Source organism: Muscardinus avellanarius (genome assembly GCF_963383645.1).
Source record: "Muscardinus avellanarius genome assembly, chromosome: 1".
Taxonomy (NCBI): Eukaryota; Metazoa; Chordata; class Mammalia; order Rodentia; family Gliridae; genus Muscardinus; species Muscardinus avellanarius.
In genome coordinates this window covers 56,271,492-56,343,580 of record NC_137786.1, presented here as the reverse complement: position 1 = coordinate 56,343,580, position 72,089 = coordinate 56,271,492, and the positions used below count along the sequence as shown (strand labels likewise).

Below are 72,089 nucleotides of genomic sequence, written 5' to 3'. Positions count from 1 at the left end.
ATTCTTCCACATAATCTCAGCCCCAGGATCTTGCCTAACCAAAGGAAGAGTATTCCCAGATCACCTGATATTAGCCCACCTTCCAATCTCTCCCCCACTGTAAGAATTTGAGCAATATGATTGATTGCTATAGCTCTTTAAGCCCTGTCAATAAAGAACAGTCCTTCTACTTTTTATGTTAATGGCATTGACTTTGTGTGTGTGTGGTACTGGGGATCAAACCTAGGGCCTGACCCTTGCTAGCAAGTGCTCTACCCTGGAGCTACAATGACATTGACTTCAATATGCATCTGGGCCAGTTTTCTATAGAATGTCCCATGATAAGCACCTGTGAGCTGTGATTAGAAAGGCCAGGAGAGGAAAGCAGTGCCCAGCACAGGATGCCAGAGAAAATAAGCCTGACTCTCCATCTCACTCAAAGTGAAGAACCAAGCCCAACACACTCCCCACTCACTCCTCAGCCCAGGAGCGGCCTGGCTTGACACAGCCTTCTTGATGCTCCTAGAATGCTGAGCTCTTGCCCAGCCTCAGCTCTGGGCACTGCTTTCCCCCTTTTTTTGAGCTGTTTTGCTGTTCTCCATATACTGAAGTAACAATACCTTCCTCAGACTGGTTCAGTGCAGCCTTCTTTGACCGCCCTATATAGAATTGCAGAGGCCCTCCAACCTTAAGTCTTCTTCATGGCATACTCTAGCCCCTGGCTTTCTACACATTTTATTTATGTTGTTGATTGCTTTCTCATCCCCTGGAAGATGTATGCCTGGAGGGCAGAGGTTTTGTGAGTCCTTCACTGCTATTCCTTCAGCTCCTTGCCCTAGGCTTGACTCCATTCATTGAACAAATATTTATGAAAGCCTATAACTGAGCTCCAGATACTGCAGAGGATCGGTGTGTCCAAGGGGCCCTTTGGCCCAAATCCCCTGGGCATTCTGCCATCATTGCCTAGCATGGAGAGTGACTTGGACGCCAGGGGTAAAGCCCTCTGGTCTGCCCAGAGCCGTTCTCCAGCCCCACGATCTGCTCAGAGTAGGCTGGTCCCCTTTTCACTCTCGTCCCCCTCACAGCTGCCTGTGCAGGTGTCTGACAGTTCACCTAGACTTAATAGTTCCTCAGTACCCCCCAGCCAATGTCCACTGCAAACCTGCCGTCCCTCTTCCCACAGAACCACTCCGCCCCCTCTAGCCAGCTGCCCGACCACCTGTCCGCCTGATGCCACGGCACTGATCTTTCTAAGAAGCAAAGGTGGCCAAGCTGTTCCTGCTGCTCAGAATACTTCACTGGTTTCCCTACCTCCACAGGACACAATGAGAGTGCCCAAGCCCAAGCTCCAGGCACGTTCTTGACCTGGTGACCACCTTCCCAGTCCCCATCCCCTGCAGCCCCCACCCAAGCTCAGCCTGACCGTACTCAAGTGTGTTTAGGAGTTTCTAAAATGAGCCTGCTCCTCACGCCTTACACTGTCTCCTGTGCAGGAGGAACTTCTGCCTCCACCCTCACCTCCAGTCCACATTCCTGGCAAACTTCTACTCTTCCTTCAAGTTTCCATTCAAATGCCACCTCCTACTGGAAAAATTCTCAACTCCCCTCTGTTCAACTCCCACAGGGCATTTGGTCAAAAATGAAAATCACAGGAGCAAAAATCCTATCACCATTATTTGCTTCTCTGTCTTCAGCTAGATCTCAACATGGCCCTTGGATGCGTGAAGAGACTTGGGTCTTTTCTTCTCTGAATCCACCACGTCTTTGGAAAAACACCAAGTGTTTAATAAATTTGGAGGACTGGTCTAAGTAGTCATTTTTCCACGAGCAGAGTTGTTTGTTGAGGGCCTTGAGGATCACACTTGGTGACCCTGATCTCTTCCATTCTGATTTTATGGCTCCCGCCTGGAGTTAATGATGAACACCCTCATTGTTTCGCTTTGCAGAAACATCGTGTAAACCTAGCATCAGGCGGCTGTTTGACTGGCGACAAACAATTCTGCATTCCAGAGCAGGCTGACCCGGTGTCCAGATTGTTCTGTTTGCTTTTCACTAACAAAGAAGCTCTGGCTAAAGGGCCTGCAAGTTAAACCACATTCTCCTCTTTGCGGGCCCCATGTACAAATGTGTGTGTGTGTGTGAGAGAGAGACAAAGAGAGGGAGAAAGACAGACAGACAGACAGACATACAGACTGACAGACAGTGAAGGCAGAGAATCAGCCTGGCCACTGTGTTGCAAGCTAACTCTCGCTGTCTGACTCAAACAGGACTGAAGAATTCTCGGGTCCACAGGACGGGGCGGCTGTGGCGCGCCTCAGCAGAACCCTGCCCTTAGAGTACGGATGACCCAAACAACGCCTGCCTGCCAGTCGCCTTCACCACTAGCTCCCATCTCTGGGGACCTTACATTTCTTCTTACTTGAGTCCAGACAACTGGATGTGCCTAACAGTCTGGTCACAGTCAACACTCAACAGATGGTGGCATCGTTAGGATTTTTCTAAGGAGTTAGTCTAATTATCTACAGCCTAAGAGCCTTCTGCCTTGGGAATATGCTTCCGTCGTGTCCACCTGTGGCTTGTGACATGTCCACATGCCTGCAATATCATTTAATAGTATTTGTAGATTTTTACCTCTTCTTTGTCCTCATAAAACCCTGCGTCTTTGGCTTTGGATAGTACAGTTGTCCTGAGGGCTCCGGCTGCTGACTCGCTCCTACTACGTGTTGTGAGAAGCGGGGCTACAGGTGAGTGAGCATTTCTGTGGGTTCTGAGGTCACTCTCCTCCCCCAGCCCTGCCTATCAGCATTGTTACAGTTTGTCTGTTTTGAATCAAGGCCAGTTGACTCTCCTCCAAGTTCCAGTTTGGGTCCGATCTCAGGAGACAGCCTGTCTGGTTGTTCAAAAACAAATATGTGCCTGGATATCCACCCCAACCTGGAGTCATGGCAGGGTGGGTCGCCATGTCCTTATGACCCTGCCAAGGAGCCCGTGCCCGATGAAGGGGAGGTGAACTGTGGCCTGTAGGAAGTGCTGTGTCTCTCCATGCTGGGTTGCTAGAGTGGAAGTAAGACCTGCCGAAGACACAGGCTGTCAGCCTGGGTCCCCCCGGACACAGGCGTCTCTCCCACCAGCATCAATGTCAGCTTCCTTTTCTCCCCTACTCTCTCGGCTGGCTTTCCTGGAGCCCTCAAAGCATTTTGACTCTGTACTACCTTTTAATCAGTGTACAATGGGCCAGATCCTAAGTACCTTGGAAGCATCTGAGAGAACTCAAAGAGGGCACTTACAAGAAGTTTATAATCCAGAGATGGATATAAAAAATAGAATATTAATAAGCCGGGCATGGTGGCGCAAGCTTGTAATCCCCACACTGGGGAGGCGGAGACAGGAGGATTGTACAGGTTCGAAGCCAGCCTCGTTGGCTTAAGAGACCCTGTTTCCAAATAAAAATATAAAAAAATAGGTGTCTGGGAGTGTAGCCCGGAGGTAGAAGGGTTTCCATGAACCCCAATACCACCAAAAATAAAATAAAATAGAACATTAATAATGGAATAGAAATATAAGATTATTGTATAGGACACATATATTACAAGGACTTTTTGATTAACAGGGTTTTACTTAATTATTATCTATTCATCATTCATTCATTCAATTATATACTTAGTTAATTAGTTAGTTCTAGAGATTGAACCCAAGGGCATTCTACCACTGAGCTATAACACTGGTCATTTTTTTTTTTTACCTTGAGGCAGGTCTTACTAAGATTCACTGGCCTTAATCTGTGATCCTCCTGTCTCAGCCTCCCAAGTACTAGAATTAAAGGAGCTTGCCACCATGTCTAGTTTGATCAATAGGTTTTTCTAAAAATCGGTAGGATTATCTTTAGTTTGGCATTTAAGACCTGTTTCTTAAGGGGGTGTGGTGTGGTATGATTTGACTCAGTGCTCTAATAATCTACCTTTAAAATATTTTGAAGTATTTGGGAGGCTGATACAGGAAGACCGTAAGTTCGAGGCCAGCCTCAACAAGTGAGTGAAGTTATCAGTAACCGAGTGAGACCCTGTATTCAAATAAAAAGTAAAATAGGGCTGGGGGTGTAGCTCATAGGTAGAATGCACCTGGGCACAATTCCCAGTACAATGCATGCACACACACACACACACACACACACACACACACACACAATTTTGAAATTAAATAACATTGACTTCAAAACTTTGAGTGAATTAGTCTGCCTTTTCAGTTCAGTAAAAAATTCCTCATCACATTTAAGGTTAAATTGCATAAGAATATAGCGTTCTCTCCTCTCTTCTCTCTTCTCTCTTCTCTCTTCTCTCTTTCTCTTTCTCTCTCTCTCTCTCTCTCTCTCTCTCTCTCTCTCTCTCTCTCTTTCTCTCTCTCTCTCTCTTGCACTCATTTTCTTTCTCTCTCTCCCTATCCTCCCACCATCTCTTTTCTTTCTCCCAGGAAGTTCAGAGAAAATGTTAATGCTCATCTCCAAACATCAATGTAGCAGAGGCATTTTTATAAATGATTTGTTGATATTATCAACAACTTCTGCATGATTTATATTTTAAATAATTTTCTTTGTTCAGAGGCAGGTGAGTGTGGTAAAAAAAAATATTTGGTTATTGAAAAAAGGATGTGTGAATTTGAACCTGCTCCTTTCTTACTGTGTGGACTTGAAAAAAATCTTTATCCCATGCAATTTTTATGGAAGAAGAGACATGTATTTAAGTGTCCAGCATGAGGTCACCTACGTTGCTTTAAGCTGCCTGGCATGCTTTTCTAATTAGACAGGGACAAATCATTAAATATGTAACTTCTTATTTGAAAAGCTAATAAATACCTATTAATTGATTTCCTTGAAGGATGGACTCATATTCTCAGGCTTCATCTGCAAACTTGTGATAAGTTTGTGATAACCTGCAATGGGACAGGTTAATCCAAGTCCGGTGAGAGCAAACTAGTAATCGCTTTGAAGAGTTGTTGTTTCACGGAGGTTCGAATTAGGATGGGTGTGTTGTGACAGAGGGGAGGAGAGGATATTCTGTCTGAGGAGCTCATCCGTGAGACTGGCAGAAGAGACAACAGAAGTAAGACTCATCAACTCAACTGGGAACAGCTTTTCCCACCAGCAGATTCCAAGTTCCTGGTTAACCAAGGGTACTTGTATGACCCTGGGCAAGTCAAGTAACCTCTCCAAACCTCCAATTCATCCTGGCAAAATTAGTAAAGTAATAGCAACGTAGCATGGAAGATTAGAGGTGACCTGTTAAAGTGCATCACACACACACACACACACACACACACACACACACACACAGCCAGGAAGTTTAATAAATAGTTTACTATTAGCTCTTAGCTATCAGTACTTATTACAATCCCTTCATTGTGAAGTAGATCTTTAAAAATAACCAACTGAAGCAAGTCAAATAGCCAGCCCAAGTAAGAGCAGAAAGCAAACAAGAAACACTGTTTAGTACATTATAACAATTGAAAATCTCTAGAAAGATCAATCAAGGGAGACAATAGAAAACACAAATTGCTTCTAATATTCTAAAGAGGGGCTATTAGTATAATTTCTATAGTAATTATTAAAATAATAATGAACACATATAACAAAATAAAGTATCTAAACAAATTCGACAATTAAAAGGAAATAGACAAATATCTAAAAATGGAACTTATTTATTTATTAAATTTGCTTTATTGGATGTATTAAATTTATTATCTATTTAACCTATGAAGGAAATTAAATCTGTAATTAAAAACCCTACCACAAGCCAAACATGGTGGCACACACACATAATTCCCATAGTTAGAGGCCGAGACGGGAAGATCTCAGGTTTGAAGCTCACCTCAGCAACTTAGCAGGGCCCTCAGCAAGATCTTGTTTTAAAATTTTTAAACAATAAAATTTTAAAGGGGCTAGAGTATAACTTAGAGGTAGAATACCCCTCGGCTGAATCCCCAGTACCAAAAATAAGAGAATAAAACTTACCAGATAAAGTCAAGAGTCCCAATAACTTTACTAACGTGTTTCATTAAAATCTAAGGAAATCTTATGCATTCTTTCTAGAAATGTAAAGCCAGCCTAAACCAAATATGAAAATCTTAACAAATGTTACAGGGAAGAAATTTAAAGATTGATATAATCCATAAAAATAAATGCAAAAGTTTTAAATATTAGTAAATAAAAATCTGAAACATAAAAAGGAGATCATATCTTCTGACCAAATGAGTATTATCCTGGGAATGCAAAATTAGTTTAGTACTCAAGAACCATCAGTGCAATTTATCATATTAACAGCATAAAGAAAAACAATAGCATCACATCCATAGGTACAGCAAAGCTTTTGACAAAAACGATCATTACAAAAACAATCAGAAAACTAGGAACAGAAAAGAGCCTCCTCATTCTGATGAAGAGTATCTTTTAGAAATACCTACAAGTTACATTAGACTTAATGTTGAAATATTGAACATGTTCCCCCAACAATCAGGAACAATGACAAGGATGCTTATTCCCACCACAGCTGGTCAAGGTCATTCTAATTAGCACCGTATCAGGCAAAGTCTGGGACTCGTTGCATTCAAGAACAGCAAACTGTCCTTTGAGTCAGTCCGCCCTCCTGAGAGTGCCTCAAACTTCTGAAATCAGCTGACAATTCAGGATGGAGGTACAGGTGGGACGTGGCAATAACTATATTTACAATGCCTCTCATAAAAAAGCAGTCTCCCATAGATATCCCTATTTTGAATTCTCTTGTGAAATTGTTCTTTAAGGGTAGACCTTGTTTTTCCAAGTGTACAGACATACAACTGGGAGCCAAAGTACCTCAGAGAAGGCCAGGTACTGAGTGACTAGGGAGACAGAAAATCAAATCTGAGCCTTACTCATCTTCCATCTCCTCGGTCCTTCTGCCTAGATTCTAAGAAGCCGCTTATATTTATATAAAGAGGCCAAACTTGAAAGGAATGGCAAGCACCCTCTGCTGTGATTTGAATGTGTTCTCAGAGCTCACGTGTTGGAAGTTCCATCCCCAGTGCAACAGTGCTAGGAGGTGAGGCCTTCCACAGGTGATGTGGTCATGAGGCTTTGCTCTTCCACCCACAGGATGGCTCCGGCTTGCTTCAAGATAGACAGAAGGCAGCCCCTTGATCTTGGATTTTCTAGCCCTACAGCTGTGAGCCAATGAATGTCTGTTTATTATAAATTACCCAGTCTGTGACATTCGGTCAGAGCAGCACAAAATGGACTGAGACAACTTTACAATTGCATTCGAAAGTAGGTAGGATGCACCATTTCCAGGTATAAATGGTTAAATGAAGTAGCCTAAGACATGCTATAGAAATTCAGCGGCAGGGCTTCTACCATTATGCCAGTGTTAGAGAACAAGGATAATGGTTGTGCTCCCGGGTTATAGTGAGACAGCACTGTGACACACTGTACACTTACCAGAGAAACCCTGGGCAGGAAAGCAAATCTCTCTCCTTCTGACTTAGACCGAGCAAGAAACTCTATAGACAAAAGGCAGAGTTATGCAACACTGCAGTAGCCATGTATTTGATTCATAAAGAAATTAGCTAAGCAGGGCTTGGTGGTGTGCACCTGAAATCCTTATGGGCAGCTGAGGCAGGAGGATTGCAGGTTCGAGGCCAACCTCAGGAACTTAGGGAAGCTCTCAGCAACTTCATGAAACACTGTTTAAAAACAGAAAATAAAATAGCTCCCAGTGCCAAAAAAGCAAGTAACTGAAATACAGCGCAATGCTTTCTAAACTATATCTTATATGTAAAAATCCAATATAGTAGCCACAAAAAAAAATCTTTTCATAGTTCCATACTTCGAAATCACCCCACACACACATATGTTGAAAAACTTAAACTTCTACATCATTAACTACCAGCGTCTTCTTGAACCATGCCACTCCAGTTCCACAGAGTCAGCAAAAGAGAATCCTTTTCCATTTCTAGTCTTCCGAAGTGCAGTACATAAGGGTTTCCTCATACCAGAGAGGGAAGCCATACACAGTATGTGGTAACGAAGCAGCTGATTAAACTACAGCATGTAGAGTCCCAGGATTCAGGTGACACGCCCACAAGAAACCAGAGTTCACCACCATCCCTCACGACCTGCACTAAGTCAGCCAGCTAGAGACACATCCCCATTCCACTGCAAAGTGACTCAGGAGGGAAAAGACAGAAAGAAAGCTGGGATACCAAATTCACGATGTGCCCAATGCACTAGCATCAGATAACATGCCTTCTGAGGATGGCATCGGTCTGCTGATTTTGAACGTATAATGTTCTGTCCATTGAAAGGCAGACCCCAGATGGAGTCAGAGAGGTTTACTCTCTCCCAGGTCCCCGCACAGTGGCCCTCGATGCAACTGTAATCAATAGTGAAGGACAGTGCTCAGAGGCTGACTGCACCAAAGAGGAAAAATAGGTAAAATCACAAAACGGATACTTTTATCATTCCCTAAGAACTTTCCTGGGACAGTTTCAGTTCCTGAAGGAGCAGAGAGTGGAGTTATTCCAGAAAAGATACATCCTATTCATGGGTCTTTGTGACAATTCCCAGACAAGAGCAGCATCCCACAGCGCACAGGGAAACAGGGAAGGAAAATCAGTGAAAGTAAAGGAGCGATGGCATGGCCCAAGTCCTAGAAAACCAGGGTAGAATTACACAGATCATTCAAAGTCATTCTGTGTTCTCTCTACAAGTTCTACTAAAGTGAGCCTATAAATGTATAATCAGTAACTTTAAGTTGTCTTTTTTGGAATTCAGAAAAGTTTTTTTCGATTAATGAAAGAAAATGGCCTAGATTTCCTAACCAAAAAAAAAAAAAAAACAAAGACAGACAAATACAAACGTCAGTCTCAGAACTTTGTGTGTCTGCCTTATTTTTGTGACATTCAAACTTAGTCCTGCATACCATCTTATCTTGTTGGCATGTTCTTAAACATCTCAAGAAATTACTTTAGAAATTATCTGGCCCCTCATGCCACCCTCAGTTCTCCACAGTTTAAAATAAAGAAACAAAGCTTTCAGGAGGATATGTCATGAGCATAATCATATGTTAGTGTGTACCCCTACTTTTTAAATTTTTGAATGCTAACTCAGTGGTTTGAATGAGATGTAAATAAATCTACTCTCTTCTCAGTAGATATAAGTGACAGTGTTGCCCAATTTTGACTGAGAAAAACTAAAATAAAAGTTAAAGTAATGGGTCAACCTCTATCACATGAGAAACCTATTCTTTCGAAGGTTGCCACAAATGCACTACAACACGGTGTTCACACCAGACCAAAGACAGTTCGCAAACCAGAAAGTAGAGTGACAGTCCTCAAAGGCATTCACACATCCCACAGAAAGGTTCTTTAAAGTATCATTTTATGTGATTCTAATTTTTTAAATGTCTCTTAGTTGGTGCATTGTAATCACACATCTTGATGCAGTTCAGGATGATAGACACACATGCAGGCAGCACTGGTTGAGCCCAGTCCTCACCCCACTCCCTCTCCCTCTCCACCTCCCGTGCTCAGCACGGTGATTGGCTTTGATAAGTTTGTGTACGTGCATCATGTCCATTGAGGTGTGTCCCTCTTCAAGGCTTCTTCCCCCTCCCGTCTCCCTCAGATAGGTCCCCTCCTTGTCTCCACTAAGGTTTCACCTCTTTTGTCTGCTGTGACTCTAAAAGAAATTTTTAGAAAGATTTCACTACAGGAACTAGAATTCTGAAATCTGATTATACAGCTTCCTATATTTCTATATTTATTCACTTATTTTCCTGTCCTTCCTCCTCCCAGGCACCACCAATACATATTCAATGGCCTCACTGAGTTGGATTCCCCCTAACAGCAGGTGGAATCCATCATTTTAACAATGCTTCCCCTGCTAGCCTCCTGAGAAAATCATTTTGGTCTCTCCCTATGCCACTGATCTACAAGCTCCTTTCTGAGGCTTTAGGATACTTTTATTTACCTTGAACACACCTCCGTTGATATCTTCACTGTTGCCCGTAGAAATTCTATAATACAGCCTACACCCAACCCAAACCAGAGGAATGAGCGGACCAGCTACCATGGCCACCGATTTATCAGAAAGGAACACAATCCAGCAAGCCAACGTGAAAATGAATCTGCGATTTGTTGTCAATGATCTCAGCTTTCTATGACATTCTTCACATAACTGGACAGATGGAAGCCCACTTGCAATCCTCACCAATGTCTACATTAAGAACCATTCCACATGGCACCTCCTCAGCTCTATCGTGCACTCCTCCAAAGAGCTGGATGGTTTCACCAGACTGAACTCCAGATTTTGAGATCAGACCTTAATCGGCGGCACAAGGTAGTGTGTACTCTCATTTACCAATCACCAAAAATCCTTTTTATTATCTCCACTTAAGTATTCTAATAAGTCTCCAAAAACGTTGTCTGCTTTAGAAAAAAATTGTTTTGAAGCACGCGGATGAAACCCAAGGGCATTCCACCTCTGAGCTACACCCTCAGACCCATTTTTTATTCTTTATGTTTGAAACAGGATCTCACTAAGTTGCAGAGGTCCTCACTTAGTAGCTGAAGCTGACTGCGAACCTGTGAACTGCCTGTTTCAGCCTCCCAAGTACTGGGATAACAAGTGTGTGCCACCACACCCGACTAGAAAAAAATTATTTTTAATTAAAAACCAAAAGCCTGGTGTAAGCTGGGCGTGGTGGTGCACGCTTGTAATCCCTGCGCTTGGGAGGCAGAGACAGGAGGATCGCACACATTCTAAGCCAGTCCCGCTGGCTTAAGAGACCCTGTTTCCGAATTAGGTCTAGGAGTGTAACCCAGAGGTAGAAGGGTTTCCAGGAACTCTAGTACCAAAAAAAAAAAAAAAAAAAAAAAAAGCCAGGTGTAGTGGCACACGCTTGTAATCCCAGCATTTGGGAGGCTGAGACAGGGGGAGGATCGCAATTCACGGACAGCCTCACCTACTTAGTGAGGACTTTTGCAACTCAGTGAGACCTCTTTCAAAATAAAAAATAGCGCCATGGTGTAGCTCTAAGGTAGAATGCCCATGGGTTCCTTCGCCAGTTAACACAAAAACAAAAAATTAAAAATTAAAGAAAAACATGAAAGAGAGCAAAAGACAAAAGAAAGAACAAAAGAAGTATGGGAAATATTTTGCTATCATGAAAGTCAGGGAACAAAAAAAAATAAAACTAAACTACACTTCGAAAAAAAACTTACTACTGTTAATGTAGCTTTCTCTGTCCTTAGTAAGTAGGAGTGCCTAACAGTACAGAAAATATGAGATAAAAGATCGTTTCAACTAAATGTAGTTATGCTACATTTGGTTTATGCAGTAAACCCTAATTTTAAAACACAAACCTAGGCATGCACAGTTTTAAAAAGAAAAATCAGCTTCTCTTTCCCTCACAACATGATGAGTAGACAAATCCTTAAGGAAGGTCCACTTGGGGTGCCAAGTTACTGCCCTGCCCAGGACCCACCCACACGTGCCTGGCTCCTCTGACCTCAGGGCCACGCGGTGCCATCCACCCAGAGCCTCGCTGCCCTCCCTCGCTCTTTCTGCCTGCTGTCCTCTTTCCCAAGAGGCAAGGGTTCCTCTTCCATCCCAAAGCTGCTTCCTCCTCAGCTCCTACGTCGCGTTTAGGTTTCACCAGTCACTGCCCCTCTCACCGTCGTTCCTCCCCAAAGTCCTTCTTGGGTGAGGACAAGTGGCACCCGTCTGTCTCCCTTACCCTAAACACGCCCATTTTCTCTCCACACACCCTGATTTACTTTTCAAATTCTCTCCGACACATCAACTCCACATCTTTTTTTTTTTTTTTTTTTTTTTTGGTACTGGGGGTGGAACCCAGGGACATGCAACCTCCAAGCAACACTCCCAGCCCTTTTTTACTTTTTTATTTTTGAAAACAAGAAAATTCACACTAAGTTGCTGGAGCTGGCCTCAAACCTATACTCCTCCTGTCTCACCATCCCAAGTGTGGGAATCACAGGAGTGCCCCACAGCACCTGGCCATTCCTTTGAAAGAGTGATCTGTGTGCATACAGCCCCTTTCCTCACCACCTCCACCTGCTTTGACCAAAGGTATAGACTCACTGTCAGCAGGAGCCACAGGGCCGAGCTGGGAAGACCAGACAGCTCCTCTCTCCTCCCCAACATCCCCCAGGCTCCAGCAGACACTGGTCCCACGGGAAAGCAGCCAAGCAATGGGGATGGGAGGGGCAGAGCACTTGGATTTGAAATGATGGGTTTTTACGTAAAATCTACCTGTGTGTGTGTGTGTGTGTGTGTGTGTGTGTGTGTGTGTGTGTGTGTCTCACTGGCAATGGCCCCCAAACCCAGGGGTGTTCTACCTCTGAACTACACCTGAAGTCCTATTTTATTTTTATTTTGAAACAGGGTCTCACTAGATTGATGAGAGTTTCACTACTTACTGAAACTGTCCTTGAAACTTCGATCCTCTTTTCTCGGCCTCCCGAGTACTAGGATTACAAGTATGTGCTGCCACATCCAGCTCGTAAAATCTACAGTTTTTTTTTTTTAACATTAGATATTGGTTTGATTTTTTTAAGATATCAAGGGTCAAATAAAATGCCTTTTCTCAACCAGGCATGGTAGCACATGCTTGTAATCCCAGCATTTGGGAGGCTGAGACAAGAGAATTTGGATTCGCGGGCAGACTCAGCTATTACTTAGTGAGGCCCTTTGCAACTCAGTGAGACCCTGTTTCAAAATAAAAAATAAAAAATAGGGCTGGGGTGTAGCTCGGAGGTAGAATGTCCCTGGGTTCCATCCCCAGTACAAAACAAAAACCTCTTCTGGTTGAATTAGGCCTATAGTTCTGAAATTTGCAAACTAACCTTTAAGTGTTTAGTTTTCTTCACCCAACACTCACTAAAAACAATTTGCCAGCACCCTTTAAGCTGCCTTAACAAGGACCTACTTCTCCTCAACCTTCAGTGTTGGGGTAGGGTTTTTTTTTTTTTCTTCCACAGACTCCCATGTTAAATTTCCAAAACTAATGACATTCTCTTTATTGCTCCATATTCTCTCCCCTCTGATCATTTTTTGGTCTTTCAAAAACCCCTCATAGAGAGGGTTACCTATTCTCTGGGCTTCAGCGCTTCCTACTAGAGAGCTCACTCCCCCACAAACCTCCAGCTTCTCTCTCCAATCTAGCCTCACACTTGTGTGGTGTGCCAGGCCCCCAGATTGCTGGACATCTTCCTTGGCCCCGTGGCCATTAAACCTGCCCATTTCGGCTGTGTCCTCCTGAGGACCAGGCCCGAGCTTCACCAGGGGCTTCCGGTCTCCTGAGCCCTATCAGTGGTCACTTCTCCTCTGCTCCATGTCCTGAGAACCATCATCAACCTTCCAGCCACTCCTCCTCTTCCTACTGATTTTACTCTCATTAACTCTTGGCTAGACTAGTAAGTCCCAAGTCTCTGGGTCCCTTTCCTAGGCCCTTCTTCAACTCTTCCCCTCCACTCTGCTGCAGGTAGAGTCTTAGCACTCCTCTACCAAGCACAGTCTATGGCCCCCACTGCTTACAGAGAAGGAGTTCAAGACCTCGCACACTGGTGCCGCCCAACCTTCCAGCCAGTTCTCCCTCCACTCCCTCCCCAGAGCCCTGTGTTTCAACCAGATGTACTTTCTGTTTTGGTTTGGTTTGGTTTGGTTTGGTTTTTGTTTTTTAGTGGTACTGGGATTCCTGGAAGCCCTTCTACTTCCGGGCTACACTTCCAGACCTATTTTATATTTTTTTAATTTGGAAACAGGGTCTCTTAAGCCAACGAGGCTGGCTTCGAACCTGCACGATCCTTCTGTCTCTGCCTCCCAAGCGCAGGGATTACAGGCGTACGCCACCACGCCAGGCCCAGGTGTACTTTCTGAAATGCAGCTCACACTTATTGCTTATGCTCTCTCTTCTCTCTTCTTTCTTCTCTCTCTTTTCTCTCTCTCTCCCCCTTCCTCTTCCTCCCTCCCTTCCTCCACCCCCTCTCTGGGATCCTCTTCCCCCTACCAAAATCCCAAAGGCAAGCAAAGCAAAGCCCTCCCCTTTTTTTTTTTTTGGTGGTACTGGAGATGGAACTCTTCTTTCTACCTCTGGGCTACTACACTCCCAAACCTACTATATACATACATACATTTTTTTTTTTTAATTTGGAAACAGGGTCTCTTAAGCCAGCAAGGCTGGCTTTGAACCTGCGCAATCCTCCTGTCTCCACCTCCCAAGCGCAGGGATTACAAGTGAGCGCCACCACGCCCGGCAAGCAGAGCCCTTTTTGGAAGTCCTAATTGCTCCTGACTAAGATAATCTTGCTCTTTTCTGAAACTCCATTACTCTGGGCACGCTGGCTCACTCCTTTCATCCCAGTACTTGAGAGGCTGAGATGGGGGATCACAGGTTCCAGGTCAGCCTCAGCAAAGGAAACCCCATCATCGTGCATCTATTCTCCCCACAGTCCTTATCGCTGTCCATTCTCCTGGTACCTGTGTTATCTCTGTACAGGTGTGCATTTCATAAAGTAGCAGGCTTGGATCCCATCCACCTAGGCTCCCTCACAACACCAGCACGGTGACTTCCAGGTACATATATTTGAGGACCGGATGACTGGACCGGCATCGTGATGGGGTGTAGTAATAATTACAGCCCTGGTTTTCGTCAGCAGGGTCTGAGCCCCACAATGTGAGGGAAAAGGGAAGCCAGCCCTCCAGTCTTGGATGATGAGGCCGTCTTGGGAGTATAAGGACACATGCGTCGTCAGTTACAGGTGTAATCTCACATTTTTCATTTCAGCTTGTGTCAAGTGGACTTTAACTGCTATTTCTAGTTCTCCTTCCTAAATTTAGAGCTTCTAATTTGCGGTTAGAGCTATATTTTAGTCTCCAGGATTGCAAGTTTCTCCCGACCCCAGCCCCACCAACCCATTACCAAGGACTTGCCTACTCCAGGATCTGATCCATAAAGTTGCCTCAGCCTATGAAGTTTTCTTTTTGTTCTCCTTAACAATAAATGTAGTGGGGTTTTTCTTTGTTTGTTTGCTTTTGGTGGTACTGGGGTTCCTGGAAACCTTTCTACTTCCAAGCTACACTCCCAAACCTATTTTTTTATATTTTTATTTGGAAACAGGGTCTCTTAAACCTGCACAATCCTCCTGTCTCTGCCTCCCAAGCACTGGGATTACAAGCCTGCGCCACCACGCCCGGCATGTGTGGGTTTTTTTTGTTTTTTGGCTGTTTTGGGGTGGTTTTTTTTTGTTTGTTTGTTTTCTGAGGCAGCAATAGGTGGAGACAGTAGGATCGCGCTGGTTTGGAGTCAGCCTTGCTGGCTTAAGAGACCCTATTTCCAAATAAAAAAATATAAAATAAGTCTGGGAGTATAGCCCGGAGGGAGAAGGCTTCCAGGAACCCCAGTACCACCAAAAAAAAAAAAAGAGTCTCCCTCCCACATCATGGTCTCTTGGTTCATCTCCTCAAAAACAGCACTATACCATTTTCTTGACTGCCCATCTAGAAGTTTTCCTTCACTTGCAAATTATATATATATATATATATATATATATATATTGCTTTTCTATTAGGCACAAAGGAACACCATGCATACTCTTGCACTCCTTTTACTAACAGCCTCCAGCAATTTGCAAATCTTAGTTAATACCTGCAGAGCTCTTAGAATGGTGCCTGACCCACGTGCTAAATCAATGCCCCTTCACGGGCGGGGGTGTACCAAAGAACACACTTCAGCATCCAAGATCTTAAACCAATTAGCTCGGGAAAACAAGGACATGGTTCTGCTGGGCAAGAGCCCAGAGCTGCTTCTTTTCAGAGGCAGGCTCCCTGCAGGCTGGGCTGTCACCTGTGCAGATCCTTGTGTTTGGAGGAAGTGTTTGGAGGAAGTGCCGCCAGAAGGGCTCAGGCCCCCACAGCTGCAGTGGCACCCACCTCTCTCTGGTGCTGCCAGGTCACTACAATATATGAAAAAATAAAACCTCTGTCATGGGTTTTGCCGCAAACACTTTCAGAAAACTGGGAGCAATGCCTTCTTGCATTTTAATTTGATTACAAGGTAAGAAGAAGCTAAAGTCACCTAGATAGGATAAGCCATGTAGAGTCAGCACCCCAAACAATTTGGCAGGAGCTGGCTCAGCTCAGCATCAGGTCACAAGCATTTATGAAAGATAACAAGGGAATCCCTCGTATTTGGCTTCTGTCCCCAACCTCTCTGCCCATGTCTCTTACTAGAGCAGATCTCACACAAAATGTAAATTAAGAAGCTAGTCAAGCAGGAGGATCGCTGGTTTGAGGCTGGCCCCAGCAACCTAGAGAAACCCTGTTTCAAAATAAAAAGGACTGGGGATGTAGCTCGGAGGTAGAATACCCCTGGGTTCAATTTCCAGTAGGAAGGAGGAGGAGGAGGAGGAGGAGGAGGAGGAGGAGGAGGAGGAGGAGGAGGAGGAGGAGGAAGTGGTGGTGGTTAGTCAGGTCAAGAGCAAGGCTTTGGGAGGAGACAGAAGTCTCCTTTCTCCCTCCTAAGCAGTTTCCGGTTCACAGGATTGTCTGAGGGCCTGAAGTGCACCCACTCTTTCCGCATCATCTTCAGTTCCCCCGGGGAGGCCTGTGCTGCTTCCTGCTTTTAAATATGACTGAGGCTGTTCACTTTCCCAGGACATTGTACCCAGAATGCACCTGTCAGACTCAGCCACCAAGGCAAGCCCCGGGGACAGGGTCTGGGGAAGGGCATGAGTTCTTTGAATGTTGAGTTATTTGGGTGTCTGAGGAATTTGGGACAGCTTGTGACTGCACTTAGGAGGGAAGCTGGTGACTTAAGTAAACATGGATCAGTCCAGAACAAATAGCTAAGAGTCCATTTAAATTCATTCCCCCCTCCCCCCAAGAGCTTTTCATTCCAAATGCACATGGTGTGTGAGCCCGTGGGCCTGTGTGCACGTGCCCTTGACTCAAAGTTTGGGAGAAATGCCACACAGTGGCTCTGGGGATCCCAACAGGGGAAGAAACATAAGACGCCTGACCCCGCTGCAGTGCTTGCTGAGAAGCTTCTGTGGGGTAGAGGCTGGGTCAAAACAAAGCCCAGCCATCCCAGACAACTGTTCTTGCCTTAGACTCTCCAAGGCATTTCTCAGAGGCGTGGCATTTGCTCCCCAGAGCTGCATAACACAGCTGCACACACACAGGGAAAATGAGCCCCACGTCCTAACAGCTGCTGCTGCTGCTGCTGCTGCTGCACCCTGCCTGTTGTGAGACAGTCCCAAAGACCCCAAAAAGGAGAGGCTTGCTTTATTTATTTATTTATTTATTTATTTATTTATTTATTTATGTGTGTGTGGTACTGGGGATGGAATCCAGGGGCTTTCTACCTCCAGGCTACACTCTCAGACCTATTTTATATATTTTATTAGAAACAGGGTCTCACTAAGTTGCTGAGAGCCTTACTCAGTAGCTGAGGCTGCCTTCGAACCTGTGCGATCCTCCTGTCTCAGCCTCCCAAGCGCAGGGATTACAAGCGTGCGCCACCACGCCCGGCTAAGGAGAGGCTTTAAAATCCAGATAAAAGGCCAGGAGACAGGGTAAACAGGGCACATTTACCTACACTGGCACTCAGCCAGGCTACCTGGTCCAACAGGGTTCCAGGGGCTGCCGAATGACCTCGGCTATTCCAGATGCAGGACAAGGAGAAACGTCGGTGAGTGAAATAATATCAGCTCCACTCCTGGAACCCCGGCATCAACTCAAAGGCAAGGGCTCGAAGGACACATCAAACTGCCACCACTCAGACCAAGGGAGAGGCAGCATACTCGGGCACCGCCGGGTGCAGACCGGGCCCCCGATGCACAGATGTGAGAGAGCAGGGCACACACTGAGCGGAGGGATCAGCCTCTCTGTAGGGACGGATCGATGACAACTCCACGCAGCTGTCTGGAAAGTTCAGGGCTCTGATACCGTTCCAGTGACTTCAGGAATTAAGATGTTTGGGGTAGGAATTCCAGACAAAATTCTTAATTTAGTCTGGCTTCCAGTTACTTAGGCCAAAAGACTCAGTGATATTTTGGACACCTCCCTTAAAAAAAGATTGTGTGTGTGTGTGTGTGTGTGTGTGTGTGTGTGTGTGTGTGTGTGTGTGTAAGGCCCCGTACATGCTGGCCCCTCTTACCACTTGGCCTTACCCCCTGCTACTCCACACTGTCCACTGTCCTCCTCAGCTCCTCTGAACAGGACCACTCCTGCCTTAAAAACTTTGTCAAATGCTGCTCCCTGGGCTGGGCGGGGAGCGGGGGTGGGGGGGTGTCTTTCCTCAGATACAGTCATGATTCACCCCTAAGCTCCTTCCCGCCTTTCCTCAAATGTCAGCTTCTCTGTAGACTCCACCCCACCTGCAAGCATACACAAACTCTCTTTGAATTACTTGTTTTTTATATTACTTAATCAGTTTCTAATGTTACATATAATAGGCCACACATCATTTAACAGGGATACCTTCTAAGAAATGACTTTTTGAAGTGGGTATGGTGGTGCAGACCTATAATCCTGATATCTGGAAGACTGAGACAGGAGGATGGCAGGTTTAAAGCTAGCCTCAGCAACTTAATGAAAACTGTTTCAAAATAAAAAGTTTTTTTAAAGGAGTAAGGAATGTAGCTAAGAGGTGGAACATTCTAGGTTTAATCCTCAGTATAAAATGAAAAGAGAGAGAAAGGAAGAAGATAAAGAAGAAAGGAAGGAAGGAAGCAAGCTAGTTTATTGGAAGATTTTATCATTTCCTGAATAACAGACTGTATACTTAAACTAGGATAGCTGTGATATCACCAGAGGATGCAATCTTCTGGGGCCTCTGTCTTATAATTCATCCATCATTAATCGAAACATTATTATATAGGATATGAATATACATATGCAGAATGCATTTATTATGTATTTGTTATGCTTTCTATCTCCTTCATACTAAAATGTACAACTCCATGAGAGTGAATTTTCTGTGATTTGCTGATTGGTGAATCCTGGGTGCAATCCCCAGTACCACCACCAAGAGAGAGAGAAAAAAAGATCTTAAAATGAGCTCATACGCCGGGCGTGGTGGCGCACGCTTGTAATCCCCGCGCTTGGGAGGCGGAGACAGGAGGATCGCGCAGGTTCAAAGCCAGCCGCGCTGGCGTAAGAGACCCTGTTTCAAAAATATAAAATAGGTCTGGGAGCGTAGCCCGGAGGTAGAAGGGCTTCCAGGAACCCCAGTACCACCAAAAAAAAAAAAAAAAAAAATCATCCTGGATTATCTAGGTGGGTCTTCTGTGCAATCTCAGATATTCTTATAAACTGGGGACAAAGGGAGATTGAAACACACACACACACACACACACACACACACACACACACACGTGTGAGTTGCTGGCCTTGAAGACTAAGTGATGTGACCACAGGCCAGGTATGAAGATTAATTTTGTGTGTTACCTTGACTGGGCCAAAGGGTGCTCAGCTATTTGGCCAAAAGTTATTCTGAGTTTGTCTGGGAGGGTGTTTTTGGATGAGATTAACCTCTAGATCAGTAGACTGAGGCTGAGTAAAACAGATTTCCTCCTCTCTCATCATGGGTGTACCTCATTCAAGAAACTGAGGACTGAAATAGAATTAAAAAGCTGAATAAAGAGGAATTTTTCCTCTGTGCCTCCTTGAGCTGGAGTATTGGTCTTCTCCTGCCCATAGGAACTTACACCTGGCTCTCCTAGGGACCCACCTCGCTGATTGCAGAAGTGACTGCTCAACCTCAGTAGTTATATGAGCCAATTCCAGAGAGAGAGATGGGCAGGTATATAAGTAGATAAGTAGATGATATATATATATTAGACAGACAGACAAAGAAGATGATAGGTAGATAGATGATAGACAGACAGATACCTACCTTATTGTTTCAGTTTCTTGGGGGAACAGATTACTTTATCAAGGAATGCTGGAAACCTCCGAAGCAGAAAGAGACAAGAAATAACCCATTCCCTATATCCCCCAGAGGGGGAACAGTCCCGCCAACACCTTGACTTCAACTCAGTGGAACTAATTTTGAGTTTCTGATCTCTAGAACCATAAGAGAATAATGTGTGCCATTTTCTGCCAATTGGCTTGTAGAAAATTGTTATAGATGCCATAGAAAAGTAATATAATAGGAACTACCTTAAGAGAAGCGTCTTAACAGTGGTGGTGGGGACACACACCTGTAATCCTAGTACTTGGAGGCTGAAGCAGGAGGATTATGGGTTTGTGATCCGCCTTAGCAACTTAGTGAGGCCCTCTGCAACTTAGTGAGACCCTGTTTCAAAATAAAATAATAAAATAGGGTTGGGGATGTAGTTCAGAGGTAGACTGTCCCTGGGTTCAATCATCAGTCACACACACACACACACACACACACACACACGAATAAAGTAAAAATAAAATAAATAAAAAGTGAAAATAGGGTTGGGAATGTAGCTTAGAGGCAGAATGGTCCTGGTTCAATCTCTAGTAGAAAGAAAGAAAGAAAGAAAGAAAGAAAGAAAGAAAGAAAGAAAGAAAGAAAGAAAGAAAGAAAGAAAGAAGAAGGAAGAAGGAAGGAAGGAAGGAAGGAAGGAAGGAAGGAAGGAAGGAAGGAGGAAGGAAGGAAGGGGAAAGGGAGGGAGGGAGAGAAAACAGAAAGAGAGAAGTGTCTAACAGGAGCAGTCACAATTTTCCAAGAGGAAGATGAAATCTGAAGTGCTTTTTGTCACAGGCCACCTGGAGAAGCAGGTCACACAGCGCCTGGGGTAGGCAGAGCTGCAACTCACAGAATGTTCTGAGCAAGAGTTAGGCTCCAAGGACCCTGGATCTGGAGAACCCTGGGAAGTGAAGTGAGAGGGAAAGACAGCTGGAAAGGTAGCTTGAGAAAGAAGCTAGGAGACCTGGGCTCTTGCAGCCATGAGAGGTGAGGGCTTTTGAATGGCAGGTAGTCACCTCAAGAGCAGAACCCAGTCAGGGATGGATTTAAAAGCGAATGGTAAGCCAGGTGTGGTGGCATAAACCTGTAATTTCAATACTCAGGAGGCTGAGACAGGAGATTCACAGGTTCAAGTCCAGCCTCAGAAATTTAACAACACCTTGTTTCAGAATAAAACTAAAAAACAGGCTGAGATACAGGTTGGGGGTAGAATGCCCCTGGATTCAATACAGTACAAAAAAAAAAAAAAAGTAAATGGTTGATAAGAAAGCACAAACAGCCTGTGTGGCAATTTACTCTTGAAGTCTGGCTTGGGAAGTGTAGAAAGAAAGCAGCTAGTTACCACTGAGGTTGGATTAGGGAGGCCCCATCATTCTTAGTTTCAAATGGCAGAGTTCAGTGCATTGAGTATGACTTGGAAGATGACCCAAGAGTGAGAAGGATTGGAAATGCGGGTGAGGGTGCTGTTACCTCCTGAAACCGGAGGGGTGGGGGGATAATGGGAGATTCAGAGAACAGGTCTCAGAGCCCAGGGTGTTCTACCTCTGAGTATGTCCAGCCCTGTTTAATTAATCAATTTGTTTGTTTATTTATTTATTGAAACAAGGTCATACTAAGTTACTGCACACTGGCCTCGAACCTATGATTCTCCTGTCTTAGCCTCCCAAGTACTGAGATTAGAGGCATGTGCCACCACACCTGGCATCATTTTTTTTTGTGTGTGTGGTCTGGGATGGAACCCAGGGGTATTCTACCTCCAAGGTACACCCTCAGCCCAATTTTTTTTTTTTTACTCTTTTTTTTGAAGCAGGGTCTCACTGTGTTGCAAAGGGCCTCAATAAGTAGCTGAGGCTGTTTGTGAACTGCGATTCTCCTGTCTCAGCTTCCAGAAATGCTGGGATTACAAGTGTATGCCACCACACCCGGCTCCTGGCATAATTTTTAAAACCCCACTGCTCAGCAGGGCATGTTGGGTGGAACATGACTGTAATCCTAATACTTGAAAGGCTGAGACAGGAGGATCACAGGTTCGAGGCCAGCCTCAGCAATTTAGTGAGGCCCTCTGCAACTTAGTGAGATTCTGTTTCAAAATAAAATCAGGCTGGAGGTATAGCTTAGAGTTAGAATGCCCCTGAGTTTCATTCTTGGTACCAAAATTAAATAAATAAGTAAATAAAAAATATTTTTAAAATAAAACTCCAGTGCTCAACCTGCAGACAAGACCAATAGCATCTGATTTTGTGAGCATCAGCCTTTGTTAGGAATTTGATAAGACTCCCCAGGCAATTCCAGCGAGTGGCCAGGGGTTTTAGACCACACTTGGAACTCGAGGAATCATGTCTCCAGAAAATCAGGTGCAGACACAGACGTAGGTAGTTTTGATCAGTGCAAATGAGTAATTCCCAGCTTCAAACTTCGTGGTTGTGAAATTCATAACAAGATCACATACTGAGCATGGAATGTAAGAAAATGAAAACTGAAGGCAGAAGAAAAGGTCATCGAGAGTGGAAAAGGGGGGAGGATGCTCCATCTAGGGAAGTGTGGTAAGAGTGTCGTGAAGGACTGAGAGCTTGCGGTTACGTCATTCATGTATCTATCGTTCAATCCACAATCAATTCTCAGACAGACACCAAATAGGCTGTGGGATATGGGATAACACAGACACTGTCTCCAACTTGGCAGCTTTCACAATTCAATGGAGCAAGGTTGGAAGCAAGCAGAAGATGCAGGGGCTGTAATAGCATCAAGCACATGAGAGAGGGGGAATTCTAACCATCGTGGGGCCCCAAGTCGCACCTTGCTTCACAGCTAGGATAGAGGTGCGTTGTTCTCCAGGCGTCTGAGGCAAATGAGGGGAAGGACAACTCGGTTCTTATTCTCCCTCAAACAGCAGTGACACACGGGCAGCTCAGTGGCGCACAGGGGACTCCAGCAGGGGAATCTTTGAGCCCTCCAGAGGGACAGCACTGCTGAGCCCAGCAAGGATTTTCACTTTGTGATCTCCACGTGATATTCAGAAAGAGGCCACTAGGTGGCAGGATTAACATTTGCAAAATATCTGCCTGTAGCTGTACTCTGTTGTGCTAGCCTGCTAATGCTTGGTACCCGAAACCCAAACTTCCCAGCCGCCTGCAGTTCCCTGAGGCAAGTGAGGAGAAAGGTCGCTAGGCCGCTGTTTAATCTGATCTCACCAGTCCGAGGTCATTGCAGCTCACTTCTCTCCAGCCTGTGGAATCCTTGCTGTGCAGTAAGATACCCAGTAGTCACAGGTGTCACCTGGGCACTTAAATGGCGAGACCGCACTGACGAATCAGTGCATGCCTAGAATCTCAGTACTTGGGAGGCTCAGGCAGGAGGATTGCAGGTTCGAGGTCAGTATGTGATAACTTAGACCCTGTTACAAAAGCTAAAAAGAGAAACCAAATGTTGATTTCTATTTCATTTTAATCAATTTAAATATTAAAACTGATACTCAACTCAGTTGTCTAAAAAAATGTCAAAGTATGCCTGGAGTGACTTGGGTTTGTCAGTCTTCTTTTTTCATTATGAATTGTATGAGATCTACATACTGAACAAATACTTCCAATGGAAATGCTGATATTGAACTGTGCTGCAAATCTAAAATATATACAGGGGTTTCCAGACATAGTGTGCATGTCAGAAGGCGACCATCTCGCTGATATTTGACATCAGCTACATGAAATTTATTCAATTAATTATATTTTGGTAGATTGGGTTAAACATTTTGCATTATTTAAATTAATACATTTCAGCTGCTGTTATTAACTGCTTTTAATTTTTTTTTTACCTGTGCTGTGTCATTTGTTAAAAGAAAATAGAACAAAACACGGATCTACTCTAGAAACACCCAGGATGATGGTTTAATCACCCACCCTGCCTCTCTCCCCTGCTGTCCTCCATGGGCCTCCACCAGCCTCCACCTGCCCAGCACCCTGGCTGCTCCTGGCCCAGCCTCCCTCTAGCCCATTGTGTCCCTCCACCCCAAGGGGCTTCCCGCCTGTACACACTGGGCCATACATTTTTCTCTGAACTAAAAAAATTAATCATTTTCTGTCTCTCCTCTTCCTGTTCCTCCTTCCCCTCCTCCTCTTCCCCCCTGCCTCCTTTTTTGATACTAAAGGAGAGACTGAACAGACATTCTACCTCTGAGCTCCACCCTCAACCTTATTTTATTATCTTGAAGCAGGATCTCACTAAGTTGCTGAGTCCAGCCTTAAACCTGTGATCCTCCTGTCTCAGCCTCTCAAGCACTGGGTTTTTTAGGCATGTGCCATCGTGCCAGGTTTGATGTTTTTAATGATGCCTCCCTTTTATATGTTTACTATGAGCCAGGTGTGGTGGCGCATGCTTGTAACCCAAGTACTTGGGAGATTGAGACAGGAGGATTGCAGGTTCACCGTCAACCTCAGCTACTTAGGCCCTTTGCAACTTAGTGAGACTCTGTTTCAAAATAAAGAATAAAAAAGCAAGGCTGGGGGTACAGCTCTGAGGTAGAATGCCCTTGGGTTCAATCCCCAGTACTGCAAAACAAAAATAAATAAATAAGTAAGTAAGTAAATGAATAAATGTCCACAGAAACCCCCTAGGTTTCTGTGGACAGTGTTGCTCAGGCAGGGGGATGTGTGCTTAATTAGACAACAGGAGACCAGACCAGTGTCTCATGAGCAAAAGGCCAGGCATTTATCCACTGCAGTGGGCAGAATGGAGGTGGCATTCTCTCTCCCCTTGCCTGTGACCTTGAAACTGACTAAATGGGCATTCTTGGTGGGTAGAGAAGAGAACAGGCTTCTCCTGAAGGCGTTGGGTAATACTGGTTATCCTGGTGGGTTTTTCCTTTCAGACTTCTCTGCCACCCTCCTTTTCTAGTTTTGTCTCTGGTGCAGACTTTCTAGATTTGAATCCACATAGCTGATGACCTTGAGCAATTGACTTAGCTTCCTTATGTTTCTTTGACCCAAGATAACTACCTAGAGCCTATTTCCAAGGATTATGAGTTATATCTATAAAAGGACTTGAAACGGTAGCTGGCAATCGTAAGCGCTATGTCCTGAATATTATTATTTTCTCAGGTGGAAAACATGTGATGTTTTTATAAACTTCTTTGGGAAGATAGTAAATTCCTAGCATCCAAGCTACCATTTAAAAGAAAAGCAAAATAGAACCTCCAATCTCAGTTTTACAATGAGAACATAAAGGGAAAAAAAGTGGCAACCCAACACCACTGTGTTTATTTGGGAACTGTGGATCATGGTTGGGCTATGTTTTGGTTGTAATTCTGGATAGGGAATGGACCACTCCTGTCCCAGGAAGCAGACAGCCCTCCGAGTACCCAGCTTCCTACTCTATCACCTGCAGAAACTCAGAGCAGAGGCTGGGCCCGCTGTGGCAGCCACATCCTATGAGCCCCGTTGTACCAAATCTCAGTCATTCCCAAAGCAACACAGCGCTGTCACCACCGCCGACCTCTTCAGACCCTAAGTACAGCCCCCAATCGGACTGGACAGGCCACTCTAAAAACCACAGGCTGGGGTATCTCAAAGTCAGTTCTGAGAGCAACCCAACATCATCGCCTCATACAAAATAAACATTTTTGTCATTTGTTCAGCTTCTTGCTGGCTCTTTCTTAAGATGCATGCACCAGCCTGGCATGGTGGCACAAGCCTATAATCCCATTAGGATCATAGGTGTAAGGCCAGCTTCAGCAACTTACTTAGACTCTTGGCAACTTAGTAAGACCCCTGTACATTTTTTTCAAAATAAAAAGGGCTGGAGGAGGTGTTGCTCAGAGGAAGAACACCCCTGGGTTCAATCCCCAGTACACACACACACACACACACACACACACATGCATCAGGGCTACACACCAGCCCTAATTTATTCAGCAGAGGTTTACATGGTTAAATTTTGCAAAATCCAGTCCTTGAAGAATGTACCAGCTGGGCGTGGTGGTGCACGCTTGTAATCCCAGCATTAGGGAGGCTGAGACCGGAGGATCGCGGTTTGCGGACAGCCTCAGCTACTTAGTGAGGCCCTCTGCAACCCAGCGAGACCCAGTTTCAATATAAAGAATAAAAAATAGGGCAGGGAGCCGAGCGTGGTGACGCACACTTGTAATCCCCACGCTTGGGAGGCTGAGACAGGAGGATCGCACGGGTTCAAAGCCAGCCTCAGCTACTTAGTGAGGCTCTCAGCAACCTAGTGAGACCCTGTTTCCAAATAAAATATAAAAAAAGGTCTGGGAGTATAGCCCGGAGGTAGAAAGCCTCTGGGTACCACCCTCAGTACCACCAAAAAAAAAAAAAAAAAAAAAAAAAAAGGGCAGGGGCTGTATCTCGGAGGTAGAATGCCCCTGGGTTCCATCCCCAGACCCGAAAAAAAAAAAAAAGAATGTACCAATTTGGGTTACTGTTTAAAGGAATTTTGACGCAGTTCAGTCAGAAATAATCTGAATCCTCTGATAAAATAAGTTTTATTCATTCTATGAATTTAAAATTTTACAATTTGTTCAAAATGAATGCAACTATGTTTAGAAAGTGAAAGTTTTAGAATTTCTTCTTTTCACTTCTCCCCCCACCCTAATAATAGACTACAACAGGAACTATGTTCTAAAGAGGAAGATAGAATTTGAAGCTAGAATTTTATAGCTTTCCCATTTCCCTGCACACCGCGGTAAGCATTTACAGCTGGTCTCGTCAGGATGTCTGCTTATTGAGCATACAACGGAATTGTTTCTTCTTTGTAGAAAACTCCTGAGATGTGCCAGTTCTAGCTTCCTGTTTTCTTGTCTGTGGGCTCCAGTACTCACCTCTCATTGGAGATGAACTTGAACCACCACCATGTTGGCCAGCATCAGGGCTATGAAGCAGGACACATACCTGGGGCTACAGCCCACCACTCCTTGACTTACTGTCAACCAAGCACATCCTTGGGGCCAGACTCAGCTGACCACAGAGTCCCAGGCCATCAGCTGGACAAAGATCAAAGTCAGGATCCAAGGCAGTTTTTCTCTCTGACAGTGTGGCTGCTGTCCCCCAGACATTCGTGAGAAGTCATTGTTAAAAATAATAAAAATGTTAGGCTAGGTGTGGTGGCACACACTTATAATCCCAGCATTTAGGAGGCTGAGACAGGAGGATTGTGGTTCAAGGACAGACTCAGCTACTACTTAGTGATGCCCTTTGCAATTCAGTGAGACCCTTTTTCCAAATAAAGAATAAAAAACAGGACTTGGGGTATAACTCGGAGGTAGAATGCCCTGAGTTCCATCCCAAGTACCACAAAAAAGTAAAAAATAAAATAAATAAAAATTTAAAACCTAAGCCAGGCATGGTGGTGCACACTTGTAATCCCAGTACTTTAGAGACTGCGGTCCTGAAGAGGATCGTAGATTCACAGTCAGCCTCAGCATCTTGAGAGGCCCTCTGCAACTTAGTGAAACCCTGTTTCAGAATAAAAAGAATGACATAGGGCTGAGGGTGTAGCTCAGAGCAGAATGTCCCTGGATTCCATCTCCAGTACTATAAATAAATATCTGAGGGGAAGAAACTTTAAAGACATAAGTTTAATTGAATTGAGGATCAAATGCTAATGAAGTAGGTGGGCAGACCTTACAAGAAAATTATTTTCAGAAAGAGCATTTAATAGAAGTGAAATGGGTGATGGACAAGGACATTTATATACAACTTATAAGAGACAAAGAATGAAAAGAAGAAGGTGTCATTTCCTGACAGCAGAGGCGAGGAGGATTGCAAGGTTCTGAAAAACACTCTATCAATCTCCACTCAAAGTGATAAAATTTCTATCACTGAAGTTGGTTTGGTTTTGCTTTTAAGTCATAAATGATAGTTGGTTCAAGATCTTAGTTTAAAAATGAAGAAAAAATTAAAAAACCACAAATAACCCCACCAAGAAACAGCAACTGAACTAAATAGGCATTTTACAAAAGAAGAAATACAAATGGCCAATGAATACATGAAAAGATGTTCAACATTATTAGCAGTCAGAGACATGCAAATCAAAACTACACTGAGATTTCATCTAACCCCAATTAGACGTCAAACAACAATAAATGCTGGTGAAGATGTGGGAAAATAAGAACTCTGAGGTTGGGATTAGCAACTAGTGAAGCCACTATGGAGATCAGTGTGAAGATCTCTCAAAAAACTGAGAATGGATCCACCCTATGAGCCAAATATACCACTCCTGGGTATCTTTCCAAAAGGACTGAAATTAGAATGTTATAGCAGTGCACATATATTCATGTTTGGGTTTCTTTTTTTTTTTTTTTTTTTTAGTACTGGGGGTAGAACCCAAGGACATTCTACCTCTGAGCTATATCCCCAGCCCTATTTTTTATTTTTTTTATTTTATTTATTTATTATTTTTGTGGGTCTGGGGATGGAACCCAGGGGCATTCAACCTCCGAGCTACACCCCCTGCCCTATTTTTTATTCTTTATGTTGAAACCGGGTCTCTCTGAGTTGCAGAGGGCCTCACTAAGTAGCTGAGGCTGTCCATGAACTGCGATCCTCTGGTCTCAGTCTTCTGAATGCTGGGATTACAAGCGTGCGTCACCACACAAGGCTATTTTTTTTTTTTTTTTTTTAAACAGAGTCTCACTAAGTTGCAGAGGGCCTCACTAAGTAGCTGAGGCTGTCTTCCAACTGCGATCCTCTTGTCTCAGCCTCCCAAGTACTGGAATTACAAGCATGCGCCACCACGCCTGGCTACCATATTCATATATATAGCAGCACGATTCACAATCGCCAAATCATAGAACCAACCCAGGTGTCCAAGAGATGAATTGGTTACAAAATAATGGGACATACACGCAGTGGAATTCTACTCAGCAATAAAGAACAAAATTGTGTCATATGCAAGAAAATAGATGGGACCTGAAGAGCATTATGTTAAGTGAGATTAGCCAGTCACAGGAAGTGAAGGATCATGTGTTTTCTTTCATATGCGGAAAGTAGGGAGTAACTGGATACAAGAGGGACTTGAGATAATGGAGGTGAAACTCCAGGGGAGGGATGGAGGGGTATAGAGGAGGGTGGCATGGAAGGGAGGGAGAGTCACGAAGAGAACACTGCCACTGAAGTTACGTACATATGTGAAAATATCACTGCCAATCTCAATACCATGTGTGGGGAAAGGGAGGGAATGGGAAGGGGGCCCCGGGAGAAGCCCACCAAGTGCTGCGTGCATGCATGTCACTATCAATCTGAACCACATAATGATGTGATATTACAATGCACCAATAAAAGTATTTTAAAGAGAAAAGAAAACATGTTAAACATTTATAGATAGACATATTTTTTCATTGCTATGAAATTAAAACTATCCAATGAATATTGCCCCAAAGTAGATGTTGCCACAGTAACCACTCTGCACACAGCACCTTGACCTCTGGCTTCGAGCTCTTCGGCTCTTCTCTGGACTCCACCACCTTCCACTCAGGGCCCTCACGTGCTGGCTGACAGCTCCAGATCCTAGCAAGTTGGAAGAGCCTCCCAGACTGGAGGGAGACGATATGGTGCTCAGAGAGACAATACGCAAACCAGGCAAGCTGCCTTAATTAGCTTCTTCATACATACGCACAGTTCCTCTCAGTCCTACTTAACAATCAGCAGTCATCATGTGTCCTAATTCAGAGACTCTGCATCAGCGATAAATAGGGCCCGGGGCAGCCACCTCCTGCCCCATCATTAAAGAGGCCTCTCTAGAGTGGCCTTTGCAGTCAATCCGTGTCCAGAGCCTGGGAAGTCACGCCAGCTCACAGTGCTCACTGGTGGTAAGCTTTGGTGGGCAATGGCGGCAACACTTGGTGGCCCCGGAGGCAGTCGGTGCTGGAGATTCTGTGCAAGTATTAAAATGTGTCCGCGTGAAGCAAGGAGTGGCCCGCAGGCCTGGGACCAAGTCGGCATGTCCTTGGCATTTACTGAGTCCAGATGTCTTTATCTTCTAGGCAGGAAGTCAGAGCCTGTCCAGATGGCATCTTGATTGCTTTCGGCCCAGCTGATTAAATTTCTAAGGCTGACGTCTCTTCCAAATACCATCTCCATCCTATGAAAATGTGGTTGTCAAATAAGTTCCGGGAGGAATCCCTGCAGAGGATCAAAAGCTGGGAGGACCTGAATGTGAACCCGAGTGCCTGGGACATCCACGCCAAGCACATCCCCTGCCATATGGCTGTGTTTCTGGGATTCCTTCCACTACACTCAGGGCAATTTCTTGAAAGGCAGCTTGGCAGGGAGCAAGAATGTAAATCTGGGATCAGACAGTGCCACTTAGAAGTCCTGCATCCTCTGATTTCCGATCTGTCACTTTGCGCGTACCCCTGAGCCTCTTGGTTTACTTAGCTATACATTTAGGGTAAAAATAGAGCCTATGTCAACAAGTTGCTCTGAATTTATATGTGACAATGCATGCCAAGTGCTTACAAGAGTACCTGACATCTAAATCATGATTCCCTTTATATATTTTTGCCACTGGTTACTTCACCTTTATTTAAAATAACACTTTTATTGGTGCATTGTAATTATACATTGTGATAAGGAATAGAATGATAGGAACAAAAATGCACACAGCTCTTGGTGTTTTTCCCCTCCTACTGCCTCCTTTTCCCCATACATGCTCTCTAGACTGGTATTGGTAATGTCAGATGTGTACACAGGATTGGTAATTTCATATGTGTACATAGGATTATTTGAGCTGTTCATCACCTCCTCCCCAACCCCCTTAAAGAAGCTGTTCCTTCAAAAGCAAACCCAAATTGGGACAAGAAACCAGCTTGATCACTCACACATGCTTTAGGCTAGAAATAATATATAATTCTTCATAGGCCTTAATGAATAACCCTTTTCAGAAGCACTCTTGAGAGGTAAACAGGAGAAAGAATAATTTTTCTAGAAGAAGCTGAGGCACTTGGAGATTGATGACTGGTCGGAGAGCACATGGCTGACTGTGTCTGATGATGGAAACCCAGAAAGGCTCTTGAACTCGTGTCTGCTGGTAATGCTAGAAATAAAAGAAGACAGCGCTGCTCACAGAGCAGGGGACTGAACAGAAGCATCCATGGGAGTTGTCACCTGCCTCTTTGCTAGTTTAGAAAATCTTTTCCTTCCAAGTTCACTGTAAAGGGATAAATGCCTGACAACAGGATGTGAAAGATGTTTCAGAAGGGCTCAAAGTAAATGGCTGAAAGATAAAAATGAATAATTTCAACTTTGGGGACTATTAGCCCCATAGGTTATTCATTTACATCCTTAATGAAAGAAATGACAGGGTTAGGTTAGGTTATTTTAAACTTATTTTTACTTTAAAATTTCTGATTTTAATGTATCACTTTTAGGACCACTTTGTTTCAGAGTTTATTGCAGAATCCCAATTCCCAGTCCTATACTGAAAATCTCTCTCTCTCTCTCTCTCTCTCTCTCTCTCTCTCTCTCTCTCTCTCTGCCTGTTAATATTACATTAATTTACAGTTTGAAAGAAAAACCCTAAGGATACCTTCAAAATTTCTGTTTTGATAAAACACATTACATGAAAGAGAAGTTAGGGAATAACACTGAAATTACGGTTAATTGAGTTAAAGCTTGGCAAATATTCTGATTTGTTGCACATACTTCTAGAACTATGTACTTGTACATGGTTCACCACAAAGAATAATGAAACCAAGATTTGCTGAAATATTCCAGCATTAGATAGTTTTTAAATTTCTGTGGTGAGGGCCCCAGGAGATAAATATTTCCAATATCAGTCATATTGAAAAAGATGAATCTTAGGGCAGGAAATGCAAACTATCCTTTGATCATAAAAAGAAGGATTTTTGCCTTCCCCTGATATAGAAACCAAGACTATTTGGGCTTGGAGGTGTGGAAAGACCAAGAGTATTTTTTATGACAAAAGTGAAGTACCTATGCCAAATAAAGATACTGGTTGTACTCTGATGTTGTTGGAAGCAGTACCATCAACAACATACGGAACATACCACCCCAAAATATGCCACCTTGGCGTATTGATTATTTGAGCTGAAGGCAACTGAGAAATAGTAGATGCAGAAAGGGTGACTTCCCCTTCCCATTTCTCATGAAAGCATAGCATAAAATTTCTCATGAGAAAGATGCTATCTCTATACCAGGAATGAGAGAATATTCTTATCACTGGAGATGAGAATTCCACCCAAACCTTACTAAAATAACCTATCTCCCTTTAGTTTCTTCCATATATTTCCTGATCACTGTTAACACAGTTTATTGCTCCTAGCCCAAACTCCTTTTCTTCGTTTCATCATGTCTTTGCAATTTATTCCTCTTTGTTAAAATGGTATATGGGTCACTAGGCCTAATAACTTCTTTGGGGATATTCCTTCTTAGTGTGAAGCCCACCATGCCACATAAAAAATATTAACATCAAATACATTTTTTTTAACTTTTTCTCATGTCAATCAGGAACCAGTTTGATTCATAGGTTCCCAGCCATAGAACCTAAGAAGGAAGAGAAAAAAATCTTCTCCTTTCTCTGAAATCAAGCACAGCATGAAGAGAGTTATGTCCCCTATCAAGGCATGGGAAAAGCGTCAGCATGACTTGCTCTATTTAGCCTGATGACCTTCCAGTATCGTCAGCTGCAAAGGCAGCAGCACAGCACCCTGGCAAGATGGCAGGACCAGAGGAGCCAGCGTACCCATGCGGTAGCCCACCAGGTCACTCTCAAGGGAGGTGGGGACAACTTTGAGTTCATCTTCACTTTGGGCCTTCATGGCTTTAGTGTCAGAATAACATGATTAAAAATCAGGTAATATTAAGAGGCATAGGAATAAAATTGACCATAAAGTATTTTAAAATATTGAAGTAGAAACTTAGATACAAATAACCTTAACCATCTGAGGTAGTGGTGTTGTGGGGGAAGAAACAGACTTGAGCAAAAAGCAGAACCAAAACTAAATGTACAGAGGGTGGAAGAAAGGTGATTCGGTTTAACAAGCAACTAGTGCTCATATGGTACAACAGAAATTGCCACTTAATCATTTGACAAATATGGATCACAGAAGCATATTTTTGTTGGTGAATATTTGAAAGAAAGTAAAGTATCCTTTGGATTAGCACCAGGAATGGGTCTGAAGGACCAAACGAGGTATGATAGGACCCCAAACTTCAAACTATAATCACATGGAAATATAGAGAAGTGACTCCATAGGCATTATCAGACATGAAATTAGGGTCCTAAGGGGTCACTCATGGGGAGCCAGCTGACCACAAAGAATGAACTAGAAATCTGGTAAAATAATCGAACAATAATATAGAAATGATTTGGATTTGTATGTAAATCTGTGTTAGCATCATATGTTAGTATATTTTAGTATAAGGATGCTTAAACTTTATGAAAAATTTGGGGTCGACTGATTGGCTGTTTCTCTGCTCACTTACTAGAAGTTCAGTAACAATAAGAGTTTCTGGTGTCCTTTCTCATCATGTCTTGTCCTTCCTATCTCTGTAAAATCTGGTTCTTGGCATAGGTGATGGCCACTCCATCCCTAAGTGAATTGGGATCATAGAAAACATGAGGCTGCGGGTGTGGTGGAGCACGCTTGTAATCCCAGCATCCTGGAGGCTGAGACAGGAGGATCACAGTTCGTGGACAGCCCCAGCTACTTAGTGAGGCCCTTTGCAACTCAGTGAGACCCTGTTTCAAAATAAAGAATAAAAAATAAAGCTGGGGGCATAGCTCAGAGGTAGAATGACTCTGGATTCTATCCCCAGTACTGCAAAAATAGAGAGAGAGAGAGAGAGAGAGAGAGAGAGAGAGAGAGAGAGAGAGAGAGAGAGAGAGAGAGAACATGGGGCCCAGTTAGATCTCTTCTCTCTATTTTTATTTGCCAAGGAGAAAGACCACCTGGAGGAAAAAAGAGAGCAGATTGTCAACAAAAAGCAAGTACAACTTCATCTTGCAAACTCAGACTAACAACTTGGTTATGTACGTAAGCTGGAAATCGTGGTTTTTTTTTTAAAGTAGTGGAATTTTAAATGAAGAAGCACCTTATGGATGGTCTGTCTGATTGCATCATTTTCTAGACAAGAAAAAATTGAGACACAGAAGGACAGTCTCAATGACATACAACCAGTTAATGACAATGTAAAAGTAGCGCTCAAGTAAGTACATTTCTTGGAAGACGTGGAAGATACTCAGATAAACAGACTAGTAGGGATTATAATGTATGAACTTGTGACATAGTTGGAGGAACTAGATATTTTTAACCTAGCAAAGAAGAACAAAAAGAGGCATAATTATCTTCCCATACCCACTGGATTGGCAGATAGAAAAGCACTTGATTTTATTTTGTTAGCTGGAGGAAACAAGGAGACTTATGGTGACTTTGGAGGAAATATTTTAGCAGTTCAATATAAACCAAAACCTTTTAAACAGTCAAAATCGGCCAGAACAATTGTTAGCGGATAGTAAGTCTTCTGTCACTGAGGCATTTCAGAATAGACTGGAAATAATGCAATGAGTCTGCTTTTATCTGCAGCGAGGAGTGGGGTAAGGGGTGTGGAGGGGAGTATTCAGGCATGAAAATTATTTGGAGGGGGATGACCTTTAAGAAGATGTGTTTCTTCACAACTTGGGACTGAATAAGGGTTTCATTCTTGCCTCTGAACTCTAAAACCTATCTTCCTATCTGTTTGCAATAGTTTAAATTTTAATCTATTTCATATTTCAGGGTATTATGCCCTGAATATTTGATTTAAATGCTGTGGCAGAAGGTCACTCATATTCATTTATTTTCTTTTACTCTTATACACTTGCAGTGAGTCTTTTGAATCCATTATGCAAACATATGCAAATCATATGCAAATGATGTGGCCTCAGAAAATGACAAAATCTTATGGCCTTAACCGAACCATCAAACCTTTCTTTAAGAAAAAAGAAAAAGTAATGCCTTTTTCAATGTCTCTGGGGTAGGAGACAATTTTCTGAGAGTGATATTTACATGACATTGGCATTAGTGACTCGGAGGAGTCTTTGCTTCATATTCTTCATATTTATGTAAGGCATTAAGGTTAAGAAAGCATTTCCCCAAATATGGTCCTATTTGATCCTCGTAATTACCCCTGTGATATACATTGAACAAGAATTACAATTCTGTTTTTTCAGGTGGAGAAAGAGAGAAGTGAAATGATCTGCTGGAGTTCACTCACTTGTCAAATGGTGGATCTGAGGCTGAGAACTAGACCTCTTCCCGTCCTCAGTTCTTCCCACATCACAGCCCGTCCTGTGATGGACGCCTTCCTTGAAGCAAGGTGGCCTGTCACTGGTCTGCGTTGGCTTACACTCTATTTTGACAATAGCGTCGTCAAAGGTTCTCTTATCGATGAGGATCGCATTTTAAGGATGACCAAAGACTAGTTATTTATGACAGCCCTGGCATGCTGTGGAGGATGCAGTTTCTCTAACACCCTCTGCTTTTTAGTATCTGCTCTGACATCTCCAGATGAACATTCTTTATTTACCCTGCCTACTCCTCCACTGCTTCAAGAGGCAATTTCTTTTTTAAACTTTGGGGAGTAGAAGCGCAGCCGCTGTGGTGAGACTGGATTGGAACTTAATCGTAGAAGTCATTTGAATGCCCTAAGCATCAGTTTCTTTTTTTCTTTTTTGGTGGTACTGGGGCTCCTGGAAGCCCTTCTACCTCCGGGCTACACTCCCAGACCTGTTTTTTTTAATATTTTTATTTGGAAACAGGGTCTCTTAAGCCAGCATGGCTGGCTTCGAACCTGCGCGATCTTCCTGGCTCCACCTCCCAAGCGCAGGGATTATAAGCGTGCGCCACCACACTCGGCTCTAAGCATCATTCTCTACAACTATAAGATGAGGGACATAGTAGCACTTTAAATCATATGTAGAAATATTCTAGGATATGTATATGTACCAAAACCAAAAATAAAACCCATCCTGGTATCTGACACATAGTAAGTCCTCAATAAATGACAGCTACTATAATCATTTGTTTACTGTGTGTATGTGTTGTGTGTGTTGTATGTGTGTGTGTGTGTGTGTGTGTGTGTGTGTGTGTTACTAGTCATTGAACCCAGAAGCATTCTACCTCTGAGCTACATCTCAGCCCTATTTTACTTTTATTTTGAAACAGGGTCTCATTAGGTTGATAAGAGTTTCTATTTACTGAGGCTATCCTCAAACCTGTGATCCTCCCAAGTAGTGGGGTAATAAGCATGTGCCACCATGCCCAGCTACTACAATCACTTTATCGGTGGCATATTTCAGCTCTAGCAGATACTGCTTGCTCCATAGTCCTACCACAGAGGGTTGCTGCTTAAGGCAGCTCCCTGAAAATTATTCTGTGGTTCCAGCCACCAAAGATCGTTGCTCTAAGATAGCTCCTTGACACTACCTGTCTCGCATGGTAAGGACACAGACTGATATCATAATTTTGAGAGAATTTAATGATTGGGGGGTTGAGGAGGAGATAGAGATGACAGATTTTCCCTGTCCTTCTGTAGCCAGTGTCATTCTTTTTATAAGGGTTCAAACAAAGCAAAGGGGAATGAGATCACAAGATCAGAAAGTAGCAGTTACAAGTCCAAATCAGGGAGTGGCATTCACAAGTTAAGACCAGGGAGGGGCAAGGTGAATGTTTCAGGGAGAATGGGAGGTCATCATTGTCCATTTTTCCATCCCATCTGGTCCAAGGAAGCTTGTCTGTGTGCAAACAATTTCCACTTAGCATGCACTGTGTATATGGTCAAGCAGGTCTGAAATAGTGACCTCATCATGTGGGGCTAACATGGCCCCCAACAATGGTGGTAATACAGCATGGTAGCGGTAGTGTCTCAAGTCACTGTGAACTCTGAAACTAAGCACTGGGCTCTTGGAAGGACAATGAGACTACATGAGACACCAAGTGTCTCCTAGACATCAGATGAATGGGGAAGAGATAAGGTCTGAAGCGGCTAAATTCAGCCTATGAAGAACTGAGCTTTGACTTTCTTTAATCACTACAACATCTTGCACCATGATGAGGGTAAATACAATGCTGCTTCCAAGTCTTCTCGAAGGAGAAATGGAGCCACGTCTAGCATCCATAGCCCTGCTCCCCTTGGCCTGGCTACTTTGTTTATAGCAGCTGCTTTCTATAACCTGGGCTAGCTGGGAAGAACAGAAAGGGATTGTGTCTGAGCTGCTGTCACAGGCCTAGGACACCAGGTAGAGAGAGGGAGCAATCCTCCTCCCACAGGAAGGTCAGAGCTGGAAAGAGGTGGTGGTCCAGGCAGTAGCAGAAGCTCAAGGAGTAGGTACACTCAGGAACCTGTTGCCTCCTGCTCCAGTGCTCAGCTCCCCAGCTGTTCCTTCTGCCCTGCTGCAGGGCTTCTACCTCCCCTAACAAAGTGGCCTTCTGTGCAAGTGCAACTTCCTGTGCCCGCAGCCTCTCTCATGGAGAGGGATGAGAAGCTTTGGAGTTGGCCAAGCCCTGGAAGCTGGCTTAAAGCCAGTGGGCACCATCACCCTGGAACCGGGAGAAAGCTGCACAATTGATTCTATTGTCCAGGAAATGTGCTGGGCTATCCTAGGGCAGGCCCTTAGTTATTTTTGGCAAAGATGTGGGTATGCAAAAAGAACTTCCTTTTTTTTGCAGTACAGAGCTACTGACTGCTGTGCAGTCAACAGAGTTTCTTATTCCAAGATCACTCATCTGAGTCCTCACTGGCTGCCAGGTGGCTGGGGCCATCGTTGCTTGATTCAGTTTCTTAGCTTCAAACATCAGACAAGCCCACCAGGTTGGGGTCGCCTGGGGCCTGTGATGGCTCCTCATGTCAGCTGCTTCTTTCTGGCGGTGATGTTTTCAGCCATCTGTGAAGTTATTGCCTCCTCAGATCAGATGTGCATTGAGGTAAGTCTTTATCCAGATTGAACTTCCTGGAAGTTTTGAGATTCGGCATGTAGTTCCTTGTGAGCACTGGCATTTCCATATCCACGGTCTTTGAAAGACCAATGGAGCAATGGGATATATAGACGTGTTTCTTAGCCAGGTGAGGTGGTGCATATCTGTAACTCTAGTTCTTGGGAGGCTGAGACAGGAGGATCACAGTTGAGGCCAGATTCAACAACTTTAGAAGACACTCAGCAACTTAGTGAGACACTGTTTTAAAATTTGAAAAAAGCTGGGAGATTTTGTTTAGATTGGAAATAGAAAATTCCTGGGTTTGATCCCCAGTATGAAGAAGAATAAGAAAGAAGGGGGAGGAAAAGGAGGAGGAAAATTTTTTCTTTTTTGTGAGAAAGGACCTGAAGCACTCAGCCAGGGGATGGTTGGTAGCATCTTATTATGAAAAAGTGAGAGCTTTTTCTTCCTTAAACAATTCCTCCCAAATAATCCCAACCAAGACATGAGACACCAACAGAGTCTTGGTGCAAAGAAGCCTCCCGCACCACCACCTGCCTCCTGACTTGAGGGAACTTCTGCCTACCATCCCAGCACAGGGCCACCAGTCCAAATAATCCTTTGGTTTTCTTGCTTTCAGGGTGAGGATTAGTAAAGATGGGCCCATGCCAGTTTTCGGAGCATTTAAAAGCTCATTCTGAATGAGTCTGGCTTCCTTCTCCAATTGGACCGCCCTCCATCTGTTTGACTAACCCACAAGAGTAAAATCTGAGGGTAGAGCCAAATCACACCTTCTGCTTTGGACACTAACAATATTTATCAACCTGTAGGAATTCCTTAGAGGGGTGATGAGGGAGAGAGCCTGATCTCTTGCCATCTTTTAACTCTCCAAGCTTCCTCCCAAGGTCTCTGACTCTGGCCATCACCCAGATCCACATGGCCTGCCCCGAGAGGATTGCAGACCATTGATCTAGGGGCTGGGTGAGCGGCTTTCTCAAGATGGGGCTGAAAGAAGACTAAAGGCCAGGAGAGGAGAGGTGCAGATGACCCAAGGCAGTCTCCAGGGAGCTCAGTAGAGCAATGGGAGAGCCTGACAGGGCGTGGATCCAAGCCAAGACTGGAGAAGGCCTGGCACAGAGACTAACAGATCCTTGCTGGCCTGGTGTCTGGATGGACTGAGGAGGCTCTCAGTCTAGGAGGAGGTGGGATGCCCAGGAGAAATTAAGGTAGGGAGGGTGTGTTCATTTGTTCAGTCTTCCATAAAGAAGTGTCACAGACTGCAAGCATTCAACAACAGAAATTTCCTCTCACAGCTCTGGGCCAGAGTCTGATATCAAGGTGTCAGCGGGTGGGTTTCTCCTGGGTCTCTGAGGCTTATAGATGGCCACCTCCTTCATGCTTCGCACGGCAGCTTCCCTGTGCACGGCTGAGTTCTATTTTCCTCATATTAGAAGGAAACCATCATATTAGATTAGATAACCACCTCAGTAACTTTATTTTACCTTAATGATCTCTCTTAGGGTCCTATTTCACATGCAGAAGAACTGCGGTTTCACTATATGAATTGGGACACGATTGAGCCCATAACAGCAGAGAAGGCAACATCTTATCACAGAGGTCTGGAGGTCAATTTCATACAGATGTGTGTGGCATGCTAATGGTTTAGGAATAGGGGCATTGCCTCCTCAGTGATCAGGACGGTATGTCACCCATCCTGGCAACTTTCTCGTAAGAGATAATACTGCCATTAAATTCTAGCTCACTTGAGAGCAGGCTATTTTAAATACCCTGTTCTTACATAAACCTACCAGTTTAACACTCAAATCTCTCTATCTCTGCAAAACCAGTTCACCACATCTGCAGGCCACAAGGAGCCCCAGGAAGGGCCAGCCCTGCTGGGAGGTTTGAAAAGCCCATGGAATACATACTAGACCAGCCTAATGGTCTTTTGAGAACATCAGGCCCCAGAGTTGCCAGTTCCTTTTTTACAAATGGCTCCTACTTGGTTGGAGGAAAGAAGAAGAAATTGTCAAGGAGATGATCTCATCCTTTGGCTGCTTATTCTGGGGGCCTGAAGTGCTGCTGTTAAGGTTGTGGGAATACTGCTTGGGGTCCTGGGGTCTCCAAGCCTGGCCCTGCACTGCCAGGAAGGGCTTTCCTTATGAACTGAATAGTGAGACTGCAATTTTCCAGTGCAGCAAACTTCTCATATCTCTCTAATTTTAAATGGCTTTGTGTCCATTAACATTGGATCTATATTTTCTTTTCTTTCTTTTTTTTTGTGGTACTGTGGATGGAGCCCAGGAAATTCTACCTCCGAGCTATACCCCCAGCCCATTTCTTTTTATTTTTCTTTATTTTGAAACAGGGTCTCACTGAGTTGCAAAGGGCCTCACTAAGTAGCTGAGGCTGGCTGTGAACCATGATCCTCCTCTCTTAGCCTCCCAAATGTTGGGATTATAAGTGCCCACCACCATGCCTGGATGGATTTGTATTTCCTTTTGCCTCTTCTCTCATGTGTGAGGGCCCTGGCTGTGCTAGGCAACCACTCTGCCACTGAGCGACATCCCCAGCGCTATGCAGGAGAAGATTCTAAAGCTCTTTATAGAGCCCTTACCATTGTGTGAATACTTTGCAGTGAGCCGGGAGAGATGAAGATGAGCAAGTGTGTGTTGCTGAGGATACAAGACCTCTAGGAGTGGTTAGGAGAAGAAATCTGTGCCTTTGAAAGAGAGGTCTGGCCCTCTCTTTCCCAAGTCCAAGGCGTCCTGACCCCATTGTCCTGACCCTTTTGTCCTTGCCCTCTCGTTCAAGTGAAGTTCATCACACCACAGTCTGTGTGTCCATGTGACTGACCGTCATGAGCTTATCTAGTCTATCTTGAAAATATTTTTGGTTTGCTTTGAGTTCAGTAATCTTTTTTAAGCAAAACATAAATACAGAATGCTCACCAGCCCTAAGGGTGCAGCTAAATACATTTCTATCAGGTGAACACACCCATGTAACCAGTAGGTGGATAAGGACACAGAGCATGCTCAGTGTCTCAGAAGCCCCCTCGTGGCTCTTCCCTGCCACAGGTTCCCAGGTGCATCCACTTCTCTAACTTCTATCATCCTGATTGTCATTGCCGGCTTTTGAACTTTATAAACATGGAGCCCAGCTAGGCGCGTATCGCACCTGTAATCCCAGTACTTGGGAGGCTGAGACAGGAGGGTCACAGTCTCAGCAAATAGCAAGACCCTCAGCAACCTAGTGGAACTCTGTTTCAAAACAAATGATTAAAAAAGCACTGATAGTGTAGCTCAAAGTTAGAATGACTCTGGTCTCAATACCCATTACCAACACACACAGCACCAACACACACATACACACACACACACAGTCATGGAACCCCATGGGTGTATACTCATTTGGGTCTTGTTTCTTTCATTCAACATTAAATCTGTGAGATTTTTATTTATATATTTACTTTTGTGTGTCCCAGCCCTCTTTTTTCTTTTGAAACACGGGCTCACTAAATTAGCACATACCTGTAATCCTCCCCTTTCAGCCTTCTGAGGACTGGGGTTACAGGTGTGTACCACCACACACCCTGTACTTGTGAGATTATCCGTTCATTTTCAGAATGACTGAATGGCACTCCATTTTATTAATGAGCCGCCATTTATTTATCCATAATGTACATTTGTACTGTTTGCAGGCTTAAAAGATATTGCTAGGCTTGCAACTTTAATAAATATTCCCAGTTTGCTAAAATGTTGGTGCCAATTCACATGTATTGGCAATGTATGTGAGTTCTAAATGCTCCATAGCCTCACTGACATTTTGTTTTTATATGTTCACCATTCCTGGTCGGGCATGGCGACGCACGCTTGTAATCCCTGAGCTTGGGAGGCAGAGACAGGAGGATCGCGCAGGTTCGAAGCCAGACTCGCTGGATTAAGAGAGACCCTGTTTCCAAACAAACAAACAAACAAAAAAACATAGGTGTCTGGGAGTGTAGCCCGGAGGTAGAAGGGTTTCCAGGAACCCCAGAACCACACACACACACACAAAAAAAATGTGAGCCATTCCTATGGTGAAGAGAAGTATTTCATTGGGGTTTCAGTTCTATTTTCCTGATGAATTGTTAAATTAAGTACATATTCATACTTTATTGGCCATTTACATAGGTGTGTGTGTTTGTGTGTGTGTGTGTGTGTGCGTGTGTGTGTGTTTTGCTGGGGATTAAGCCCAGGGCTTTTGCACACTCTAGGCAATTGATCTACCGTTGAACTATATCCCAAGCCTTACATAAACCTTTCTTTGTGTGTGCAGTGCCGGTTCAGGTCTCTTGCCCATTTTCTCTTGGGTTGTCTTGATTTTTAGGGGTCCTTTATGTCTTGTGAATACAAGTCCCTTTTCAGATTGCAAGTATCTTCTCCTACTTTATGACTTAACTCTCCTAAAAGTATCTTTTGATGAATAGAATTTCTTAATTTTATTGTAGCTTAAAGTAGCATTTTTCTTTTACTTTCCGTGCATTTCTGTTCTGGTTAAGAAATCTTTGTCTACCCTGAGGCTATGCTGATATTATCCCATGCTTTCATCTAGTTTTATTGTTTCATATTTATTTATATTTCTAGCTCACACACTTAGACCTACAATCTATCAGGAATTATTGTTTACATATATGTCAGGTAGGAGTCAAGATTAATTTCTTAATAAAACTTTTTTATTAAAAATAGTTTAGCCGGGCTTGGTGGCACACACTTGTAATCTCCGTGCTTGGGAGATGGAGACAGGAAAATCACGCAGGTTCGAAGCCAGCCTCTCTGGTTTAAGAGACTCCGTTTCCAAATAAAAATATAAAATAGGTCTGGGAGTGTAGCCCGGAGGTAGAAGAGTTTCCAGGAACCATAGTACCACCGAAAAAAAAAAATAAAAGTATAAATCAACCAACAAGTTCTAGGAACATTATAGTAAACTCATAGACACCCCAAGTAGATTCTGCCATTGCTAAGTTCTACATTCTGAGAGAGAGAGAGAGAGAGAGAGAGAGAGAGAGAGTGAAACAATATTATAGCCATAAACAATCCTTCAGTGGCCAACAAATATGCAAAGAATAGCAGGAATTCAGCATGAGGTAATTTGGATTGTGGTAACATGTGTGTGTGTGTGTGTGTGTGTGTGTGTGTGTGTGTGTTGTGTGTGTGTGACTGTGTGACTGTGTGTGTGTGTGACTACGTGACTGTGTGACTGTGTGTGTGTGTGTGTGTGTGTGTGTGTGTGTGTGTGTATTTTTCTGGGGATCAAACCCAGCGGCATCCTACCTTCAAGCTACATCCCCCAGTCCTACTTATTTTTTATCTGGAAACAGGGTCTCACTAAGTTGCTAAAAGCCTCAGTAAATTGCCACTGCTGACTTTGGACCTGTGGTCCTTCCTCCTGTCTTAGCTTCCCAATTGTGCTAACATTTTAAATGCATTTTTTAATAGTTTCTTGAGAATAGATCCCAGCCTCCTCATTTCAAATTGACTCATCTTAACCATCCTGTTCCCTCTAAACTATGGTTAGAGAGAGTCCTTCAAACACTAGGTATGGGGTGTGGAGAGTTGGCAGAGCTCTTTTCTGAGGGGAACCCTGCGTTCATGGATGCAAGGGCTGCCCAATAGCATTAGATAATGATGTGGTGTGAGGTGATGTGGTGTGAGGATCTCATTAAGGGTCACCTCCTGAGTAGTGCTGATACACATTGTCTCATGTATCCTCACAGTAGCCTGCAGAGTGAGGTCAGTATCTCCAATCTACAATGGGAGAAACGGGAAGCCCAGACAACACTACAGGGTGTTTCAAGCTGGGATTTGAACCCAAGAAGGCCGATTCTAGAGAAAAAGAGAAAATGAAGTGCATAAAATTGGAAGGCCCTTTGACCAGAGGAATCAGACTGACAGCAACGTTTTAGGGATGGTCTTTTGGGGAGTGTTTGTTTTGTTTTGCTTTCAGAGAATAATCATTGCGGTGGGATTCAGCTTACTAGTGAAACTGCTACCTCTTGGATAGAAGCAAGATTAAAGAGGGAGGGTTGGGGCCAATGTTCCAGCCTCTTCATGCATGCTTGTGTCAAGTGCAGATGAGACATCTGAAAATGTGGGAATAGCACTTGAATGAAATTCAAAGCGTTCCAAATTAGAAAAGGTTTCAATGCTTGCAAGGAGAGAAAATACAGCGGAATGGGAGGGAGTTAGAGATACATTGCAGAAAGAAGCAAAATAAGATCCTGATTGAAAAAATGCAAATGAATACCTGAAGGGAAAAGGGATTGCAAACACAGATGTAGCACTTGGGAGCCCAGCTCTGGGTAAAACCCACAGCTCTGAGTCTGAGCTGGAGACAAAGTGGCTGGCACACATCCCAGTGCACAGTGAGTCCTAAGAAAATGCCCATGTCTTGGCATGGAGGTGGCATGGGGTCGTTATCCTGAATACCACGTAGCTTTGCCACAGCTCAGCTGGCTGCAGTTCATGTCAAGATGGGTCCTGTCTACAGTGTAGCCAGCCAAAGCAGAGGAGTGCAAAAGCAACTTTGGAACCGGATCACCTTCTAAACTCTAGAAGGGCGAGGACATTCATGTGCAGCTCAGGGAAACAGCAGGTACTGGGTGCCTGCCTGGAAAAGAAACCAAAGGACATGGGCCCGGCAGTGGCCAAGCTGTCTGTTGTTTTTTTTTCCCCCTCCTATTCTTTCATCTCCTTAGGGCCTGTCCCTCTGCTCTTCTGTAACCCTGTTATATGGCTATCAGAGCTCTCTCTCTCTCGAGTTTTCATCCGAATCTTGACAAGGAGAAAGCCTTACTGATGTAGTATTTCAACCAAAAGTGTCTAGCCTGAATCAAATATAAGGAAACATACAAACCTGTATGAAAGACATTCTGCCAGATAGGAGCCTGTCTTCTTCAAAAAATATCAGTGTCATGACAAAGGCTGAGAGATTGTCTCAAGTTAGAGTCTAAGGAGAAACTACAACTAAATGCAATGTATGATACCGGTTTGGGAGAACAGAAACTATTATAAAGGGCAATATTGCAGTAATTCGCAATATCTGGATACAGACCATATGTTAAATGGCAACATTTGATCAGTATTAAATATTCTGAATTTGGTAATGGCATTGTGATTGTATATCCTCGTTCTTAGGAGATATAAGCTTAGGTATTTAGGGGACAATGTTCATGATGTCTACAATTTACTCCCATTTAAAAGGAATGAGAATTGCTCATGGTGTGTGTGTGTGTGTGTGTGTGTGTGTGTGTGTGTGTGTGTTTCCAGCCTTAAATATAATCAACTGAAAATAATCTAATGCTTCTTGGGTGACTCTAGAGTGCTTCGGTGTCCCTATCATAATGACAATTTTGATTGACAACTGTGATTACAAAAGCCATAAATGAGGGGCCCTGTGTGTGTTGAACCCAAAGCATTTTTGAAAATGTGTTTGTGGTGTTTAAATTCTCTTAGCTGAATTTCTGGTCATGTCTCTTTCTTCTAAGAATCAAGGTCAGAGTACGTTTTGCCATTCCACCAATCCTGAGACTATTTAATATTGTGAAGTTATCTTCAGGTGGGCTTCTTGATACTCCTTGGTACTATCAATCACTGATTCTCACATTTTCCTACTTTTCCTTTTTCTAGACGCTCCCTCAGGCCCTTGCTCAATAGAGATAGAGCTCCTCCTGGATTCTCAACTTTCTGAATAACATTAGTACAATAAAGTGCTTAGTAAAGCACACCAGCGATTGAGACAAGGAATTATGTAGGTGTCACGGGCACTTACATATTCAGGAGGAGAGAAAAACTGCCAGCTTCTAGGTTTTTGCTGTAGGGTCAGAATCGAGCAAGACAAATTGAAAGAAGTCTCTTTTCCCCAAGTGTCTATGAAATCAGTTATGCCAATGGGGACCAGAAAAGAAAAGGGTTTCCTCTGAGCTAATTGGCACCTTAGCAACTATTGGGTCGATAGCTGCATATTCACATCCTCTCTGCTGGGTTGCACATGTTCATCACAGGCACCAAGGATGATCTGGCAATGTACGCGTGCGCGCACATGCGCACGTGTGTGTGTGTGTGTGTATGTGTGTGTATGTATGTGTGTGTATGTGTATGTGTACCCACCACTCAGCTAAATCTGCATTTCGAATGCAAAGTGTGTAATTCAAGGATATTATGTGGACTTGTGGCAGTGCACATTAGACTTTGAGTCTATGAAAATGAAGAATGAATTAAAAGAAAATATAGATATGACATTCTCATTAGTGACAATGGTAATATTGTACCAATACTGAAGAAAACTGCTGATTTCCTATAGGTGAGCATGCTCACTGTAGATACAGAAAAGTGTACAACTAAGCAGAGTTTGAGTAAAGCAAAAAGCGATTAAAATGATGACATCATGAGAGCCTCCCACTCCAAAGCAAAGGAGCGTGTATGCAGTTATCTTTCCAGCTAAGGAAGAAAGAAAATGCTGGTCTGGAGTTTGGTGGCGTAGATCTTTGTCAGAGAGGGTAGCCTCGGGGGCCTCAAGTGAGCCCATACATGGTCAGGAATTGCAGGGCAAAAGGTTGGATGAACTGCCGGGCTCTGAGACAATCAGAGCTGACCCAGTGTCCTGGGCACGCATCTCCTTATGCCTACGAGGAGTATTAACCCTGGGATCATTTATTTCTGTCCTAGGAGCATCCTCAGCAAGATATATCCCATCAGACCGTCCTACCTGCTCCTCAACCCTTTATCCTAAATTATCACCCAGATATACTATGGGATCATAGGATATTGAATGCTTCTAATCAGCTGCTTTCCATTTTGGCCTAGTTATTGCAACATGTATAACTTGGATTATGTCTCCTAACAAGCAGTGACCATCAGACTTGATCATGCTGGACACAGTGTGGGGAATTCCTTGGATTTAAGTTCAGAGCTATGCCCAAAGACTTGGGCTCTGGTGTCAGCAGTCTTTAGGTGCAGAGATCTGAAATAATTCAGACCTCAAGATTTCCAGGTCTAAGTTCTGTGCCACCTTGCTAGTTTTTTAAAAACATATTGTGTTGCTGGGCGTGGTGGCGCAAGCTTGTAATCCCTGTGCTTGGGAAGCTGAGACAGGAGGATCATACAGGTTCAAAGCCAGCCTCAGCTGCTTAGTGAGGCTCTCAGCAACTTAGTGAGACCCTGTTTCCAAATAATATAAAATAGGTCTGGTAGTATAGCCCGGAGGTAGAAAGCCTCTGGGTTCCACCCCCAGTACCACAAAAAAATTAAATAAATAAAATAAAATAAAATAAAATAAAAACATATTGTGTTAAGAAAATTTGTAAAGATATACAAAATAGTTAATTTTGAAGAACTTCCATGTGTATCACTCAACAATTCAACAACCATCAGCATTTTGCCTACTAACTTCATCCATCCACTCCTCCCCCTTGTTACACTGCAGTATTTTAAATCAAATCCCAAATGTCAAGCTATCTTGCCTCTAAATAATATGCATCTCAAAAGAATAAGAAGATTGGTTTCACATAGCCACAAGGCCACTAACATTAACAAAATTCATAATTTCTTAATACCATCTAATCATATCCTCATTTAAACTTCTCTGACAGTGTAATAATGTCTTTTCTTCACTTTTATTTGAATATAATTTAAACAAGAGCTTGTCTATTATTTGTTGGCCATGTCTCTTAAGTAGATTTTATATCTGTCTCTTTTAGTAAAAGTTGTCTCCTTCCTCCTCTCTATCTCTCTCTCATATTAATAAAGTAAATTAAGTCATTTTATATTATATTCCACTTTCTGCATTTGGCTGGCTGCTACATTTTGGTGTTTTAACTTAAACCTGCTATATCACTTGCGGGTGTGAAACTAGGCCTACATTCTTCATTGGATGCAAGTTTAATCAATTAATTTCTTTTCTTGGCAAAAATACTACATAGGTCACACATACTGCAAACTTCATATTTTCATATGTACTATTGCAATTGTCTTATTTTGGCATGCTAATTTACTATTGACAGATTATTTTAAACTAAAATCATTTCTTTGTATCTAAAATAAAAACTATAAGCCAGGTGCATTCAAATAAGTCTTTGCTCTTCTATTTGGTCCTTTATCTTCCCTTAAGATCACGTGGTTCCTTTTCACAAATATAAGAAGATAGAAGCATGCCCTTCATACACAAAACTAACATACAATATGCTATATACACTATATATACTGTCCCGCACTTTGCTTTTTTCACATTACATGTCCTGTTTATCACTCCAGATCAGTGCACGTAGGTCTTTCTCAGTCATTTTGTATCTCTAAAAAGTTCCATTTTGAAAATGTGCCAGATTTTGTTCAACTAGTGCCATATTGATAGTTTGGTTTGGTTATTGCCAATCTTTTACTATTATTAAAAAAACGCTATAATGAATATAATTCTGCATAAGTCATTTTGTGCTCTTGCAAGTGTATATTTGGTAAAGATTGCTAAAAGTAGAATTTCTGCTCAAAGGCTAAAACATGTCTAATTTTGCTAGTCAATCAAATCGGTAATTTTAATATTAATTTACATTGTTTCTCCCATCAGAAAGAAGCCAACAGGACGTATAACTGTGAAAATTTAGGTCTCAATGAAATTCCTGACACTCTACCAAACACAACAGAATATTTGGAATTCAGCTTTAATTTCTTGCCTGCAGTTCAAAATACAACTTTTGGCAGACTCATAAATCTTATCTTTTTGGATCTAACTAGGTATGTATCTGAGTTCCCTGTGTTCTCTTGATGTTTACTTGAGTGAAAACACAACTTGCATGCAAAATAGTTCCCAGGATGTTCTTTGGGGGCACATGATCAATCTGCTTATCCTGCATGTTCATTCATCTCTCCCTGGAAATAATTTTGGGCAGGTGAAATGAAATTTAAATGAACACCAAAAGATAGAGAGGAAAGTGGATTGTTCTCAAACTAGCTACATCAGCATTGCTGTTTAACTTCTAAGGACTACTGAAAACAAAAATGAAAATAAACCCGGCACTAAACCAGATGCCATATAATACTGTGTTTTAGCATAGTTGACTAGTATCAGGTAATGACACTTAAGAAAAATTTAAAGAAGAAATACAGATACCTACTAACTTTTTTAAAAAACAAATTGGAAAAAAGTGACATTGCTTGGTTTTAGTGGCAGAATCAGGATTCCAAATGCTGAACCAGTGTTTGAAGCCAGTGAACAGAAGTGTTACAGGAAAATAAGGGAAGAAAGCCAAGGGGACATGTAGCTCATGTGTGTGGAAAGGGAATATAGGCTCTAAGTCCTTGATATCTGCATCCCACACAATAGTACAATGTCCTCTCCTTAGCCCTTACATTTCTGCAAGAAGAAGGCACAGAACCACAACACTGTCATCTTTACAAACACCACTGTGAACTACCCATGGTGAATATTACCACCCAGTTGCGATTAAAAACGTTACTGGATACCATGAGAAAGCCGTGTGTGTGTGTGTGTATGTGTGTGTGTGTGTGTGTGTGTGTAGTACAGTATTTTTTATTTTTTATTTTTTTATTTTAATAATTTTTTATTGAACATAAATAGTATACATTTAAACTATATTTGGTGCCCTCCCCCCCCATTTTCCCTTCCCCCCTCCCACCAATGGTTGTCCAGGTTAACCATGTCTTATTCATAATTTTACACATGTTCAGATGTAGACCCTCACTAATCAAGATCAGCCTTCCTCCTCTCCTATCTTTCCATTCAAACTTTGCTGGTATTTCCCCTCCATTATCTGGAGTCCCACTGATATCCTCTGTGTTTCCTAGTTTGGGCATATTAGAGGAAACATGTACCTTCTTCTTCTGTGCTTGGCTGATCTCACTTAACATAATGTTCTCCAGGGCTTTCCATCTTCTTGCAAATGATATAATTTTGTTCTTCTTTATGGCTGAATAGAATTCCATTGTGTGTATTTCCCACAGTTTTGCTATCCATTCATCTGTTGATGGTGATCTGGGTTGGTTCCATATTTTGGCTATTACAAATTGTGCGGCTATGAACATATGTATGCATATGTTGCTGTATTTCTCCGAATTCAACCCCTTTGGAAAGATACCCAGGAGTGGTATAGCTGGATCATATGGTGGATCTATTCCCACTTTTCTTAGGAATCTCCACACAGATCTCCATAGTGGTTGAACTAGTTTGCACTCCCACCAACAGTGTAAAAGAGTTCCTTTTTCCCCTCATACTCACCAGCATTTGTTGTTGTTTGATTTTTTTATGCTTGCCACTCTGACTGGGGTTAGATGGAATCTCAGTGTAGTTTTGAAGTACAGTATTTTTAAATGCAATACCAGAATGAGTTTCTCTGAACTTCTAGTATTCTATAGTTGAATGGAGCATTTTTACATATATCATTTGACACACACAATAGTTCTACAAAATAGCCATTATTTTCATATTTTATAGATAAAAAGGAGACATGTAGCTCAGTGGCAGAATATGCATTTAGTATGTGCAAGGCACTGAGTTTATTGCCAGCATATCTCTCCACCATAAAAAGGTTGTAACTTTATCAGGGTGTCATAGATTTTATATTATATTTAATATATTTTTATTATGCATTATTTATGATATATCTTATATTACTTAAAATAGTAAATCACAGTATGATTTAGCCTATTATCAATCAAACCACTAGTAGTTCCTTGGAACATAAATACAAAGCTCTGAGTGTTCAATCAAAAGGACAAGATATCTGGAATAAATTCTAAATCAGTGCTCATAACTGAAGATATTTGTTAATTAATTCAATAGGCCACTGTGAATATGGCAAAATGTTTTTGTGTCTGATAATGTATACTGTTTTATTACATACACAAATGGTTTTGATAATGAATGGAACTATAAGACTGCATTTTTCCATTTTACAAATTACTTATTGTCCAATACTACTATCTTTTTGAGGTGCCAGATTAACTGGATACATGGAGACGCTTTTCAAAGCCAGCATCAATTGAACACACTTATCTTAACTGGAAATCCCCTGATATTCATGGCAGAAACAGCACTTCATGGGCTCACGTCACTGAAGCATCTGTCCTTAATCCAAACAGGAATATCCAGTCTAGAGTTCATCCCAGCTCACAATCTGAAAAACGTGGAAAGTTTGTATCTGGGAAGTAACCATATATCCTCCATTAAGCTTCCCAAAGACTTCCCCACAGAGAATTTGAAAGTCCTGAATTTTCAGAATAATGCTATCCACTACCTTTCTAGAGAAGACATGAACTCTCTGAAGCAAGCTGCCAACCTAAGCCTTAACCTCAATGGAAACAACATTAAAGGCATTGAGCCTGGGGCTTTCCACTCAACAGTCTTCCAAAGTTTGAACTTTGGAGGGACCCTCAACCTGTCTGTTATATTCAGTGGTCTGCAAAACTCCACCATTCAGTCTCTCTGGCTGGGGACATTTGAGGACACTGATGACAACCAAGACCTAACTTCAGCCATGCTCGAGGGGCTTTGTGAGATGTCCGTTGAGAGCATCAACCTTCAGAAGCATCGTTTCTCTGACCTCTCCTCCACCACCTTCCGGTGCTTCACCAGACTCCAGGAACTGGTGCTGACCTCCACTCACTTGGGAGAATTACCTTCTACAATTGAGGGTATGAGCTCACTCAAGAAATTAGTTCTCAATGTAAATAGTTTTGACCAATTGTGTCAGATCAGTGCTGCCAATTTCCCCTCTCTTACACACCTCTCCATCAAGGGAAACATAAAGAAACTTGACCTTGGTGTTGGCTGTTTAGAAAAAACAGAGAATCTTCAGAAACTTGACTTAAGCCATAGCAGCATAGAGGCTCCCAACTGCTGCAATTTGCAATTCACAAATCTGGTCCACTTGCAAAACCTAAACCTGAGCTACAACGAGCTCCTGGGTCTCCAGACAGAGGCATTCAAAGCCTGTCCTGAGTTAGAACTCTTGGATTTGGCATTCACCAGATTACAGGTGAATGCCCTACAAAGTCCTTTCCAAAACCTTCATTCCCTGCAAGTTCTAAATCTCTCTCACTGCCTCCTTGATACCAGCAATCAGCGTCTTCTAGAAGGCCTGCCAGGTCTTCAGAATCTGAACTTACAAGGGAATCACTTTCAAGATGGGAGTCTCCTGAAAACCAACCTACTTCACACAGTGACCAGCTTGGAGATTCTGGTTTTATCCTCCTGTGATCTCTTAGCCATAGATAAACAAGCCTTCCATAGCCTTGGAAAACTGAGTCATGTAGACTTAAGCTATAACAGCCTGACCTCCAGTAGCATTGATGCTCTCAGCCACCTGAAGGGGACCTACCTCAATTTGGCTGCCAATGCTATCAGCGTCATCCCTTTCCATCTCCTCCCCATCTTGTCCCAGCAGAACACCATTAATCTAAGTCACAATCCCCTGGATTGCACGTGCTCAAATATTCACTTTTTAACATGGTACAAAGAAAACCTGCAAAAATTTGAGGACTTGGAGGAGATGGTGTGTGCATATCCCCCATCACTTCGTGGGGTTCAGCTCTCCAGTGTCACTCTGTCCTGTGAGATCACAGCAGTGGGCATTTTCTTCTTAGTTGTCCTTTTATTCTTGCTTGCCATTCTGCTCATTTTTGCAATTAAATTTTTTCTCAGGTGGAAATACCAACACATTTAGTGCTAAAGTTTTCCAGAAAAGGTAAATAAATGTGTTTAGCAAAATTGCCCTGAGAAACCTGCCATCTATTGGTGACCAGTCTTTCTAGATTGGCTCTTGGTGCTGCACTGGGATTGACTGTGCTTTTCTGAACTTCTTACCCTTGTGAGTTCTCCGTGGCAGGTAAACAGACTGGGGCCAGAGGGCCTGATGCTCATGTGAGACACAGAGACCATTTATTTCCTCTTGTGCAAGATGGGTAGAAGTTGAAAGAGGAGCCTGGCATGGAAGGGCCATCTGCCTTCTACTCGTGGACAGCCGGAAAGCACCTCCCACCCACCCTGTCTCTGAGAGGATAGCCCTAGCCCCCAACCTGGCAGTGCTGGAGCCAGCCCCTCCCACAGCTCACAGCTTACAGCTCCAGCATTGTGCTGGACTGGAGTTCCCAGTCGTGTAACCATTTAAGAAACTCAGTCCAGGATAAAGTCTCTAAGCTTTTTGTTGTTGTTGTTGTTGTTTTGGTGTCACTGGGGTTCCTGGAAACCCTTCTACCTCCGGGCTACACTCCCAGCCCTATTTGTTTACATTTTTATTTGGAAACAAGGTCTCTTAAACCAGCGCGGCTAGCTTCGAACCTGCGCGATCCTCCTGTCTCTGCCTCCCAAGCGCGGGCATTACAAGCGTGCGCCACCACACCCGGCTCTAAGCTTATTTTAAAAGAAAAAAAAAAAATGCAATGAGTTAAAAGACTAAGAAATGAATCCTGCTCTCAAATAGACTCTGCAAATCTATTAATCCTTAGGTTTCTAAGTTCCCTATAATGCCCCTAGAGTGCAAATAACTACAAAAAAAACACAAAAAGACCCCCTTTCATCCCTGAAGTTCAGGATTTCAGTTGCCTCCCCCTTCATTCCCGGGGAGGCTCCCTTTTGCATATCCAGTGTTCTGGCTCTTCTGTTGCACTTGCAACCTACCCGTGGGCTGTGGTCCAAAATGTTCTTCTCATCTGGGCATCTGGTCCTTCAGAGCCTCTTTCCCATGAGACCTGGGAGATAAGTGGTGGTTTGGTTCCCAGGCTGGCACCTGGGAGAACCTTCGAGAGAGCACACTCACAGTAAAAACTGGTGAAAGTTGCCATCTCCCCACACTGGCTGCGGGAACACGATAAGGCCGGCTTAGTGACAAGTGGTTTCGGGTGAAACTGTGGGTATCACGGAAGGTCATGGCAGTGACCGACAGGGGACAGAGTCATTGAATGCAGATAGACAAAGAAGACAGGGAAGCTGGCAGTGTCACGATGCAGGCCTTTCCAAGGCCCACAGAGCGCCACTCATGCAGGCCTAGATCTTCTGAAGTCTGATTTGCTGGAAAAGCTTGCTGGCACTCTGGCACTCGGCCGCTGTGTAATCACCCTCGTCCTCTGCATCCAGGGATTCAAGCAACTGCAGCCTGATAATACTTTTAAAAAATTTCACGTACATATTCATAAATATGTACAGATGTTTTATGTCATTATTGCCTAAATAATACAGAATAACATCAGTTTGTATAGCATCTATATTGTATTAGGTATTATAAGTAATGTAGAGATGATTTAAAGTATATGGGAAGATGTATGTAGGTTATATGCAAATATGATGCCATTTATATAAGGGACTTAAAACATCAAAGAATTGTGATATCTGTAGGTGATCTTGGAACCCATCATCCCATGGAAACCAAAGGAAGACTATATAAGTTCTTGATAAAATTCTGCAACCAATTTTAGGTTCGAGGTGGTAACTTACAAAATTCTGATTGGATATCAAAGTAAAAATCGATGAGAGGTCAAATGCCCACTCAGAATCCACTAGCCTTTAGGTCGAGAGTATAATAGTGAGACTTAATATCCAAGTGGAAATGTAGGAACCAATTTTCTTTGTATCGTCTTCATCCCTGAAAAAGCAGGACAGGAAGGGCAATAATAGGGGCAATTTCCTTCCTGCTCAGGGATTTCCTGCCTCTTATTACCTGCTCTTTTCTTTGTCTAGAAAATGTGAAGTCAGTGTTGGCCTCTGCTCCTCTGAGAGGTGCTCTTCCATGACGTGGCCTATCAAAGCCAAATTATGCCACACCTAACACACTCCCCGGCATCTTTATTGTCTTTATGTGCTTATGAGGTATGGGATTAGCTTCCTCAGGTGTTAAAATGTGTCTATCTTGTATCCTAGAACATGCTAAGGGCATAGTAAAAACTTAATATATTTTCAATAATTGTTGACATTCTGCCTGGTTTCAGATCCCTGAGTCCTTATCAGCACCAACTTCTGCACCATGTTCACGCTCTTCTACCCTTAGTTTCTCTCAACATCTTCAGTACTTCCTGGGCCTCCCACATGGTTCTCATCACAGTTACCTAAGATGATTTGTAAGAAATTAGTTCCTGTGCCTCATCCCAGACATTGCGATCCTGGGGAACTGAAGTTGGCCTTGGATTCTAGCCACATGATTGAGTCCAGGCAAAATCCTTCCTTATTCTTAATGATAAGAGTACTATTCCTACTTCTCTCTTCTCAGACTGTCAAAGGACCAGACTCTAGGACTCCAGTCTTAGACAGCCCCAGCCCATTGAGTTTCCTCTATGTTCTGCAAATGCCATTCCTTTTCTGTTTTAGGGACTTAACCTAAAACCCCATAGCCACTCTGTGTTCCATAATATCTAATGAGTAAGTTGGAAAACAAAACCATTTTATAGAAAATTTATAATGCAGATTGCTTTATACTAAAGATGGCTGAAGCCTTTGTAAGACATAACTGCCCATCTTGCTTTTCTTTAACAGACCTCTCCTCTTCTATGGGATGCAACATGCTACCCCATAACTGCACACTGATCTAAGGCTCTGTGACAGCTCCTTTTTTTTTTTAGCAACAGTAAATTCATCCCAAAAAGTCAGAAAGCGAGACTTTTGATGGCTGCTGTCAGCTTTATTGCTTTATCTGGTTACTAAGCTAGAGTCTGAGGATGTGGTGTGTTTATTAGTTTTATGTATTGCATGTTGTTGCTGCTCTGACAAGCTACTCCTATAAAAATGTGTTATTGTTGCATGATATAGCTCAGTGAGCTGACCCTGCATTTCAAAGTGTACTAAAGCAAATAGCATTGAAGTTCATAAAAGCTGACTGGCCTCCATCACAGAGAATTCTCTGCAAGAACTGCAACTCCTATAATCGGCTAAAGAATTATACCTTTTCCTATGCCAAGAGCCACTGAACACAACACACGTCAAACATAGACATTATCCAAAAAATTCCAAGAAAGGAAACTGTTATATCATTCTTACTTGTCCAAGTCTCTCACAAGCTTCTTTACAAAAGAAATTACAAATTTCTAAGTTTACAAAAGTATGAAATAATTGGCTTTTAAATGTTTCCTTAGCCGGGCATGGTGGTGCATGCTTATAATCCCAACATTTGGGAGGCTGAGACAGGAGGATCTGTACTCTCGGCTAGCCCCAGGTACTTAGTGAGACCCTTTGCAACTAGGTGAGACCCTGTTTCAAAATAAAGAACAAAAGCCAGGAGTGGTGGCTCACACTTGTAATCCCAGCATTCAAGAGGCTGAGACTAGAGAATCACGGTTTGCGACAGCCTCAGCTACTAAGTGAAGCCCTCTGTAACTTAGTGAGACCCTGTTTCAAAATAAAGAATTAAAAATAGGACAGAGGGTGTGTCTCAGAGGTTGAATGCCTCTGGATTCCATCCCCATACCCGCAAAAAAATTAAATAGCTAAAAATAAAAAATAAAGAATAAAAAAATGGGGTTGCAGATGGAGCTCAAAGGTAGAATGCTCCTGAGTTCCATCCCCAGTATTAAAAAAAAAAGTTTCCTTATATTACTATAAGATACAAAAGAAGTAATAGTGTTTTTTAAATCTGTTTTGAATGCTAAATATAATGAGAAATTTAACTTGATGTATAGCCAGAGGGGATATGGTTAGGTCAAAGCAGAAAGACTGGAAGTCAATTGCTTATGTGAAGACTTTGAATATCTACCAAGTGCAGTGGCACACATCTGTAATCCCAGCTATTTGGGAGGCTGAAGCAGGAGGATCATGAGCTCAAGGCTAGCCTGGGTAATTAGTGAAACTCTGTTTCAAAATAAAATAAAAAGGGCTGGAAATCTGTAGATGTGTGGAAATGTAGTTCAGTGACAGCATTTGCCTAGCATATGCAATGCCCTGGATTGAATCCTCAGTACTGCCAGAACAAAAAACAAACAAACAAATAAAAATAAAAATCACAGAGAAAGACAAAGTCTTATTTACATATTGAAAGTTACCTATGTAGGAATGGATGAGCCAAGCTCAGAACTTCAAAATAATCTGGGGAGTTCATTATAAAGCAGATGCTAGTATTTCACTTTTAGATATTGGGGCTCTGTTAGACTAGGGTTGGCCCTGGACTCTTGGCCAAATGATTTCATATAAAGCCATCCCCTAATCTTAATTTTATCAACTAATAACAGAAGTGTGCTAGGCTCCAAGTGTCAAATGATCTGGAGATCTTATATATAGCCTATAGAAGGAAACTTCTAATAAAGATGGGACATACGTGTTGTGAAGTCCCCAGATGCAGGATGAAACATCCTGGGCAGGTAGCATAGTCTCTTCTGCCATCACTGCCAGGCTCTGAGACTCAAATGCTGAAACCACCCTACATAGGGCCTCCCTATGCCCTGCCCAGTCACACTCCCTGCTAGCAATTTATATATAAGCTTAAGTCACTTATGGACTATTATGAGACTTAAAAAGGAAAGAATTAGCCGGGCGTGGTGGTGCAAGTTTGTAATCCCTGCGCCTGGGAGGCAGAGACAGGAGGATCGCATGCTGGCTTAAGAGACCCTGTTTCCAAATAAAATATAAAATAGGTCTGGGAGTGTAGCCCGGAGGTAGAAGGGTTCCATCCCCAGTACCACAAAAAAAAAAAAGGAAAATATCTACAGATTATATTTAAAAATTGTTATTGCCATATTGCCAGGTGTGGCAGCACATACTTATAATCCCAAGTACTAAAGAGGCTGAGACAGGAGGAATCACAGATTCGAAGCCAGACTCAGCAATTTAGCAAGACTATCAGCAACCTAGAGGATCCTGTTTCAAAACAAAAAATAAATAAATAAAACAAAACAAAATAAATAAATAAAAAGGGCTTAGGGTATAGTTTGGAGATAAAATGCCCCTGGGGTCAGTCCTTAGTAACACATACACACACACACACACACACACACACACACACACACACACACCTGTTAAGCTGTTATTGCCCATAAAAAAATTAGTCTTGAAGTTCAATGAAGACCTTCCTCCTAGTCTCATCTTAAGTTAATGTTGTCTGAGGTCTTGACTGTTCAAGGTTTGATGCTGTCTGTGGCGTTCCTGGGGAGGGGCACCTTGACTCACAGCAAGTAGAGTCCTTGAGGAAATACTTGAGAGGAAAAAATTACAGCATACACCAATCAGATTTATTTAGGAAAGTAGAAAAATAACAAAGGGAGAATGGGGGTATCTTGAGAGTAAGCTTCTGGGGCAAAACAAGGAATGCACAATCAAAGGAGGATGCAGGCCATCTCCAGAGGAGGGACAGCAAGACTCGGCCAGGGGTGTTAATATTTATAAAGGGATGGCAGCTAGGAGCCTTCTAGTGGAGTCAGGGGGATTTACACAATTTTGCCCCATTTTCTCTAGCACATGCCCATTGCTCACATGTTTCTTTTGTAGGTGAGGAGATGGGTCAAGGGCATGAGTCAAGTCAAGGGCTCGGACATGCTAAGGACAAGGGCTGGGTTGCTCACGCAGGTTTTGAGCCATCCTCAGCAACTTAGTGAGCCCATCTGCAACTTACTGAGATTCTGTTTCCAAATAAAATAATAAAATAGGTGTGGGGTATAGCTGGGAGGTAGAATGCCCCTGGGTTCCATCCCCAGTACCACCACCAAAAAAAAAAAAAGGCTTATTTTACATTTCAAAGATTCATGAGTATTTCCTGCCTTTCAATTCCTGCAAAGATAAGCAGAGAATAAGTAGCAACCAGACCATCTCCTTCTCCTCCTTTAGTGTTGATTCAATGGCTTAATAAATAGCTTAAATCTCCCTTTTTATCTCTTTCTTAAATATTTAAGAGTAAATAAGTGATTAGATAAATTAGGGAAAGCTCTGAATAAAGAGGGAAAAAGTCCATGCTCTTCAATGGAAGGGCTTCATATTATAAATATGTTGATTCAATTAGCAATAAAATATATGTTATAATGAAATAAACATTTATATCTACTGAGCTGGCAATAAAGAGAATGCTAGATGACAGTATAGATAGGATATAGACTTACAAGAACTGCATGCACCTCTTATGGGGATATAGATAGGTATAGCCTTACTAGGACCACCTGGAAATAATTAGCCAAATTAAATGTGTGGCCTCAAATTTATGCTATGGGGCTGTATCCTAAGAAAATTTCACAGATTTGTTGCATCATTATTTATGAATGGAGAGTCTGTAGCAATTTGAATGTTCATCACCAAGAAAGTGGGCAGGTAAAATGGGGAAGATCCACAACACAGAACATTATAATAGTTAGAAGCAATGGGTTAGATGCAGCCATAGTTGAATCTTAGTCATTGGTAAAAGAAAAACTTTATAGATAAATTAAATTTAGCAGCTTATTTGGGCAAAGAAGTATTCAAGTAGTGGACACACCCTGAACATAGCTTAAGAGAGCTCTACCCAGCAATGTGGGCAGGCAATATCCATAGACAGAAAAAGAGAATGACATATAGAAGCAGTCAAATTAGTTACAGCTCAGTGTTTGTTTTACTTGGCTATGGTATAATGAGGCATTCTTTGGACATAGTCTGAATAGTTGGTAGCCTGTGATTGACTTCAGTTCAGCTGCAGTGATGGGCTAAAATCAGCTACCTGTTACATATATATGTACTCTTGGTAAGGTTGCAGTTCATTTATGTACAGAGGCAGCTTTAGACAAATGTAACTTAGCAGTATATAAGAGAATGTCAGGATAATTTAAGTAAACCTTAGCTTAAACCAAGGTCGCTGTGCCAAGAACTAAAACCTAAGGTGACCCCCACCATAGCACCTGAGGTTTTCTAGTCCATGCACACACAAGAAAAATAAGATGGCACAAACATATAATGAAATGCCATATAGCCACTGTGAATAATATTAGAAGATGTACTTATAGACATTGAAATATGTTTAATAGCTAAGGAAAAGATCAGGTTCTTAAACAACATATCCACTATTATTTCATTTTTCAGCAAAATAAATAATACCCATAAAGAATGAAAGAGCTGCTGGTGGTGTGAAAGGGTGATAATCTCTCCCAGATATTCTCAGTCCTTGCTTCCTGAGAGAAAGATTTAAAATGGAAAGCACAAATAAGGGAATATAAGAAACTTATTTAGGAAAGTGAGGGTCATGAAAAAGGGGTACATTCCAGAGAAAAAGTCTAGAACCCTACATTTCCAGAAGAGGAAGAGAATATGGTGAGTTGTCCATATGGTGGGATTTATTTACTCTGAAATCTTTCCTGGTCATTTGTATGCATTTTGGGGAGGAAATTATTTCTTTTTGTGCCACATTAGGCACCTGTGCTGTTCCCACAGTATTGGAAACTTTCCAGAGGTGCCTAAGTGAAACCCAAGGCAGGGCAATGTCTAAAATGGCAATTGCAGCTGGGCGGTGAATGTCCTTATCTCTTCTCATGAGAGCTGGCTGGATCCTCTGTCTCATGCTTTTCCCTGCCGTGTTTATCTCTAATCTAACTACATAACAGAAAGATTTCAGGGAGAAAGAAACCGGAGATGGCTCAACAGCAGAATAAGCTTTACTGGGATAAAACCTATAGAGGGAGGTCTCCAGGAAGGGTTGGAGCCCATGACTGCTTATAAACTAGAAGCTTATATGGATGGTCTAAGAGGACCCTCTATGAGGTGGGGTGAAGAGTGGGAGTCATTGCTAGGTGGGCTGTTAAGGGGAGTTAGTTGAGTTATTACAGGTGGTTTAGGCAGGACATGGAAATTTCCATAAGCAGACATGATAAGCAAGAGGACTGTCAGGCACAGTTTAGACAAAACAATGGGGATGTTTTGGTAAGCAGCAAGAAGTATTTGAGTAAGATTTGGGAATTTTATTGTTAGCAAAGAGGCCTGCAAAGCGATACATCTTTATAAGATGGGGTCTTTTTGTTTGAGACTCCAACACTAACAGTCGGCCATCAAGAACTAGAGGCCCCGGAATCATTTGGGGAACAAGGGTAATGGTCTGTCTTCTCTAGCTTCCTCAAGCTGGACAGGGATGTAGACATGCCAGGACCGCTCATTCTTATTGTCAGGGCAAGGCCTGTTGGAACCAGGCAGGTCCTGGATGGCAACTCAGTCCATATGTCCTCATAGAAGTTGGCATCAATTGCAGAGGGGTTGGCCATTTGGCCTGAGTCTAATTTGAAATTTGATAGCTCAGAACTAAGGAAACAAATTTCATTAGCAAATTTAGGAGACCAGGACCAAGGGAAAGAGAAGGAGTAATGAGACAAAACAAGCCCATGAAGGGTAAAATCAGGGAAACCAAGACCAAGTTTCCTTTGAGAAAATTATTCCTGGGTTGTCTTTTCCCTAAATTGTGGTGTCTGATTAGGTAGTTTAGACAGAAACCAGATGATCTTTGTTTGGAGAAATAACCCAGTTCTTGAGGAAGGTAGTCAGAACCAGGAACTTATGGGAGGTTTATCTGTTTCCTTTCTAAACAGAACCTAATTGATCTAGGGGCTTATACTTCCATGCAGGTTTGGCTTGATCTTGGAATTCAAGATTTTTCTTTTGTGGACAGGGATTAATTCATGTACGATGGATCCAGCTAGTGATCCTGGGAAATATTTTTGCTTTGGGGGTAGAGAGGAGTAAAGGAGGAATAATTAAATTCTTTGGGATATATCCTTTCAAGTCTTAATGAGGACTTGGCACCCATACAGAGATGTTACTTGGTCCTTGCTTTTGATAGATTGGGTCCCTTCCCCTTCCCATCATGAGACCCTGCAGCTGGGACAGGAGGCAGAACCCCAGAAGCCAGAAGTGGAGATGGGGCAGACTCCAGATGTCACAAGAGGATCGGCATTCTCATGCATCCCTAGCCCCCACCCCCAAGACCCTGGTTACCTAAATAAATATCTTCACTTCCTCTCTGCGGCATGACTCTGCTGAACAATAATCCCCCCCTTAATATCAGTCTGCGGACCTCGACCAGGAGTGACAGACACTTTAATAAAAAATGGCCTAATATCATACTCCTTTGCCATATTTTGCCTCCTTTGTGACCCTTGACTCAATTTCAATGTTACGTCTGGTGCCGAACTTGGGAGGGTTTATTATTTATTTATGTATTTATTTATTTATTATTTATTTTTATTTTATCCCTCCCTGAGCCCCTATGACTCTCAGTGGTTCCACTGGGCTCACTGAGCCCCTGAGGAGAGCCCTTCTCTTTACTCCCAGGAACCTGGACTCTCTGACCCTTAATTAGACTAACTGCTCTCAGACAGGGTGAGTTCCTTTCCCTTCCTCTGGTCAGTGGGTCATCACCTCTGGCTTCTCGCTTCCGGCTTCTCTGTTCAAACATGCGACCACATCATAGTTGCCTAAGGACAACCAGGTTGTCCTCCTCTGGCCTTGAGAAGGGAGTGGAGACATCCCTCCCATCCTCTTGGTTCCTCCAGCCTTGAGAAGGGAGTGAAGACATCCCTCCCGTCCTCTTGGCCTCATTCCTGGACGTTGATCAGGTTAACAAGGACACCTGTCTCTGTTCTTCATTCTCACCCAGGAACCAGACATGGGAAGCTGAAATTCCAAATAGATCCCCAGTCCCTGCTGGGTTTTCTCCTTGTTAATCTCCAGAACCCTGGGGGTATCGGAAGATTTATGCCCTTAGTACCTCTGTGTCTATTGTAACATGGCATGGCCTCAGTACAAATTGAATAATGGGTCTCAGTGGCCTGACTGATCTCAGCAACTTTTGTAAGCGGTCTGGAAGTCCTTGATGTCCAGGCCTTTTTTTTCCTGCATCCCCTTCCCTCCCTTTGTTCCCTCTGTTCCACCAAATAGTCCTGCTGGCTAGGGACAATCTGAACCCTCTCCCCCTTCAGCCTCCATTTTCTAATTTGGCTAGGTCACAGTCACCATCTTGTGACTTTGCTGAGTTATAGGTGCCATCTTCTCATTCTACCTCTGATCCCCAGGAGCTCTCCTTACAACCACCCTACCCTAAGATGGTTTCTCACCCTAACTTGCTCCTTCCCCACCCACCACCCTCCCTTAAGGGGCCAACCCTTACCTCCCCCTCGCCTTCCCCTGTAAGTCACCATACCTGCTCCAAAGACCCCCCTTCTTTCTTGACCCCACTCCATGAGGGGGCCACTGCAAGGGGCCAGTGCAAGGGGCCACTGCAAGGGGCCAGTGCAAGGGGCCATGTCCATGTCCTTTTTTTCCCTCCCAGACCTTGCTCAAATTGAAAGAAAACTAGGTTCTTTTCCCGCCAATCCATTTGGTTTTATTAAGGAATTCCAATATATTATTCAAATGTAAGATCTCACATGGTAGGATCTTCATGTTATTTTAACCTCTGCCTTAACTTCTGATGAACAGGATCATATCTTAAAGGCTTCCCAATAAGGAGCTGACCAGGCCCATTTGACTAGCCCTGCCCTCCCTACTGGAGCAGCTGTGGTACCTTCTGAAGATTCCCACTGGGATTACCAGCCAGCCCCAAACAATGGGGATGAGGGATTAAAAGGAGAGACCATATGATCCTATGGCTTCTTGACAGCATGTGGGCTGCTTCCCATAAGGCAGTTAATACAATAAACTTAAGGAAATCACCCAAGGTCCAGATGAAACCCCAGCCATTTTTCTTAATCAGTTTCAGGTGGCTTTCACCTTCTATACTCGCTTAGATCCAGCTACTGAGGTGGGATCTGTGGTGTTGGCAACCCATTTAATTGGACAATTATCCTGTAACATTCAGAAAGAATTTAAAACGGCGAAGGATGGCCCTCAGACCCCTATTTGAGATTTGGTGAACATGGCATTTAAAGTTTTTAATTCCCAAGAGGAACAGGCTGAAGTGGAACATACACTCCAGCTCCACCAAAAGGCAGATTTGCAAGCCAGCGCCTTGGTAGCAGCCCTGCAGCAAGCAGTGGAGGCTCAGCCCTCTGTTCAACAAGTGCCACCTAGGGGTGGAGGACAGCAACATCAACTACCTCCAGGTGCCTACTTCAGGTGTGGCAAGGTAGGACACTGGGTTAAGCACTGCCCTCAACCATGCCCACCAGCCACACCATGCCTGGTGGGCAGCCAGGAGAGCCACTGGAAGAGTGATTGTTCTTGGAAAAGTGGTGATCCCCTGTGGGGGGGACCACCCTTCCAGACTAGGCTCAGCTGCTTGCCCTACTCATCCTGCCCAAAGACTGCAAGCTTCCGGACTTGTCAATCCCGATCACCCTTACTGAGCCCAGGGTAACTCTCAAGGTAGTAGGTAAGCCAATCTCCTTTTTGGTTGATTTATGAGCTACCTATTCAGTCCTTCCATCCTTTTTCAGGTCCAAGTTTTTCTTTTCCAACCTTGTTACATGGGATCAACAGTAAGTCTTCCTGCCCATTGCTTATAATATAGAACAAAATTGCCGTGCCTGAGGCTCGGGCCAAAGCAGTCATTAACCTAATACATAATTTCCTACATGTTGGGCCTAAGGCACTTAGACATTTTCTAAACCCCTTGTTTTATTCTCCCTTCCTGCAACAACTGATTAGTAAAGTCAGTGCCTCCTGGTCTACTTGCACTACTGTTTATAGCCCCTTGTCTGATAAAGTTCATTCTAACGTGCATTACCAAGCTGTCCAGGGTAACATTAAATCAACTCCTGCTGTAGCCATACTCTCACCTGCCCACTTCCAAATGACCCAACCTCTCCTGGCCAAGGGGCCCCTATAACGATGTCCCCTCTGACAGCAGGAAGTAGTTATTGACTTGGTTGCTGACCAATATCACCAAAAAGCCAGGATGATAGGTTGGGTCCCTTACCCCTCCATCCCTTACCCCTCCCATCACGAGACCCTGCAGCTGGGACAGGAGGCAGAACCCCGGAAGCCAGAAGCGGAGATGAGGCCAACTCCAGATGTCGCAAGACTCCAGATGTCATGGGGCAGACTCTAGATGTCACGAGAGGACAGACATTCTCATGCGTCACTAGCCCCCACCCCCAAGACCCCGGCTACCTAAATACCCTCACTTCCTCTCTGCAGCGTGACTCTGCTGACCAATAATCCCCCCCAATATCAGTCTGCCGACCTCGATCAAGAGCAACAGACAATTTAATAAAAGGGGCCTGATATCATACCTCTTTGCCATATTTTGCCTCCTTTGTGACCCCAACTCAATTTCAACATTACAGCTTTATCTTCTACCTTTTGTCCATAAGCATATATTAACTGTAGGAATCAAAACAGGGAAATTATGTATTAGATAGTCGGTTAGGCCAGATCTTTCTGGGGTTTTTTGTTTGGGTTTTTTGTTTTTTTTTGGGGGGGGGAGTTGTTGTTTTTTGTTTTTTGGTACTGGGGATTGAACTCAGGGGCATTCTATTTCTGAGCTACATTCTTAGCTCTATTTTTATTTTTATTTTGAAACAGGTCTCCCTAGGTTGATGAGACTTTCACTAGTTGTTGAAGCTGTCTCAAACCTGCAATTCTCTCTCAGCCTCCCAAGTACTGGGATTATAAGTGTGTGTCCCTATACCTGGGAGCCATGTATTTCTATATCAGGCATCAGGTCAGTTTACAAGGATGGTTTGTCATTATATATATATATATATATATATATATATATATATATATATACACACACACACACACACACACACACACACACACACACACACATAAATATAGTGTGGTACTGGGGATGGAACCCAGGGGCCTCTACCTCCGAGCTACACCTCCAGACATATTTTATATTTTATTTGAAAACAGGGTTTCATTAAGTTGCTGAGAGCCTCACTAAGCTGCTGAGGCTGGCTTCAAACTTGTGATCTTCCTGTCTCAGCCTCCTAAGTGCTGAGATTACATGCAAGTGCCACCACACCCGGCATCATATAATATTTTAAAAGCGCTAAATTGGAGGTAAGCCTTTGGAGCAACTCAGAGCCTGAGAAAAGATATGGGGGAATGTTCCAGACAGGGTAGAAAAGTTTCTTAACAAAGCTTGCCTAAGGTATATTTTAAAGTCTGGTTGGCTCTTTTAACCTCACTAAAAGTCTGAAGTCTCCAAGAATGGAGGAAGTATTTAATTACCACCCACTGGGATGCCTTAATATATAAACCTAGGTCCCTTATTACTCCGGAGAAACATATGCAATCCAAATCAGCAAATAATTTCCTGAGAAGGGCCTTTGATAACTCCCATGTACATCCTATCTGGGTGGAAAAGGCTTTTATCTGATCTGTGAACATATCAATACAGATCACAATGAATTTATAGCTTCTGAGAGAGGCTCATTGTAAAGTCAATTGTTTGGTCTTCCTCCTGATAAGTGCTCTTATCTTTTATGGGCTGAACCAGAAAGGAAGGCCTGGTACTCTAGGAGTTGTTTGGGGCCACAAAGATGGCATGCCTGTTAACTCTATAATATTATAGAGTCCCTTACCTCTGGACAATCTTATTTGTGGCTGGGGAGAGAATAACCAATGAGATCCCAGCCATTAGGTATACCCCATCTTAACAGAGAGCTAGCACATTTTGACACAAATACAAATTGCGAGGAGAATAAGAAGTTCTCCCACAAATAGTACAAAGGAAATATAGGTTGTCATTTTGTTGGTCTTCCATTCACTCCCATCACCTGGCAGGACACAGAGGGGAAAAGACTACAGAATAGAAGTTAGCACAGAGTAGGAAATTTGGGGTCCTACTTTCCAGGTCCAAGGTTGACCTGGGTTTAATCCATTTGCTGGCAATCTTTGATTTGGCAGCCAACTAGAAAGCATGGCTCTTAGTCTAAGGTCCAACATACGGGGTCTGAACCATGACCCTGTAGGTCCTCAGGGTGGTCTCTTGTCCAGCAATCTGGCCTTTGCATAGAGAACAGGGTTCTTGGGGCCCTTTGACTTCTCCAGACATTTGCTTTCCCAGTGTCCAGGCTTCTCACAATGGCTGGCAGCTTCTTTGAAGCAGGATGTTCTGGGGGCAGGGGTCAACCTGGAGTTGACTGTCAGACCTTTAAAGCAGCTAGTTGTTGCCGGTCGTGGTGGCGCACGCTTGTAATCCCGCGCTTGGGAGGCGGAGACAGGAGGATCTCGCAGGTTCGAAGCCAGCTGCTTGCTTTGGCTTAAGAGACCCTGTTTCCAAATAAAAATATAAAAAAATAGGTCTGGGAGTGTAGCCCGGAGGAAGAAGGGCTTCCAGGAACTCCAGTACCACCACCACCAACAACAAAAAAAAGCAGCAGCTAGTTGTTGGGCCTGCCTTTCTCCTTCTTTATCATTCCTCTCTATATACTAGTCTTTGTTGTAGACTAAGGAGGCTGTTTTAGTGTCTGGAGCAAATTGGGTGAGGGATTTATTATTTAGCGGTACCCTTTAGAGGAATTAGATCTCGGGGCAGTGTATTTAATAAAAGGCTTTTGAGCCTCTCTGAAGGCTGTGGACTTTTTATTGAGGCCTTAATCTATGGTAGCCAGTTTGTTATAATTTACAGGCTTACCTCAAAACATACCAGGTGATTTCTTGCCTAAATTCCCTCAAGAGTCTTATAATCCAAATGAGGATCAATGGAGGAACTGCAGTAATCAAACTTTAAAACTCTAGTATATTGCTTGGAGTCATCTGAGAAGTTTTTCTAGATCCTATTTGACCTAAGATCCTACATAGGAAAGAAAGCTTCTACTATAACAGGTTGTCTCCTTATGCTCACTACCTCCTATAGAGGATATATCTGAAAAACAGAGGGAAGGCCAGCACAGAGTGAGAGAGGGCACTAGTTAGATTTCAGCTGTGGGTTCCCTGGTAGAGGGGCGGAAGGCTTTGGGTCAGGAATCTGGCTGCCAGTGGATGGATTCCTGAGGTAGTTCCATCAGGGGTTCTGTTTTATACCCTGCACTGAAGCCTCCCCCCCCAAAAAAAAAAGATGGGAGGTTTAGCACTGCTACACTGAATCTAATTTACAAGATTTGTGAAGGTCAAGGCTGTCTTTTATGGTAATAAAGTCCTGGATGTATGGGACCAATGTTCATTTTTACCTGATCATGCTAGAAAAGACCCAGCGGGTGTTAAAATCAAAGCTCTCTCTTAAGAGCCATGTTTCCTGATAATTTAATTGGTATTGGGCCAATTGGCATCACAAAAGAACATGAACCTCTTTCCCTTCAAGTTTCTGGGGTCAAACTATTCTCAATTGCCTAGAATATATTTCCCAGGAGAATCCAGAGACACTGCCATCTGATTTCCTCTCTGACTGAGAAGATAATAATGGCTTGAGAGAGAAGGGGCACCCTCTCGTACTCTCTAAACTGGAGCTCAAGAGCTGAAGATCCAGCCAGCCTTGCCAGGTCCCAAGGTCTATCCTGTGCTCCTGAAAGGAGGAATAAATTTGTTAAACTTTTAATTTTCCAAAGAAGCATTTATCTTATTGAATTTGCCTAATTTGCTTTAAAATTATTTATAGATTACCTCTGAAAACCAAGATGTCAGAAAAGCAATGTTAACATCTTAAGCCATTTTTTCTATCAAAGAAAAGCCTCAAAAGAAATGGACACTGTAGTTTAAAATATCTTGCAGAGACAAACAATCTTGATTAGTTGGCCAGATAAGAAAAGAAAATGCACAAGTTGATAATTTTAAGGACATCTTGACTTTTATCCTATGAACAAATTCAGGGCCACTTATTTGTCAAGATTTAAGAGTCAAAAACTGAAAGGCATTTGGGTTTATGATTTCTTAATTTATGAGCACTCACTTATCCATAATCCATTTTGGTACCACGTGAACACTACATAGACACGAAGTACATATATAACCAACAAGCAATGCAGATGTACACGAGTATACATAAACCAGAACACATCCTGTTGCAGTTAGTTTTGTGTGTCACAGATTTGAGGAAAAAACCTGTGTAGTTGGGTGTGTTCGGGGCAGAGTCTGTCCATCATGGATGACACTGAATCAATTTATTCTGGTGGCCACCTTGTCTCCCATGGCAGGCAGATCTGTATCAATCACCCCAAAAAGGATGGTCTCTCTTCTTGAATCCAAAGTGAGAGCTAATCCTGAAGAGCCACACCTGCAGGTCAGCAGAGAGTGATCCAAAATGGCCGGTCCAACAAAGCCAAGCATGTTTGAGGGTATGGAGTACCAAGGTGGCACTTGGAGGGTTTCTGGTGGTAGGAGGGGCCACACTGGTGAAGCGGACAGCTGCCAGCATGTAAGCCCTGAGAACCACCCCCAGTGTGCATCACATCATGCCAAGGAGAGATAAGATCCTCTTATATCCCAGCTGAAGATGCTGCCCCGGTTATCTGAGGGGCAGGAATGTGCCCGAGATGGGAGATACCCAGCAGATGGACTAGCCTGGAGGACACAGAAAACTCCATATAGAGCTTCCAGTCCCACCACACTCAAGTGCTCCTGGTTCCTCCTTCTTGGGCAACAGCAGATGCATCTTCTGTGGCCCCACACACGCACCTGGTCAGAGGTCTGCCTGCCTTGTTTACTCCCAGAGCCAGAGCCCCAGTTCCTAAACAGGTTCCAGTGCCTTAAGTGGATATGCTTCGGGTTCTGCCTGCACTCCTGCCCCCCTCAATGAGTTAGGGTTATTTTTTACCTCTTATTCTAGCACAGTGCATGGTCTGAGTGAAAGACCCAAGTCATGTGGGCCAGAATATTGAAGGGTGATATTCTCTTCTAGTATAAATTAATATTATAGAGTAGTTATCTATAATCCTTGCTTCCAGAGTAAAATATTTCAAGCCAAAAGCAAAAATGGGAACTATAAAAGGTTTATTTAAGCCGGGTGTGGTGGTATACTCTTGTAGTCCCAGCATTTGGGAGGGTGAGACAGGAGGATTGCGGTTCTCGGACAGCCTCAGCTACTTAGTGAGGCCCTTTACAGCTCAGTGAGAACCTGTTTCAAAATAAAGAAAAAATATTGGGCTGGGGAGATGTAGTTAGGAGGTAGAATGCCCCTGGGTTCCATCCCCAGTACCACAAAATAAATAAATAAAATAAAAGGTTTATATAGGGAAGTGGGAGTATAGCTTAAGAGATAATGGTTGACAAAGGGGTATGTTCCAGAGAAAGGTGAAACCCCAGGCAGGGCAGTGTCTAAATTGGCAATCCTAGCTGGGCAGTGACTCTCTCTACCTCTTCTTATGAGGGCTGGCTGCATCTCTGTCTCATTTCTTTCTCTGCCTTGCTCATCTCTAATCTACCTAAACGTGGACTTGCAGTGATTCAAGAACTTTTCTTCTTGCTTATCTGTATTTTGAATTTTCCTTCAACGCATTTTCCATAAGTGGGCAATAGGGGTAAAATATATGAATTATTTTTAAAGGAAGACTTTTGTTTTTGCAAAGGTAAAGAATAAAGAGGTCATACTTTGTAAAGAACTACAGGTACTAGAAAAGGAGACAGTGCTTTCCTAAGCATTTGTGTTTTCAAATGCAGATGACCAAGCTCAACCTTTCTGGGTTACTCTTTCCTTTTCCTTCAGATGACAAAGGGAGTCACAGCTGTACTAAGAATCCCTGCTAGAATAGGGCAAGACATGCTTTAGAGGTGGTGATCACAGGAACTGCTTCTAGGCCCCAACATTGTTTCCAGTTCCAACAGAAGTAGATGTTTCCAACATGAAAAAATTCATATGGCACAATACCATTCAAACAGCATATGTATTCCAACAGAATTGCCCTTTTGAGCAAAGGTTTTTTTATTTCCACAGGTTAGTGCTTGAGAATATGCTGATGCCAACCTGGCATATGAAGACTTAGTAGCTACAACATGATGCTTGCCGCAAACCTTGCAAACATCTTCATTCTTCACCTTCGGCTACTGACAGCCTTCTCTGGGCAGTATGTAATGAAATAAATGAATATAAGAGGCTTTGAGCTTTACCATAATACTAGACTTTTTGTAAAGCCATGCAGGGCAGTCACTTATACATATATGCCCACCAGGCCTTTCTTCTTTGGACACCTGAACATACTAAACTGGCATGTTATAGAATGTACAGAGAACTTCAGTCTTGGAGCAGATTTTCTATTACAAGTGCTTTCCTACATACAAATACTGGGATTATTAAATAAAATTTTATAGGAAGTTATGGATTTGAGTGGAGAACTTGTACTGTGTCCACAGACCAAAGCAATATAGAGTTTAATTACAGTAATTGAGCTTTGGCTGGTTGCAGAAGGCAGCGTAGCCAGATCCCAGATTAAACACTGAACAATTAACTAGTTAAGCTGTAACCAGCTGACTGGTTGATTCACTAGGCTGTAAGCAATCAGGTTTGCAGGCCTTCCTTCTGTGTTCACACTGACCACACTATCTGATCACATGGATGACAGGTATTCTCAGATCTTGTTCTGGTTCCGGGAGTGCCCAGAATCTGTTTTGCTCAAGTAAATTTATTAAATTTAGTTGATGTAAGCAGTTTTCCTTCTAGGCCCCCAGGGGCATCAAGTAATCAGGCATAGGGACCACCACAAACAGTGAGGACACGGTCTTCTTGCCACCTCTGGGGATCACAGGTGAGTTCTCTCTTGGATTCTGAAGCTCTGTGGATTTGTGTTTGGAGCTGAATTTGAACAAACTTTTGATCTCAACTGGGTTTTGAAGTTGTGGTCAGGAATAGAACTAGGTCCCATAAGGAAGTTCAGGCGTCTGACTGGATCAGCCAAAAACTGAAATGAGTTCAGTAGAACAGGACCAGGTCCTGTGGAGAAGCTTGGGAAGCTGACTGGGTAAGAAAATGAAATGCAACCAGTAGGTAGGTAAGATCACTTGAAGATGGAATCCCAGGTTCATGTGGACCCGGGGAGTGTACAGCTCCACTTTCTGGGCCCCTCTCCAGGGTCAGTTTATGCTATGTGTGCCTAGCCATGGTGTGGGTCACGTGTGTGCTATGAGAAGGCGCAAGACTGCCTGGGGTTTGTGGTAGCTGTGGTAGCTGTTTGTGGAGATAGGTATTGAGGTAAAGTGAATCACTGTATAGAAAAATGACATTAATCTACCCTTGTGGGACACTTGACAGCCGAGCACTTAAAGGGGAAAGCAGGTTGGTTAACTTGAGATAACACATCTCGACTCCACAGTGAACACAAATTACCTAGGAAGCTTTAGTTTTAATTAAGAAGGCCTAGGGGAGGCTGAACTGTGGAGACTCCAATGAGCTTTTTATTTATTTATTTTGCAGTACTGGGGAT

General features: G+C 43.1%; 1 protein-coding gene across 1 annotated transcript; it reads left to right on the top strand.

Annotated features, from left to right (window-relative positions):
* Window positions 1-37,806: 37,806 nt before the first annotated feature.
* Window positions 37,807-52,597, top strand: CD180 (CD180 molecule; the record flags this gene model as incomplete). Its single annotated transcript, XM_080693000.1, has 3 exons — window positions 37,807-37,896; window positions 48,484-48,650; window positions 50,866-52,597. The coding sequence occupies 3 exons, from the start codon at window positions 37,807-37,809 to the stop codon at window positions 52,595-52,597; spliced, it is 1,989 nt and encodes a 662-aa protein (XP_080549126.1).
* Between the last annotated feature and the right edge of the window lie 19,492 nt (window positions 52,598-72,089).